The sequence below is a fragment of the Oncorhynchus mykiss genome, chromosome 21 (assembly GCF_057628025.1).
Source record: "Oncorhynchus mykiss isolate SJ-2025 chromosome 21, ASM5762802v1, whole genome shotgun sequence".
NCBI lineage: Eukaryota > Metazoa > Chordata > Actinopteri > Salmoniformes > Salmonidae > Oncorhynchus > Oncorhynchus mykiss.
In genome coordinates, this window is record NC_143042.1 from 31,845,513 (window position 1) to 31,917,601 (window position 72,089).

The window sequence follows — 72,089 nt, forward strand, 5'->3', positions numbered from 1 at the left end:
ACTTCACAGCTAATATTGTAAAATACCCTGAACCACTTTCTCATCTGCAGTTCAAACTAAAATTCTAACCCAAAACTATAACTCCGTTATAATTAATTTACCTTATAACTAGTAACCCAAATGACCACAAATTCATTATACAAATGGCTCTCCCCTGAGGCTGATCAGACCCCAAGAGATAGCCATGATAAGGTCAAAGGTCACACCACCCCTTTACATTCGTGTTCATCACCATATTAGACATATTAAAGAACCCTTTATCTTTAACCATTTTTATTCACTTGTCTAATTCAAACTCAGAAAATAAAACTCCTAATGTTCCATATGTGAGTGTTCCCCTTTAAGATATCTTATCTCTGGGAACAGGGAAATCCCCTTAACCCAAACGTTTACTACAACAACAAACCTAATAATTATGATAATGCCCTCAAACCATTCGTTTTAAATATCCTCGATGTTTCATGTAACTCATTCAGTCTATCTCCAAATTGTCGCCCCAAAATATTTTATACCCTGCCAAACACTCAAACAACTGTGATAAATGTGCACTGTCCCTTTAAGATAAGACATTCCTAGCCAGCCATACCCTATTGTAGACATTTCATTGTTCCCCGTAATGAAAACAGATAATGTTTAGAATACATTAACTTCTTGTTCAATTTCACTGGCGTTACCTAACCAAAAATCAATACTCGGGAAATAACCACAACTTTTTACGATTAAACTATTCTTACCTACCTATATTATAGGGGAGGCAGGGAAGCCTAGTGGTTAGAGCGTTGGACTAGTTGCAAGTTCAAATCCCCGAGCTGACAAGGTACAAGTCTGTCGTTCTGCACCTGAACAGGCAGTTAAACCCACTGTTACTAGGCCATAATTGAAAATAAGAATTTGTTCTTAACTGACTTGCCTAGTTAAATAAAGTAAAGTCAAATAAATAAAAAAAAGTAGAAAAATAGCCAAATATAGCTCAATGGAAGGCCTAGCAATTCTGTTGCTAGCTGTAGCATCTTTTCAGACGATATTCAGCTCCTTTAAAATAAAAACAATTGGAACTTTTAGCCACTTTTGAAAAGTAACTCAAAGCTATAATGCATGCATTTTCCCTCTAAATCCCACAACCCATTTTCTCTGTCATTATTTGAGGAACGTTGTTGTGTAGTCAACGTAAAATGACGCAGTTTTACCTTCAAGTCAGCCTGCCTCTGTAAAATATATATTCCCTATTCAGATTGAGTTCTGCTTTAAATTCTATCGACAAAGTTAAACCAACCAAACTTCTCAACTTTCTATACCCTAACATTTAAACGTACCATGTTCTGTGCTAAATGTATCGTATGTCAGTCGATTCACAAAAACATATATCATCCTGGTGGCACAAAACTGTATCGTATCTCTTCGTTATTCCCTAAAATTAATCAGGTTTAGGTGACTTTCTCTTCTATGATACATTTATTTAAATATGACTCTCAATACATTATTCTAGCAGATCATTTTGGGCAAAATAGCGTATAACATCAAAATTGTCTCGCCATTATTTTGAATGAATTCTTCTTTCAATTCAACCTAAACAACATATTAAACGTTCAGTTCATATCTTATACAAACACTGGCGACGGTATTTTTTCAGGCAAAACATACAAATAGATGAATTACAATCTAAAATCAATTTTAGTCTGTCGGTTTCAAAGCTGAGATAAGAACCTTAGTGTCCTGCTATTTAAATGATTGAGTTTCCCCCCCAATAATTATATTATTATTATTGTCTGTAGTCGCAAACTCCGGCACCGAGAATTCCCAGGAAATAGTCCTAATTTAAACCCTTCCTGACTATTTTAGTAGTATCAGCTTCTATTCAGGGTCTTTGTCTGGGTCAGATTTTGGACGCCTCCCTTCCTTTTCCTTTGTTCTCAGCTCCCTTCCTCGCCTCGGCTAACCATATCCTAGCTGTATTTAGCCCATCTGCCCGTTGTTTATCTGTCTTTTCTCCACTAACCCTATTTATTTGTTTAATCATTGATTAATAACCCCTCTGGCTTCAAAACCCCGTAGGAATAGCAAAGCTCCCATTATTGATGAATTCAAAAAAAATTAGAACATCAATCAAAGAACTCAAAACCCCCCAGAATCGAGAATAAAGGCTACTGACCTTGCCGCCGACTGGGAAAAGCATTGTCGTTGGATCTAGTCACCGTCCCTGTCGGTCTGGGGTGTACACCGGCCTGGTCTTTTCACCCTCAATTCAGAGGCCAGGTCTTAAATAACGGGACCCGGCCCGCTCGTGCACAATGTTTTGGCGTACGACCTTCAGATGGCAGAGACGGGTATTTTAGATCAAGCTCGAAGGACCAATTGTTGCAGGAATTAAATTCCTCTGTTTTAATACCCAATTAAAATTAAACACTCTGTCAATTCATAAGAATTTGTATGACTCCTATTTGTATAAAATGAACAGAGCCCAGTCTAAAAGTCAATCAGCAGTGTTTATTCACGAGAGTACTGTCCATTATACATTTTACCACAGGTTATAAACTGAAAATGACGTCATTAGTTTTAGCCCGTGTCATCTCCGCTCCAGTACAATGGCTGTATGGTTCTCACATCGTCTCCCCCTATTAAGATACTATATGTCCGAGCCAAGGCCAGCTTGTGTAGATAAGCCTTCTAGCCAGTCTGGCTATAAGTTCATTCATTTCTACCATGGTACAGACAGTCATTGTTCTAATTCTTGATTATATTTACACACATTATATTCAGTACTAGGATTAATAAGAATATTCATACATATACAGTAACATAATAGTATTCTGATTAGCACATATACAGTAACATAATAGTATTCTGATAAGGCAGTCCTGATTGAAATGTATACATATTTAGTCATTATTGATAACAAAATCCTTTATTCAACCCGCCATCTACCCACCTGGGGACTGAGGGTTATGAGAGAACCCCCACATCACTAGCTTCTCTTTATTAAACCTGCCATCTACCCACCTGGGGACTGAGGGTTATGAGAGAACCCCCACATCAGTAGCTTCTCTTTATTCAACCTGCCATCTACCCACCTGGGGACTGAGGGTTATGAGAGAACCCCCACCTCACTAGCTTGCATGTTCTGCAGCCTTGTAAAGATAAGGAGGGGATGACTGGGAGGCAGGTTGGCATTTATTGTCATGAATCTTGCCCTGGAGGCAGGTTGGCATTTATTGTCATGAATCTTGCCCTGGAGGCAGGTTGGCATTTATTGTCATGAATCTTGCCCTGGAGGCAGTTCAGCAAAGTGGTCACTAGCTGGCACAGGCACAAATAAATACAATCTGATTTTAATCGTAACCTTAACCTTCATTTAAGATAATACTGACTTGTCTAGTTAAATTACATTTACATTTTTGTTTTTGAAATTAAGACCATGAAACAAAATAATTTTCCACAGCCAATTTTGACTTTGTAGCTGGCATATTTAGAGGAAATCACACAGTTCTGCCTCCAGGTAAAGATTCATGACAAACATCAACCTGCGACTGGGAGAGGCAATGTGAAATCAATAACGGAATTGTTTTCACAATTAATTTTAGTATAGTTTATTATGAAAAGTAGTACAAAAGTACAATATATCCTGTATACTTGTACAGCTATGGAGAGTATGTCCATATATAATTGTACAGTTCAATATAAAAGACATACAACAAATGATCACATTGGTATTTTTGTAAGAGGTCTTGGGTCACAATTATAGGAAGAGGTGTGTGTGTGTGTGTGTGTATGAGAGTGTGTCCAGTGTGTCCTGTGTGTGTGTGTGTGTGTCCTGTGTGAGAATGTGTGAGTTCAGTGTGTGTATGTGTGTGTCCAGTGTGTGTATGTGTGTGTCCAGTGTGTGTGTGTGTGTCCAGTGTGTGTCTGTGTCCAGTGTGTGTGTGTGTGTGTCCAGTGTGTGTCTGTGTCCAGTGTGTGTGTGTGTGTGTGTCCAGCGTGTGTGTGTGTGTGTAGCGTGTGTGTGTGTGTGTCCAGCGTGTGTGTGTCCAGTGTGTGTGTGAGTCCAGTGTATGTGTGTGTGTGTGTGTGTGTGTGAGTCCAGTGTGTGTGTGTGAGTCCAGTGGGTGTGTATCACTGACACAGAGACACTGAGGCACCATCACCCCAAAGCCTTAACCCTGGATAGAGGGGCTCAGTGAATGTGGGGGTGAATGTGATCAGGTGGGTCAGTGTGTCAGAGGAGGCTCTATAGAAGGACAGAGTGCCGGCTGGCCAGTCCAGATACACTCCTACTCTGTGGGAGCTGGAGGGGGGGACGTCTATGGTAGTGGGATTATTATTGTGACAGGCATAGTAACGGTTGTCAGTGCAGACCAGACTCCAGGACTTGTCATTGTATCCAAGACAACAGTCATCACCCTCTCCTCTCCTGCTGATTCCTTTATATGTCACTCCTATATCAGCCCCCCCCTCCCACTCCACTCTACCTCCCAGTAACAGCGCCCAGTCAGACCCTCTCTACACAGCACCTGTCTACAGTCCTTAAATCTCTCTGGGTGATCAGGATATGGCTGCTCCTCTGTCCTACATGTCACCTTTCTGTTCTCCTCAGACAGAGAGAGGTGACTGTCTACTGTGTTTGGGTCCACTGTGAGATCACAGACATCTGATGGATGAAACCAGACACAATATTAGAAATCATCATCATTCACATTAGAATGTTAACTCACTTTTCACTAATTAATTTAATGTAGATGTTTCTAGGTATCAAAAGGAGAAGTTAAGGTAACTTGAGACTTGTTGACTTGTTGAATTATCATATGTTATACTGTATGGTAATATAAAACACACTTATTTACATTATTAAACACACACACACATTGTCAAAGCAAATTCTTCACAGCAGTCAACACTCACATTTTCTAAGCCCAGGTTTCATTGTGTTCTCTCCACCATGTTCCACACTGTAGCGGTAAGCAGAAGAACAGACAGTCATTGAGGGATACACCTGAACTCACACACACACGCACACACACACAGAACACACACACTGGACACATGCACGCACAAATTGGACACTAACACACACACACACACACACACACACACTCACACACACACACAACACACACACACTGGACACACGCGGATATACAGCATATAACTTCAAGCAAATGTTTGTCTGTGTGTGTGTGTGTGTGTGTGTGTGTGTGTGTGTGTGTGTGTGTGTGTGTGTGTGTGTGTGCGTGCGTGTGTGTGTGTGTGTGTGTGTGTGTGTGTGTGTGTGTGTGTGTGTGTGTGTGTGTGTGTGTGTTAGTGTCCAATTTGTGCGTGCATGTGTCCAGTGTGTGTGTTCTGTGTGTGTGTGTGTGTTCCTGTCACTGGACCCACACACACACTGGACACACACACACTCAGCATCTAACTTTGTCCAAGTGTTGGTAAGAATGTTTGTCTTAAGTAGCCTTATAAGTCAAACATGTCTGATATGAACATTGACATAAACCCTCTACATACTTGAGTTTCTCCAATCTGCAGTGTGGATCCTCCAGTCCAGCAGAGAGCAGTCTGACTCCTGAGTCTCCTGGGTGATTGTAGCTCAGGTCCAGCTCTCTCAGGTGTGAGGTGTTTGACCTGAGAGCTGAGACCAGAGAAGCACAGCCTTCCTCTGTGACTAGACAGCCTGACAGCCTGCAAAGAGTCAAATCATATTAAAATCACACTGATATTCTTTGGTGGTGAAAATAGTGGCAGTATATTCTTCTCCATATTCATGTCAAACCCTGATATGTTTCTTGTCTTGTGATTGTCTCCACCCCTCCAGGTGTCACTTATTTCCCTGGTGTATATATCCCTGGTGTATATATCTCTGTGTTTCCCTGGTGTATATATCTCTGTGTTTCCCTGGTGTATATATCCCTGTGTCTCCCTGGTGTATATATCCCTGTGTCTCCCTGGTGTATATATCCCTGTGTTTCCCTGGTGTATTTATCCCTGTGTTTCCCTGGTGTATATATCCCTGGTGTATATATCCCTGTGTTTCCCTGGTGTACATATCCCTGGTGTATATATTCCTGGTGTATATATCCCTGTGTTTCCCTGGTGTATATATCCCTGTGTTTCCCTGGTGTATATATCCCTGGTGTATATATCCCTGGTGTATATATCCCTGGTGTATATATCCCTGGTGTGTATATCCCTGGTGTATGTTTCCCTGGTGAATTTATCCCTGTGTTTCCCTGGTGTATATATTCCTGTGTTTCCCTGGTGTATACGTCCCTGTGTTTTCCTGGTGTATATGTCCCTGTGTTTCCCTGGTGTATATGTCCCTGTGTTTCCCTGGTGTATATATCCCTGTGTTTCCCTGGTGAATATAACCCTGTGTTCCCCTGGTGTATATATCCCTGATGTATTTATCCCTGTGTTTCCCTGGTGTATATATCCCTGTGTTCCCCTGGTGTATATATCCCTGATGTATTTATCCCTGTGTTTCCCTGGTGTATGTTTCCCTGGTGTATATATCCCTGTGTTTCCCTGGTGTATATATCCCTGTGTTTCCCTGGTATATATATATATATCCCTGTGTTTCCCTGGTGTACATATCCCTGGTGTATATATCACTGGTGTATATATCCCTGTGTTTCCCTGGTGTATATATCCCTGGTGTATATATCTCTGTGTTTCCCTGGTGTATATATCCCTGTGTCTCCCTGGTGTATATATCCCTGTGTTTCCCTGGTGTATATATCCCTGTGTTTCCCTGGTGTATATATCCCTGTGTTTACCTGGTGTATATGTCCCTGTGTTTCCCTGGTTTATATGTCCCTGTGTTTCCCTGGTGTATATGTCCCTGTGTTTCCCTGGTGTATTTATCCCTGTGTTCCCCTGGTGTATATATCCCTGGTGTATTTATCCCTGTGTTTCCCTGGTGTATGTTTCCCTGGTGTATATATCCCTGTGTTTCCCTGGTGTATATATCCCTGTGTCTCCCTGGTGTATATATCCCTGTGTTTCCCTGGTGTATATATCCCTGTGTTTCCCTGGTGTATATATCCCTGTGTTTCTCTGGTGTATATGTCCCTGTGTTTCCCTGGTGTATATGTCCCTGTATTTCCCTGGTGTATATGTCCCTGTGTTTCTCTGGTGTATTTATCCCTGTGTTTCCCTGTTGTATATATCCCTGGTGTATATATCCCTGTGTTTCCCTGGTGTATTAATCCCTGTGTTTCCCTGGTGTATATGTCCCTGTGTTTCCCTGGTGTATATATCCCTGTTTTTCCCTGGTGTATATATCCCTGTGTTCCCCTGGTGTATATATCCCTGGTGTATTTATCCCTGTGTTTCCCTGGTGTATGTTTCCCTGGTGTATATATCCCTGTGTTTCCCTGGTGTATATATCCCTGTGTTTCCCTGATATATATATATATCCCTGTGTTTCCCTGGTGTACATATCCCTGGTGTATATATCCCTGGTGTATATATCCCTGTGTTTCCCTGGTGTATATGTCCCTGTGTTTCCCTGGTTTATATGTCCCTGTGTTTCCCTGGTGTATATGTCCCTGTGTTTCCCTGGTGTATTTATCCCTGTGTTCCCCTGGTGTATTTATCCCTGTGTTTCCCTGGTGTATATATCCCTGTGTTTCCCTGGTGTATATATCCCTGTGTTTCTCTGGTGTATATGTCCCTGTGTTTCCCTGGTGTATATGTCCCTGTGTTTCCCTGGTGTATATGTCCCTGTGTTTCTCTGGTGTATTTATCCCTGTGTTTCCCTGGTGTATATATCCCTGTGTTTCCCTGGTATATATATTTATATATCCCTGTGTTTCCCTGGTGTATATATCACTGGTGTATATATCCCTGTGTTTCCCTGGTGTATATATCCCTGGTGTATATATCTCTGTGTTTCCCTGGTGTATATATCCCTGTGTCTCCCTGGTGTATATATCCCTGTGTTTCCCTGGTGTATATATCCCTGTGTTTCCCTGGTATATATATATATATATCCCTGTGTTTCCCTGGTGTACATATCCCTGGTGTATATATCCCTGGTGTATATATCCCTGTGTTTCCCTGGTGTATTTATCCCTGTGTTTCCCTGGTATATATATATATATATCCCTGTGTTTCCCTGGTGTATATATCCCTGGTGTATATATCCCTGGTGTATTTATCCCTGTGTTTCCCTGGTGTATATATCCCTGTGTTTCCCTGGTATATACATATATATATCCCTGTGTTTCCCTGGTGTATATATCCCTGTGTTTCCCTGGTATATATATATATCCCTGTGTTTCCCTGGTGTACATATCCCTGGTGTATATATCCCTGGTGTATATATCCCTGGTGTATATATCCCTGGTGTATATATCCCTGGTGTATGTTTCCCTGGTGTATTTATCCCTGTGTTTCCCTGGTGTATATATCCCTGTGTTTCCCCGGTGTATATATCCCTGTGTTTTCCCGGTGTATATATCCCTGTGTTTCCCTGGTGTATTTATCCCTGGTGTATATATCCCTGTGTTTCCCTTGTGTATTTATCCCTGTGTATCCCTGGTGTATTTATCCCTGTGTTTCCCTGGTGTATATATCCCTGTGTTTCCCTGGTGTATATATCCCTGGTGTATTTATTCCTGTGTTTCCCTGGTGTATATATCCCTGGTGTATTTATCTCTGTGTTTCCCTGGTGTATATATCCCTGGTGTATATATCCCTGGTGGATTTATCCCTGTGTTTCCCTGGTGAATTTATCCCTGTGTTCCCTGTTTCTCTGTACCAGTTTGTCTTGTATGTTTATAAAGTCAACCAGCGTTTTTCTATACTCCTGCTTCTTTTCGTTCCTCACGGTTTTTGTCCCTTGCCTGTTTTCTGGACTCTGTACCCGCCTGTCTGACCAGTCTGCCTGTCCTGACCTCTAGTCTGCCTGACCAGTCTGCCTGTCCTGACCTCTAGTCTGCCTCACCAGTCTGCCTGTCCTGACCTCTAGCCTGCCTGACCAGTCTGCCTGTCCTGTCCAGTCTGTCTGTCCTGACCTCTAGTCTGCCTGTCCTGACCTCCTGACCTCTAGCCTGCCTGACCAGTCTGCCTGTCCTGACCTCTAGTCTGCCTGACCAGTCTGCCTGTCCTGTCCAGTCTGTCTGTCCTGACCTCCTGACCTCTAGCCTGCCTGACCAGTCTGCCTGTCCTGACCTCTAGTCTGCCTGACCAGTCTGCCTGTCCTGTCCAGTCTGTCTGTCCTGACCTCTAGCCTGCCTGTCCTGACCTCTAACCTGCCTGTCCTGACTTCTAGCCTCCCTGACCAGTCTGCCTGTCCTGTCCAGTCTGTCTGTCCTGACCTCTAGCCTGCCTAACCAGTCTGCCTGTCCTGACCTCTAGTCTGCCTGACCAGTCTGCCTGTCCTGTCCAGTCTGTCTGTCCTGACCTCTAGTCTGCCTGTCTTGACCTCTAGCCTGCCTGACCAGTCTGCCTGTCCTGTCCAGTCTGTCTGTTCTGACCTCTAGTCTGTCTGCCACTCTGTGCCTCCTGGACTCTGATCTGGTTATGACCTTTGGCCTGTCCGCGACCATTCTCGTGCCTCTCCCTTTTAGCATATTAATTAACATCAAAGACTAACCATCTGCCTCCCGTGCCATCTGGGTCTCACCTTGTGCCTTAAACCACACTGCTATTCTTTGAGGGTATCACCTTTTATTTGAGGGTAGTTTAATACATTTCCAACATTTTAGATTTGAGATCAAATGTTTCAAATGAGGTGACAATATATAATGTCACCTTTTATTTGAGGGTATTTTAATACATATCTGTTTCACCATTTAGAAAAATAAAAGCACTTTATGTATCTAGTCCCCCTATTTGAAGAAGTCATAAGTATTCTGACCAATTAACTCATAGTTTATTAAAATAGTCATAAGTTTAGTATTTGGTCCCATATTCTTTGAACACAATGACTACATCAAGCCTGTGACTGCCATGATTGAGAAAGATCATGAATGAATCATGAATAATAATGAGTGAGGGAGTTAGAGGCTACAACAAAACATCCTAACCTCTCACCTTTAACCTCAAATAAAAGGTGACATTCTGTACTGTCTCCTAATATGAAACATTCTATCTCAAATCCAAAATGCTGGAGCAGAGCACCACATTTAAAACTGTAAGCTTCACTGTCCAAACACATATGGTGTTTACTATATGTGCCTGGTAAACACATGTGGATCTGGTGAACAGTTATCACTTGTTGACCAACTACAGGAATACTGACCTCAGAGTCTCCAGTTTACAGTGGGGATTCCCCAGTCCAGCAGAGAGCAGCTTCACTCCTGAATCCTTCAGGTCATTGTTACTCAGATCCAGCTCTCTCAGGTGTGAGGGGTTTGACTCCAGAGCTGAGACCAGAGAAGCACAGCCTTCCTCTGTGACTAGACAGCCTGACAGCCTGCAAAGAGTCAAATCATATTAAAATCACACTGCTATTCTTTGGTGGTGAAAATAGTGGGAGTATATTATTTCAACATATTCAGATATATCAGTGTCCTGAAACCTTCCATATCTATTCGTAAAATAGTGTATCATCATAAAAAATGACAAATGATCAAAGTATTGTCTGCAGATAGAAACATGTATAGTACAAATATTATAGTAGACTGACCAGACCAGTTTAAAAAGCAGTATCAGTCAGAAGACAGACAGTGAGGAATCAGATTTAGATTGTATTGAGTATACAGTCCACACCATATCTATTTAGACAGTGAGGTATCAGATTTAGATTGTATTGAGTATACAGTCCACACCATATCTATTTTGACAGTGAGGTATCAGATTTAGATTGTATTGAGTATACAGTCCACACCATATCTATTTAGACAGTGAGGTATCAGATTTAGATTGTATTGAGTATACAGTCCACACCATATCTATTTAGACAGTGAGGAATCAGATTTAGATTGTATTGAGTATACAGTCCACACCATATATATTTTGACAGTGAGGTATCAGATTTAGATTGTATTGAGTATACAGTCCACACCATATATATTTAGACAGTGAGGTATCAGATTTAGATTGTATTGAGTATACAGTCCACACCATATCTATTTTGACAGTGAAGCTAATATTTTAAATGTGTCTCTATTCTCCAACATTTTGGATTTGAGGTCAAATGTTTCATATGAGGTGACAGTTTATAATGTCACCTTTAATTTGAGGGTATTTTAAGACATATGTGTTTCACTATTAAAAATGAAAACAATTTATGTTTCCAGTCTCCCCATTTGAAGAAGTCTTAAGTTTTATGAACAATTCACTCATAGTGTATTAAAATAGTCAAAAAATTAGTTTTTTGTCATAAACTCGTTGGTTGCATTTGCAGTTTGTTTTGGTTGTGTTTTTGGTTGTTTTGCCCAATAATAAAATGGTGGATGATGAGTGGATTACTTTTCTGTCTAAGAGAGTAGATAACATGTTTCTAAACAATAATAAATTAATCCTGATGATGCAATGATTAAGAAAAATCATGAAAGAATCATGAATAATAATGAGTGAGAAAGTTACAGAGGCTACAATAAAGCATGCTAACCTCTCACCATTACCAATAACAGAGACAACAACAAAACATGCTAACCTCTCACCATTACCAATAAAAGAGGCTACAACAAAACATGCTAACCTCTCACCATTACCAACAACAGAGGCTACAACAAAACATGCTAACCTCTCCACCATTACCAATAACAGAGGATACAACAAAACATACTAACCTCTCACCATTACCAACAACAGAGGCTACAACAAAACATGCTAACCTCTCACCATTACCAATAACAGAGGCTACAACAAAACATGCTAACCTCTCACCATTACCAATAACAGAGGGGGTCTGATCTTTGTGCCTCTGCAACTTTCTCATTCATCATTATCATCGATTCATTCCTGATTATTCATCATCATAGTAGCATCCACATGAATGTAGAAGTGTTCAGAAACATCTTCTATTCTTACTGACAATACAAGTGAAGTGACTCCAAAATGACAGGACATTATTCACCATTCACTTTCTATTAGGAAAAACATCTAAAACACAACCAAGACAAACTGCAAATTAATTCAACAAGTTAGTAAAATCACAAGCTTGATGTAATCACTGCAGGCATGGAACATGGGACCAAATACTAAACTTATGACTACTTTAATACACTATAAGTGAATATAACCGAATAATTACGACTTTTCAAATGGGAGAACTACATACATAAAGTGCTTTCATATCTGATAATACTGACCTCAGAGTCTCCAGTTTACAGTGGGGATTCCCCAGTCCAGCAGAGAGCAGCTTCACTCCTGAATCCTTCAGGTCATTGTTACTCAGATCCAGCTCTCTCAGGTGTGATGGGTTTGACCTCAGAGCTGAGACCAGAGAAACACAGCCTTCCTCTGTGACTCCACAGCCTGACAGCCTGACAAAGAGATCATCATGACTTCACAAACACCAGTTTAACACCAGTAGTATAGAAGGACAATGGCAGATGCATTTGGTTTATTCTCTCAAACAACATATAGATTCATCTTCCGTCTCCCAGAATTGTATGGTCATATTTTTATACTAATGTGAAAATCAATGAATTTATTCAATATGTTTTTCAAAATAATATATTATACATATTATAATACATATTTTTCTCTAAACTGAATATTTCTTCCTGATGATTAGTTCTTACATGTCATTTTATTTACTCACAGAACAGCTCTGGAGGCTTTGACCACTGGCAGCAGCCTCAGAAGACCTTCCTCTGATCTGGAATATTTCTTCAGGTCAAACACATCCAGCTCCTTTTCTGAAGTCAGCAACACAAAGACCAGAGCTGACCACTGTGCAGGTGACAGGTTGGGTTTTGAGAGACTTCCTGAGGTCGGTATCTTTGGATCTCCTCCACTAGAGAATGGTCATTCAGTTCATTCAGACAGTGGAACAGATTGATGCTCCTCTCTGGAGAGAGATCCTCCCCGATCTTCTCCTTGACATACTTGACTGTTTCTTCATGGCTCTGTGAGCTGCTTCTTGTCTTTGTCAGTAGACCTCGTAAGTGTTTCTGATTGGACTCCAGTGAGAGGCCCAGAAGGAAGCGGAGGAAAAGGTCCAGGTTTCCCGTCTCACTTTGTAAGGCTTTATCCACAGCACTCTTGTAGACAATACCTTCAGGCTTGTCGTTTGTTTGCAGTTCATCCATTAGATTCTCATTGTTGTTGATGAATGAGAGGAACACATATACAGCAGCCAGAAACTCCTGAATGCTCAGATGTACGAAGCAGTACACCTTGACCTGGAACAGAACACATTCCTCTTTAAAGATCTGTGTGCACAATCCTGAGTACACTGAGGCTTCATTAACATCAATGCCAGACTCTTTCAGGTCTTCTTCATAGAAAATCAGATTACCCTTCACAAGCTGTTGAAAAGCCAGTTTTCCCAGTGACAGAATGCTCTCTTTATTCCAGTGTGGACCTGTCTCTTCTTTCCCAAGATACTTTTCGTTCTTCTGTTTAGTATGAAACACCACAAGGTGTGTGTACATCTCAGTCAGAGTCTTGGGCATCTCTTCTCTCTTATGTTCCAGCATGTGTTCAAGAACTGTTGCAGAAATCCAACAGAAGACTGGAATGTGGCACATGATGTGGAGGCTCCTTGATGTCTTTATGTGTGAGATGATTCTGCTGGCCAGGTCCTCATCACTGAATCTCTTCCTGAAGTACTCCTCCTTCTGTGGGTCATTGAACCCTCGTACCTCTGTCACCTGGTCAACACACCATGAAGGGATCTTATTGGCTGCTGCAGGTCGGGTAGTTATCCAGAGGAGAGCAGAGGGAAGCAGATTTCCCTTGATGAGATTTGTCAGCAGAACATCCACTGAGGTTGACTCTGTGACGTCACAACAGATCTTGTTCTTCTGGAAGTCTAGGGGCAGTCGGCACTCATCCAGACCATCAAAGATGAACAGAACTTTGTACTTGTTGTAGATGGAGATTCCTGATTGTTTGGTTTCCATTGAGAAGTGATTGAGAAGTTCAATGAAAGTGTTTTCCCCTTTCATCAAATTCAGCTCCCGGAAAGGGAATGAAAATACAAATTGGACATCCTGATTTGCTTTTCCTTCAGCCCAGTCCAGAATGAACTTCTGCACAGAGACTGTTTTTCCAATGCCAGCGACTCCCTTTGTCAGCACAGTTCTGATAGGTTTGTCTTGTCCAGTTAAGGGTTTGAAGATGTCGTTACATTTGATTGCAGTCTCTGGTCTTGCTTGTTTCCTGGTTGTTGTCTCAATCTGTCTCAGCTCATGTTCATTATTGACCTCTCCTGTTCCACCCTCTGTGATGTAGAGCTCTGTGTAGATCTTATTGAGAAGTGTTGGGTTTCCTTGTTTAGCGATCCCCTCAAATACACATTGAAACTTCTTCTTCAGATTAGATTTGAGTTCACAAATCACAGCAGGATCATCTGAATCTAGAAATAACACAGAGGATATTAATATTATGTCTGTTTTAATGCCTACAGTATTGTAGGACTGTTATAAAGTTTTACATTATAATAATTTATTCTCTTAACTGACTGTATAAATGTGTAAATGTTTTCATAATGCATTACAGACTGGTGTGACTGATTATATTATTATTGGTATTATTGATGGTATTATTAATGTAGTCTCTTTCTCTAAATGAATCAGTACAACACATCCCTGCTGCTACTTGATGAGGTCACTTGTGTTAAGGTGTTGTGTTAAGGCTGCTACAATATCATTGAGTTACACAGCTACTTTCGCTGTACTTTAGCTACAGCTTTTAAATGTTATTAAACAGCATTCAACATGAGGCAGACAGATATTACATTTCTCCAGTGTGTCAGCAAGCTCCTTCTGGTTCATTTTCCTCAGGATGTGCAGTGTGATCTTCAGAGCCCCCTCTCTGGCACTGCTCTCCTGCTTCTCATCTTCAGCATCCACCACTTCCTTATCCTGCTTCTGACTCTCAAAGCCTTCTGGGAGTTCTGGACTAAGAATTCTCTTGAACGTCTTCAGCTCGTTCTTCACAAATGTCATAATTTTCTCTTCGAGCAACTGAAATAAAACAAGTAAATAAGTTAAGAAAGAGACAAAATGCTTTCTCATTAACACATTAATGAATGATTGACAGATCAACGTTACTAGAGTTAAACAAAAACAAATGTACATAACAGGACCACATACACTGAATATGGAGGCCAGGTCCGTTTGATGACTCTGGGAAGACTGACCACTGAGAATCTCTGACTCTGATCTCTCCTGTTGGTTTCTGTGGAAAAAACATGAGATTACATCTCCTCATCCAGGGAGTACACACACACACACACACACACACACACACACACACACACACACACACACACACACACACACACACACACACACACGGAGGGAATGTTGTGTTTGTTTAATATTGTTTTAGGACTTTGAAAATGGACAAAAGGATGAGCCTATGGATTATGGAAACAATCAAAATAAATGTGAAAATGGGAGAGGAGAAATGACTAGAGACAGTGTTGTTAAACTCACTGACCCATGACCCATGAGTTCTTCTTACCTTTGTTCAGTAGAAAAGTCTCCCTTTCTAAACTCTATAGGTAGATTCATAGACTTGTCACTCTTCATGGACACACAGCTGGGAACAGGGGAGGCTGGTCTCTCCTGCTTGATTGGACTTCAACACAACAGAGACAAACATTACATCTCTCATCTACTCTGAGCTCAGATGGGGAAACATAAGAAGAGTTTCATTCCATAACGCTATATATCACTTTTCAGAAATGTTCATAAATTAGCTTTTATTTTTTAAAGAAGTTATGTTTATGTTAAGTTGTGTTTTTTTTGCTACATGAGGAGATGGCACGTGGGTACCTGCTTCTATAAACCAATGAGGAGATGACACCTGGGTACCTGCTTCTATAAACCAATGAGGAGATGCAGCGCGAACTGCGTCACAAAAAGAACTGACTTCCAGACGATCGTTGGCGCGCGAGAGCAGTGTGTCATTTTTAATAACGAAATTCAATTTAGAGACGCGAGCGTTGTAGTCAGTCTGTCAGCCCCGCTAAAAGGCTGGTGTCGTTACTCTGCCTTCTCCGGGGGCATGTTGAGGTAAATGTACTAACCGGGAGGGTTGAATGATGTAATTTATTGGAGGGCTGGAAGACGCACTCTCGAGGTTGTTTACTCACAATATCAGATATTAAGATGATTTTTATAATGAATGTATATTGAGGTTGAGGTTCTGACTAGTGATTATTTACCCGGGGTTCAATACCTGCTATTGAGGCGCCCTGAAAATAATATTCAAAAGTTTGGTCCTTTTAGAGGCAGGGTCCCCCTCCTCTCTCTCCCCAGAGAGACTCATTTTAGAGCACTGACCCCTAAACAGAGATCCAGCATGTTGGTTGTGTTTAACACAGTGACAACTAAACAGAGATCCAACATGTTGGTTGTTGTTAACACAGTGACAACTAAACAGAGATCCAACATGTTGGTTGTGGTTAACACAGTGACAACTAAACAGAGATCCAACATGTTGGTTGTGGTTAACACAGTGACAACTAAACAGAGATCCAACATGTTGGTTGTGGTTAACACAGTGACAACTAAACAGAGATCCAACATGTTGGTTGTGGTTAACACAGTGACAACTAAACAGAGATCCAACATGTTGGTTGTGGTTAACACAGTGACAACTAAACAGAGATCCAACATGTTGGTTGTGGTTAACACAGTGACAACTTATTATTGATTGTCAATTGTTCTCATTTATTCATTATCTCTTTGAGAAATGAAACATTTACTAACAGACATAGACACAGTTAGGTGATTTAATGCATCACATGAACATGTAGTTGTGACATTTCATCTCCATGGTAACTGTCAACAATAATAATAAGTATTATAATAATAAGTATTATTAATGTAGTCTCTTTCTCTAAATGAATCAGTACAACACATCCCTGCTGCTACTTGATGAGGTCACTTGTGTTAAGGTGTTGTGTTAAGGCTGCTACAATATCATTGAGTTACACAGCTACTTTCGCTGTACTTTAGCTACAGCTTTTAAATGTTATTAAACAGCATTCAACATGAGGCAGACAGATATTACATTTCTCCAGTGTGTCAGCAAGCTCCTTCTGGTTCATTTTCCTCAGGATGTGCAGTGTGATCTTCAGAGCCCCCTCTCTGGCACTGCTCTCCTGCTTCTCATCTTCAGCATCCACCACTTCCTTATCCTGCTTCTGACTCTCAAAGCCTTCTGGGAGTTCTGGACTAAGAATTCTCTTGAACGTCTTCAGCTCGTTCTTCACAAATGTCATAATTTTCTCTTCGAGCAACTGAAATAAAACAAGTAAATAAGTTAAGAAAGAGACAAAATGCTTTCTCATTAACACATTAATGAATGATTGACAGATCAACGTTACTAGAGTTAAACAAAAACAAATGTACATAACAGGACCACATACACTGAATATGGAGGCCAGGTCCGTTTGATGACTCTGGGAAGACTGACCACTGAGAATCTCTGACTCTGATCTCTCCTGTTGGTTTCTGTGGAAAAAACATGAGATTACATCTCCTCATCCAGGGAGTACACACACACACACACACACACACACACACACACACACACACACACACACACACACACACACACACACACACACACACACACACACGGAGGGAATGTTGTGTTTGTTTAATATTGTTTTAGGACTTTGAAAATGGACAAAAGGATGAGCCTATGGATTATGGAAACAATCAAAATAAATGTGAAAATGGGAGAGGAGAAATGACTAGAGACAGTGTTGTTAAACTCACTGACCCATGACCCATGAGTTCTTCTTACCTTTGTTCAGTAGAAAAGTCTCCCTTTCTAAACTCTATAGGTAGATTCATAGACTTGTCACTCTTCATGGACACACAGCTGGGAACAGGGGAGGCTGGTCTCTCCTGCTTGATTGGACTTCAACACAACAGAGACAAACATTACATCTCTCATCTACTCTGAGCTCAGATGGGGAAACATAAGAAGAGTTTCATTCCATAACGCTATATATCACTTTTCAGAAATGTTCATAAATTAGCTTTTATTTTTTAAAGAAGTTATGTTTATGTTAAGTTGTGTTTTTTTTGCTACATGAGGAGATGGCACGTGGGTACCTGCTTCTATAAACCAATGAGGAGATGACACCTGGGTACCTGCTTCTATAAACCAATGAGGAGATGCAGCGCGAACTGCGTCACAAAAAGAACTGACTTCCAGACGATCGTTGGCGCGCGAGAGCAGTGTGTCATTTTTAATAACGAAATTCAATTTAGAGACGCGAGCGTTGTAGTCAGTCTGTCAGCCCCGCTAAAAGGCTGGTGTCGTTACTCTGCCTTCTCCGGGGGCATGTTGAGGTAAATGTACTAACCGGGAGGGTTGAATGATGTAATTTATTGGAGGGCTGGAAGACGCACTCTCGAGGTTGTTTACTCACAATATCAGATATTAAGATGATTTTTATAATGAATGTATATTGAGGTTGAGGTTCTGACTAGTGATTATTTACCCGGGGTTCAATACCTGCTATTGAGGCGCCCTGAAAATAATATTCAAAAGTTTGGTCCTTGGACAGAGAGGTTTAAGTTACCGTCCATCTAGTGAAGAGAGGAGAACCGGACAGAGGTAGCCAGCATCCGTCAACGAGAGAGGGAGAACCAGGTGATGATGTAGTGGTAGCTATGGTAACTAGGATGCTGCTGGTAGAGTAGCTAGCTAGCTTACCGAGCTGTACCGACTAGCTAGCAGGTCCTTTCTGTCCCTCGTCTCGATGATGACGACGAATCCGGTGAACCACAAAATGAAACAAGGATAGAGAGTGAAAAGGATCTGGCTACACTCACACTGTCCCTGACCGTAAAGAAAAAAGCAAATTGAACAATAAACTTCGGTGTCTCAACACTGTAACAAACTCCGTCGTTATTCCCCAAGTTCACCTCAGTCCACTCTGCGCGTAACCGGACAATATCCTTGGTGCCACACCGAACGGGGACGTGGACAGTTCTGTACGTGGACACGGACAGTTCTGTACGGGGACGAGGACAGTTCTGTACGGGGACGCGGGCAGTTCTGTACGGGGACGCGGGCAGTTCTGTACGGGGACGTGGACAGTTCTGTACGGGGACGAGGACAGTTCTGTACGGGGACGCGGACAGTTCTGTACGTGGATGAGGATAGTTCTGTACGGGGACGTGGACAGTTCTGTACGGGGATGAGGACAGTTCTGTACGGGGGACGAGGACAGTTCTGTACGGGGACGCGGGCAGTTCTGTACGGGGACGCGGACAGTTCTGTACGGGGACGTGGACAGTTCTGTACGGGGACGAGGACAGTTCTGTACGGGGACGCGGACAGTTCTGTACGTGGATGAGGATAGTTCTGTACGGGGACGTGGACAGTTCTGTACGGGGATGAGGACAGTTCTGTACGGGGGACGAGGACAGTTCTGTACGGGGACGCGGACAGTTCTGTACGGGGATGAGGACAGTTCTGTACGTGGACGAGGACAGTTCTGTACGTGGACGAGGACAGTTCTGTACGAAGACGCGGACAGTTCTGTACGAAGACGCGGACAGTTCTGTACGGGGACGCGGACAGTTCTGTACGGGGACGCGGACAGTTCCAGAACGCGGACATGAGCAGTGCAACACAATCAACTGAACAGTGAGTTACATTAGTAATTTTCATTTTTTATTATTATGTTAAACAAATATTCTATGTTTTTTTTATAACAATATGTTGAGTTCTGGGTCCATATCGCCAAAGTGTCTCAGAGTAGAAAATTGGTCATTTAAGTGCTGAGAATAAAGACATTTGACACTTATGGGTATAAATTAAAGCTATGCATGAAGTCTCTCGTCCCACCTAGTCGGCAGATATTTAGGACACCTCATGAGCTGTCCTAAGTAGTTAAGAGTTAACAGCAGCTGTCCTAAGTAGTTAAGAGTTAACAGCAGCTGTCCTAAGTAGTTAAGAGTTAACAACAGGTGTCCTAAGTAGTTAAGAGTTAACAGCAGCTGTCCTAAGTAGTTAAGAGTTAACAGAAGGTGTCTTGATAATACTATAGAATAATGCAGTCAGTGGTTCCTGAGCCACATGTAATTGCTTTGTAGTTAAATTAATGTTTTATATTTCTATATGATAAATCCATTAATAATATAGACATATATGCAATAGTATGTATTGTGCTTTTGGCAATGATTTATGTATAATTATCAATTATGTATAACAAGTGATACCATGTATGTCTGCAAAGCATTTTGTCTTCATTTTAGCAGATTAATTCATGCTTATTTCTGAAGATTAACTCAGGTTTTCACCCAGCGTCTAAGGAGTTGGAGCTGTGGAGGGAGTATGACCTATGGCTGAAAGGTGGCTGGTTCTAATCCCGGGCCGAGTGCTGGAATAAATGGGTGGATTTGTTCTGACCACTGGAGGGCTGCTGGGTTCCCATCCTCAAAACATGAACCTTTTGGTTATCAGAACTCTACAGGTTCAATGAACCCAAAAATATATAGAACTTTTAGTGATTCTATATTTTAATAAACACGTTTATCTTTTGATGATTTAATTATCTACATCATGTTATTTCAAGTTCTCCCTTTGGAGCACAACATCATGTTGTTAAATAATAATCCTAAATTGGACATGGATATAAATGGGGCATTTGAAGGCATGTAGTGTGTAAAATGTGTTCAATGAAAATTAACATTGTGTGCAACGTTGTAGGCAACATTATTGGCAAGGAACTTGATGCCTACAATGCCAAAGCTATTTAGAGTTGTTAAACGGGTGTGAAGAGTGTGTTGATATAACGGGAATATTGTCAATATTCTGATGGTAACAACCATCACAATTGGTTAAAAAAATATGCATTCCATTATATTAGTCAATAATTAAGAGTAGGCAAAGTGGTTGTGTCATGTGGAAATTCTATCAAATGTCTAACATGGCAACGAGTACAGTCACCCCTGCAGTACCTCCCCAGACCCCGGATTGAGAACCCCTGCAGTACCTCCCCAGACCCCGGATTGAGAACCCCTGCAGTACCTCCACAGACCCCGGATTGAGAACCCCTGCAGAACCTCCACAGACCCCGGATTGAGAACCCTGCAGTACCTCCGCAGACCTGGGATTGAGAACCCTGCAGTACCTCCACAAACCCCGGATTGAGAACCCCTGCAGGACCTCCACAGACCCAGGATTGAAAACCCCTGCAGTACCTCCACAGACCCCGGATTGAGAACCCCTGCAGTACCTCCGCAGACCCCGGATTGAGAACCCTGCAGTACCTCCACAGACCCCGGATTGAGAACCCCTGCAGGACCTCCACAGACCCCGGATTGAGAACCCCTGCAGTACCTCCACAGACCCCGGATTGAGAACCCCTGCAGGACCTCCACAGACCCCGGATTGAGAACCCTGCAGTACCTCCACAGACCCCTGATTGAGAACGACTGCAGTATCTCCACAGACCCCGGATTGAGAACCCCTGATTTAGCAGATGCTCTTATCCAGAGTGATTTACAGTAAGTGCATTCATCTTAAAGATAGCTATTTATTTTGGAAATAAACTTAATAAATTAATAAATAAATATCATCTTACCTCTTAGCTTTGGTGTCATGTCCCCCAGAGAGATGCATTTTAGAGGCAGGGTCCCCCTCCTCTCTCTCCCCAGAGAGACTCATTTTAGAGCACTGACCCCTAAACAGAGATCCAGCATGTTGGTTGTGTTTAACACAGTGACAACTAAACAGAGATCCAACATGTTGGTTGTTGTTAACACAGTGACAACTAAACAGAGATCCAACATGTTGGTTGTGGTTAACACAGTGACAACTAAACAGAGATCCAACATGTTGGTTGTGGTTAACACAGTGACAACTAAACAGAGATCCAACATGTTGGTTGTGGTTAACACAGTGACAACTAAACAGAGATCCAACATGTTGGTTGTGGTTAACACAGTGACAACTAAACAGAGATCCAACATGTTGGTTGTGGTTAACACAGTGACAACTAAACAGAGATCCAACATGTTGGTTGTGGTTAACACAGTGACAACTAAACAGAGATCCAACATGTTGGTTGTGGTTAACACAGTGACAACTTATTATTGATTGTCAATTGTTCTCATTTATTCATTATCTCTTTGAGAAATGAAACATTTACTAACAGACATAGACACAGTTAGGTGATTTAATGCATCACATGAACATGTAGTTGTGACATTTCATCTCCATGGTAACTGTCAACAATGATAATAAGTCACTGTTTGTTAAGGTAGTTATAGACAGTACAACAACAATAATAATAATAATAATAATAATAATAAGTCACTGTTTGTTAAGGTAGTTCTAGACAGTACAGCAACACAAGGCCATGTCTCACACTTGTTTTTATTCACCAAAAGTGGCTATTTATTGTCTTTCAATCTGTAATTTTCTAAATGTATCTGAGAATGTAGACAGAAGGGCTAAAACAGACATGATTGATCTGAGGGGGAAATCATTGATGCATTCCGAAAGGTTTTTCGCATTAAGTGATATGTAGATGTTGTATTTTGTAAAGTAGGCTAGGTTATAATGTATAATACTGTTTTTTTTGTGATATGCAGATCAAGGTCTTTACCTCAGCTATAGCCTACATATCATAGATGACCAGTCTAAACCTGTTCAGATCAGTTCACATAATGTTATAGTCCTACCAGTAGCAGGACAGAGAATGTACGGTATATAACCTACATATCATAGATGACCAGTCTAAACCTGTTCAGGTCAGGTCACATAATGTTATAGTCCTACCAGCAGCAGGACAGATATTCTACACTATATATACAAACATATGTGGACACCACCTTCAAATTAGTGGATTCGGCTTTCAGCCACACCTGTTGCTGACAGGTGTATACAACTGAGCACACCGCCATGCAATCTCCACAGCCAAACATTGGCAGTAGAATGACCTAACTGAAGATCTCAGTGACTTTCAACGTGGCACCGTCATAGGATGCCACCTTTCCAACATGTCAGTTCGTCAATTTCCTGCCCTGCTAGAGCTGCCCCTGTCAACTGTAAGTGCTGTTATTGTGAAGTGGAAACATCTTGGAGCAACAACGGCTCAACAGTGAAGTGGTAGGCCACTCAAGCTCAGAGAACTGGCTCGCCGAGTGCGGAAGCGCATAAAAATGGTCTGTCCTCGGTTGCAACACCCAATACCGAGTTCCAAACTGCAATGTCAGCAAAATAACTGTTAGTCGGGAGCTTCATGAAAAGGGTTTCTATGGCCAAGCAGCCGCACACAAGATCACCTTGCGCAATGCCAAGCATCAGCTTGAGTGGTGTAAAGCTCGCTGCCATTTGACTCTGGAGCAGTGGGTTTCTGCCAGTTTCTGTAAAATATATCACTAGCCACTTTAAACATTGCTACCTAATATAATGTTTACATACCCTACATTATTCATCTCATATGTATACGTATATACTGTACTCTATATCATCTACTGCATCCTTATGTAATACATGTATCACTAGCCACTTTAACTATGCCACTTTGTTTACATACTCATCTCATATGTACAGTGCCTTGCGAAAGTATTCGGCCCCCTTGAACTTTGCGACCTTTTGCCACATTTCAGGCTTCAAACATAAAGATATAAAAGTGTATTTTTTTGTGAAGAATCAACAACAAGTGGGACACAATCATGAAGTGGAACGACATTTATTGGATATTTCAAACTTTTTTAACAAATCAAAAACTGAAAAATTGGGCGTGCAAAATTATTCAGCCCCCTTAAGTTAATACTTTGTAGCGCCACCTTTTGCTGCGATTACAGCTGTAAGTCGCTTGGGGTATGTCTCTATCAGTTTTGCACATTGAGAGACTGACATTTTTTCCCATTCCTTCTTGCAAAACAGCTCGAGCTCAGTGAGGTTGGATGGAGAGCATTTGTGAACAGCAGTTTTCAGTTCTTTCCACAGATTCTCGATTGGATTCAGGTCTGGACTTTGACTTGGCCATTCTAACACCTGGATATGTTTATTTTTGAACCATTCCATTGTAGATTTTGCTTTATGTTTTGGATCATTGTCTTGTTGGAAGACAAATCTCCGTCCCAGGCTCAGGTCTTTTGCAGACTCCATCAGGTTTTCTTCCAGAATGGTCCTGTATTTGGTTCCATCCATCTTCCCATCAATTTTAACCATCTTCCCTGTCCCTGCTGAAGAAAAGCAGTCCCAAACCATGATGCTGCCACCACCATGTTTGACAGTGGGGATGGTGTGTTCAGGGTGTTGCTTTCACGCCAAACATAACATTTTGCATTGTTGCCAAAAAGTTCAATTTTGGTTTCATCTGACCAGAGCACCTTCTTCCACATGTTTGGTGTGTCTCCCAGGTGGCTTGTGGCAAACTTTAAACAACACTTTTTATGGATATCTTTAAGAAATGGCTTTCTTCTTGCCACTCTTCCATAAAGGCCAGATTTGTGCAATATACGACTGATTGTTGTCCTATGGACAGAGTCTCCCACCTCAGCTGTAGATCTCTGCAGTTCATCCAGAGTGATCATGGGCCTCTTGGCTGCATCTCTGATCAGTCTTCTCCTTGTATGAGCTGAAAGTTTAGAGGGACGGCCAGGTCTTGGTAGATTTGCAGTGGTCTGATACTCCTTCCATTTCAATATTATCGCTTGCACAGTGCTCCTTGGGATGTTTAAAGCTTGGGAAATATTTTTGTATCCAAATCCGGCTTTAAACTTCTTCACAACAGCATCTCGGACCTGCCTGGTGTGTTCCTTGTTCTTCATGATGCTCTCTGAGCTTTTAACGGACCTCTGAGACTATCACAGTGCAGGTGCATTTATACGGAGACTTGATTACACACAGGTGGATTGTATTTATCATCATTAGTCATTTAGGTCAACATTGGATCATTCAGAGATCCACACTGAACTTCTGGAGAGAGTTTGCTGCACTGAAAGTAAAGGGGCTGAATAATTTTGCACGCCCAATTTTTCAGTTTTTGATTTGTTAAAAAAGTTTGAAATATCCAATAAATGTCGTTCCACTTCATGATTGTGTCCCACTTGTTGATTCTTCACAAAAAAATACAGTTTTATATCTTTATATCTTTTATGTTTATGAAGCCTGAAATGTGGCAAAAGGTCGCAAAGTTCAAGGGGGGCGAATACTTTCGCAAGGCACTGTATATACTGCACTCAATACCATCTACTGTATCTTGCCTATGCCGCTCTGTACCATCACTCATTCATATATCTTTATGTACATATTCTTTATCCCCTTACACTTGTGTCTATAAGGTAGTAGTTTTGGAATTGTTAGCTAGATTACTTGTTGGTTAATACTGCATTGTCGGAACTAGAAGCACAAGCATTTCGCTACACTCGCACTAACATCTGCTAACCATGTGTATGTGACAAATAAAATTTGATTTGATTTGAAGTGATTGTGTCTCAGAGACGTGGGTGGTTCCCTGCAGCTGACCAATAGGAAGTGGTTGTGTCTCAGAATCTTACTGTGTTGCTGAATATATTGACTTTTATATCAACCCTCTATCCCAGAAACACCCAGCTATGTTCAGGATACTGATGAATGAAGGGTTCATTACTATTGTAGTACTGACTTTTATATCAACCCTCTATCCCAGAAACACCCAGCTATGTTCAGGATACTGATGAATGGAGGGTTTATTACTATTGTAGTACTGACTTTTATATCAACCCTCTATCCCAGAAACACTCAGCTATGTTCAGGATACTGATGAATGAAGGGTTTATTACTATTGTAGTACTCTTCCTATTAACTTAACTACTGACTCGTTCTATAGTTGTTGCATGGTCATTATACCTGTACTGTACTGGATATTATTAGTTATTATACCTGTACTGTACTGGATATTATTAGTTATTATACCTGTACTGTACTGTACTGGATATTATTAGTTATTAAACCTGTACTGTACTGTACTGGATATTATTAGTTATTATATCCGTACTGTACTGTACTGGATATTATTAGTTATTATACCTGTACTGTACTGAATATTATTAGTTATTATACCTGTACTGTACTGGATATTATTAGTTATTATACCTGTACTGTACTGTACTGGATATTATTAGTTATTATACCTGTACTGTACTGGATATTATTAGTTATTATACCTGTACTGTACTGGATATTATTAGTTATTATACCTGTACTGTACTGGATATTATTAGTTATTATACCTGTACTGTACTGGATATTATTAGTTATTATACCTGTACTGTACTGGATATTATTAGTTATTATACCTGTACTGTACTGGATATTATTAGTCATTATACCTGTACTGTACTGGATATTATTAGTTATTATACCTGTAATGTACTGGATATTATTAGTTATTATACCTGTACTGTACTGGATATTATTAGTTATTATACCTGTACTGTACTGGATATTATTAGTTATTATACCTGTACTGTACTGGATATTATTAGTTATTATACCTGTACTGTACTGGATATTATTAGTTATTATACCTGTACTGTACTGTACTGGATATTAGTAGTTAGTATACCTGTACTGTACTGTACTGGATATTATTAGTCATTATACCTGTACTGTACTGGATATTATTAGTCATTATACCTGTACTGTACTGGATATTATTACTTATTATACCTGTACTGTACTGTACTGGATATTATTCTGGATATTATTAGTTATTATACCTGTACTGTACTGGATATTATTAGTTATTATACCTGTACTGTACTGTACTGGATATTATTAGTTATTATACCTGTACTGTACTGTACTGGATATTATTAGTTATTATACCTGTACTGTACTGTACTGGATATTATTAGTTATTATACCTGTACTGTACTGGATATTATTAGTTATTATACCTGTACTGTACTGTACTGGATATTATTAGTTATTATACCTGTACTGTACTGGATATTATTAGTTATTATACCTGTACTGTACTGGATATTATTAGTTATTATACCTGTACTGTACTGTACTGGATATTATTAGTTATTATACCTGTACTGTACTGGATATTATTAGTTATTATACCTGTACTGTACTGTACTGGATATTATTAGTTATTATACCTGTACTGTACTGTACTGGATATTATTAGTTATTATACCTGTACTGTACTGTACTGGATATTATTAGTTATTATACCTGTACTGTACTGGATATTATTAGTTATTATACCTGTACTGTACTGTACTGGATATTATTCGTTATTATACCTGTACTGTACTGGATATTATTAGTTATTATACCTGTACTGTACTGGATATTATTAGTCATTATACCTGTACTGTACTGGATATTAGTAGTTATTATACCTGTACTGTACTGTACTGGATATTATTAGTTATTATACCTGTACTGTACTGGATATTATTAGTCATTATACCTGTACTGTACTGGATATTATTAGTTATTATACCTGTACTGTACTGGATATTATTAGTTATTATACTTGTACTGTACTGGATATTATTAGTTATTATACCTGTACTGTACTGGATATTATTAGTTATTATACCTGTACTGTACTGGCTATTATTAGTTATTATACCTGTACTGTACTGTACTGGATATTATTAGTTATTATACCTGTACTGTACTGGATATTATTAGTTATTATACCTGTACTGTAGAATATATTATTAGTTATTATACCTGTACTGTACTGGATATTATTAGTTATTATACCTGTACTGTACTGGATATTATTCGTTATTATACCTATACTGTACTGGATATTATTAGTTATTATACCTGTACTGTACTGGATATTATTAGTTATTATACCTGTACTGTACTGGATATTATTAGTTATTATACCTGTACTGTACTGGATATTATTAGTTATTATACCTGTACTGTACTGGATATTATTAGTTATTATACCTGTACTGTACTGGATATTATTAGTTATTATACCTGTACTGTACAGGATATTATTAGTCATTATACCTGTACTGTACTGGATATTAATAGTTATTATACCTGTAATGTACTGGATATTATTAGTTATTATACCTGTACTGTACTGGATATTATTAGTTATTATACCTGTACTGTACTGGATATTATTAGTTATTATACCTGTACTGTACTGGATATTATTAGTTATTATACCTGTACTGTACTGGATATTATTAGTTATTATACCTGTACTGTACTGTACTGGATATTAGTAGTTATTATACCTGTACTGTACTGTACTGGATATTATTAGTCATTATACCTGTACTGTACTGGATATTATTAGTCATTATACCTGTACTGTACTGGATATTATTAGTTATTATACCTGTACTGTACTGTACTGGATATTATTCTGGATATTATTAGTTATTATACCTGTACTGTACTGGATATTATTAGTTATTATACCTGTACTGTACTGTACTGGATATTATTAGTTATTATACCTGTACTGTACTGTACTGGATATTATTAGTTATTATACCTGTACTGTACTGTACTGGATATTATTAGTTATTATACCTGTACTGTACTGGATATTATTAGTTATTATACCTGTACTGTACTGTACTGGATATTATTAGTTATTATACCTGTACTGTACTGGATATTATTAGTTATTATACCTGTACTGTACTGGATGTTATTAGTTATTATACCTGTACTGTACTGTACTGGATATTATTAGTTATTATACCTGTACTGTACTGGATATTATTAGTTATTATACCTGTACTGTACTGTACTGGATATTATTAGTTATTATACCTGTACTGTACTGTACTGGATATTATTAGTTATTATACCTGTACTGTACTGTACTGGATATTATTAGTTATTATACCTGTACTGTACTGGCTATTATTAGTTATTATACCTGTACTGTAATGGATATTATTAGTTATTATACCTGTACTGTACTGGATATTATTAGTTATTATACCTGTACTGTACTGTACTGGATATTAGTAGTTATTATACCTGTACTGTACTGTACTGGATATTATTAGTCATTATACCTGTACTGTACTGGATATTATTAGTCATTATACCTGTACTGTACTGGATATTATTAGTTATTATACCTGTAATGTACTGTACTGGATATTATTCTGGATATTATTAGTTATTATACCTGTACTGTACTGGACATTATTAGTTATTATACCTGTACTGTACTGTACTGGATATTATTAGTTATTATACCTGTACTGTACTGTACTGGATATTATTAGTTATTATACCTGTACTGTACTGTACTGGATATTATTAGTTATTATACCTGTACTGTACTGGATATTATTAGTTATTATACCTGTACTGTACTGTACTGGATATTATTAGTTATTATACCTGTACTGTACTGGATATTATTAGTTATTATACCTGTACTGTACTGGATATTATTAGTTATTATACCTGTACTGTACTGTACTGGATATTATTAGTTATTATACCTGTACTGTACTGGATATTATTAGTTATTATACCTGTACTGTACTGTACTGGATATTATTAGTTATTATACCTGTACTGTACTGTACTGGATATTATTAGTTATTATACCTGTACTGTACTGTACTGGATATTATTAGTTATTATACCTGTACTGTACTGGATATTATTAGTTATTATACCTGTACTGTACTGTACTGGATATTATTAGTTATTATACCTGTACTGTACTGGATATTATTAGTTATTATACCTGTACTGTACTGGATATTATTAGTCATTATACCTGTACTGTACTGGATATTAGTAGTTATTATACCTGTACTGTACTGTACTGGATATTATTAGTTATTATACCTGTACTGTACTGGATATTATTAGTTATTATACCTGTACTGTACTGGATATTATTAGTTATTATACCTGTACTGTACTGGATATTATTAGTTATTATACCTGTACTCTACTGGATATTATTAGTTATTATACCTGTACTGTACTGGATATTATTAGTTATTATACCTGTACTGTACTGGATATGATTAGTTATTATACCTGTACTGTACTGGATATTATTAGTTATTATACCTGTACTGTACTGTACTGGATATTATTAGTTATTATACCTGTACTGTACTGGATATTATTAGTTATTATACCTGTACTGTAGAATATATTATTAGTTATTATACCTGTACTGTACTGGATATTATTAGTTATTATACCTGTACTGTACTGGATATTATTAGTTATTATACCTATACTGTACTGGATATTATTAGTTATTATACCTGTACTGTACTGGATATTATTAGTTATTATACCTGTACTGTACTGGATATTATTAGTTATTATACCTGTACTGTACTGGATATTATTAGTTATTATACCTGTAATGTAGAAGATATTATTTGTTATTATACCTGTACTGTACTGGATATTATTAGTTATTATACCTGTACTGTACTGGATATTATTAGTTATTATACCTGTACTGTACTGGATATTATTAGTTATTATACCTGTACTGTACTAGATATTATTAGTTATTATACCTGTACTGTACTGGATATTATTAGTTATTATACCTGTACTGTACTGGATATTATTAGTTATTATACCTGTACTGTACTGTACTGGATATTATTAGTAATTATACCTGTACTGTACTGTACTGGATATTATTAGTTATTATATCCGTACTGTACTGTACTGGATATTATTAGTTATTATACCTGTACTGTACTGAATATTATTAGTTAATATACCTGTACTGTACTGTACTGTATATTATTAGTTATTATACCTGTACTGTACTGTACTGGATATTATTAGTTATTATACCTGTACTGTACTGGATATTATTAGTTATTATACCTGTACTGTACAGGATATTATTAGTCATTATACCTGTACTGTACTGGATATTATTAGTTATTATACCTGTAATGTACTGGATATTATTAGTTATTATACCTGTACTGTACTGGATATTATTAGTTATTATACCTGTACTGTACTGGATATTATTAGTTATTATACCTGTACTGTACTGGATATTATTAGTTATTATACCTGTACTGTACTGGATATTATTAGTTATTATACCTGTACTGTACTGTACTGGATATTAGTAGTTATTATACCTGTACTGTACTGTACTGGATATTATTAGTCATTATACCTGTACTGTACTGGATATTATTAGTCATTATACCTGTACTGTACTGGATATTATTAGTTATTATACCTGTACTGTACTGTACTGGATATTATTCTGGATATTATTAGTTATTATACCTGTACTGTACTGGATATTATTAGTTATTATACCTGTACTGTACTGTACTGGATATTATTAGTTATTATACCTGTACTGTACTGTACTGGATATTATTAGTTATTATACCTGTACTGTACTGTACTGGATATTATTAGTTATTATACCTGTACTGTACTGGATATTATTAGTTATTATACCTGTACTGTACTGTACTGGATATTATTAGTTATTATACCTGTACTGTACTGGATATTATTAGTTATTATACCTGTACTGTACTGGATGTTATTAGTTATTATACCTGTACTGTACTGTACTGGATATTATTAGTTATTATACCTGTACTGTACTGGATATTATTAGTTATTATACCTGTACTGTACTGTACTGGATATTATTAGTTATTATACCTGTACTGTACTGTACTGGATATTATTAGTTATTATACCTGTACTGTACTGTACTGGATATTATTAGTTATTATACCTGTACTGTACTGGCTATTATTAGTTATTATACCTGTACTGTAATGGATATTATTAGTTATTATACCTGTACTGTACTGGATATTATTAGTTATTATACCTGTACTGTACTGTACTGGATATTAGTAGTTATTATACCTGTACTGTACTGTACTGGATATTATTAGTCATTATACCTGTACTGTACTGGATATTATTAGTCATTATACCTGTACTGTACTGGATATTATTAGTTATTATACCTGTAATGTACTGTACTGGATATTATTCTGGATATTATTAGTTATTATACCTGTACTGTACTGGATATTATTAGTTATTATACCTGTACTGTACTGTACTGGATATTATTAGTTATTATACCTGTACTGTACTGTACTGGATATTATTAGTTATTATACCTGTACTGTACTGTACTGGATATTATTAGTTATTATACCTGTACTGTACTGGATATTATTAGTTATTATACCTGTACTGTACTGTACTGGATATTATTAGTTATTATACCTGTACTGTACTGGATATTATTAGTTATTATACCTGTACTGTACTGGATATTATTAGTTATTATACCTGTACTGTACTGTACTGGATATTATTAGTTATTATACCTGTACTGTACTGGATATTATTAGTTATTATACCTGTACTGTACTGTACTGGATATTATTAGTTATTATACCTGTACTGTACTGTACTGGATATTATTAGTTATTATACCTGTACTGTACTGTACTGGATATTATTAGTTATTATACCTGTACTGTACTGGATATTATTAGTTATTATACCTGTACTGTACTGTACTGGATATTATTAGTTATTATACCTGTACTGTACTGGATATTATTAGTTATTATACCTGTACTGTACTGGATATTATTAGTCATTATACCTGTACTGTACTGGATATTAGTAGTTATTATACCTGTACTGTACTGTACTGGATATTATTAGTTATTATACCTGTACTGTACTGGATATTATTAGTTATTATACCTGTACTGTACTGGATATTATTAGTTATTATACCTGTACTGTACTGGATATTATTAGTTATTATACCTGTACTCTACTGGATATTATTAGTTATTATACCTGTACTGTACTGGATATTATTAGTTATTATACCTGTACTGTACTGGATATTATTAGTTATTATACCTGTACTGTACTGGATATTATTAGTTATTATACCTGTACTGTACTGTACTGGATATTATTAGTTATTATACCTGTACTGTACTGGATATTATTAGTTATTATACCTGTACTATAGAATATATTATTAGTTATTATACCTGTACTGTACTGGATATTATTAGTTATTATACCTGTACTGTACTGGATATTATTAGTTATTATACCTATACTGTACTGGATATTATTAGTTATTATACCTGTACTGTACTGGATATTATTAGTTATTATACCTGTACTGTACTGGATATTATTAGTTATTATACCTGTACTGTACTGGATATTATTAGTTATTATACCTGTAATGTAGAAGATATTATTTGTTATTATACCTGTACTGTACTGGATATTATTAGTTATTATACCTGTACTGTACTGGATATTATTAGTTATTATACCTGTACTGTACTGGATATTATTAGTTATTATACCTGTACTGTACTAGATATTATTAGTTATTATACCTGTACTGTACTGGATATTATTAGTTATTATACCTGTACTGTACTGGATATTATTAGTTATTATACCTGTACTGTACTGTACTGGATATTATTAGTTATTATACCTGTACTGTACTGTACTGGATATTATTAGTTATTATATCCGTACTGTACTGTACTGGATATTATTAGTTATTATACCTGTACTGTACTGAATATTATTAGTTAATATACCTGTACTGTACTGTACTGTATATTATTAGTTATTATACCTGTACTGTACTGTACTGGATATTATTAGTTATTATACCTGTACTGTACTGGATATTATTAGTTATTATACCTGTACTGTACTGGATATTATTAGTTATTATACCTGTACTGTACTGGATATTATTAGTTATTATACCTGTACTGTAGTGTACTGGATATTATTAGTTATTATACCTGTACTGTACTGTACTGGATATTATTAGTTATTGTACCTGTACTGTACTGTACTGGATATTATTAGTTATTATACCTGTACTGTACTGGATATTATTAGTTATTATACCTGTACTGTACTGGATATTATTAGTCATTATACCTGTACTGTACTGGATATTATTAGTTATTATACCTGTAATGTACTGGATAATATTAGTTATTATACCTGTACTGTACTGGATATTATTAGTTATTATACCTGTACTGTACTGTACTGGATATTATTGGTTATTATACCTGTACTGTACTGTACTGGATATTATTAGTTATTATACCTGTACTGTACTGTACTGGATATTATTAGTTATTATACCTGTACTGTACTGGATATTATTAGTTATTATACCTGTACTGTACTGTACTGGATATTATTCGTTATTATACCTGTACTGTACTGGATATTATTAGTTATTATACCTGTACTGTACTGGATATTATTAGTCATTATACCTGTACTGTACAGGATATTAGTAGTTATTATACCTGTACTGTACTGTACTGGATATTATTAGTTATTATACCTGTACTGTACTGGATATTATTAGTTATTATACCTGTACTGTACTGGATATTATTAGTTATTATACCTGTACTGTACTGGATATTATTAGTTATTATACCTGTACTGTACTGGATATTATTAGTTATTATACCTGTACTGTACTGTACTGGATATTATTAGTTATTATACCTGTACTGTACTGGATATTATTAGTTATTATACCTGTACTGTAGAATATATTATTAGTTATTATACCTGTACTGTACTGGATATTATTAGTTATTATACCTGTACTGTACTGGATATTATTAGTTATTATACCTGTAATGTAGAAGATATTATTTGTTATTATACCTGTACTGTACTGGATATTATTAGTTATTATACCTGTACTGTACTGGATATTATTAGTTATTATACCTGTACTGTACTGGATATTATTAGTTATTATACCTGTACTGTACTAGATATTATTAGTTATTATACCTGTACTGTACTGGATATTATTAGTTATTATACCTGTACTGTACTGGATATTATTGGTTATTATACCTGTACTGTACTGTACTGGATATTATTAGTTATTATACCTGTACTGTACTGTACTGGATATTATTAGTTATTATATCCGTACTGTACTGTACTGGATATTATTAGTTATTATACCTGTACTGTACTGAATATTATTAGTTATTATACCTGTACTGTACTGGATATTATTAGTTATTATACCTGTACTGTACTGTACTGGATATTATTAGTTATTATACCTGTACTGTACTGGATATTATTAGTTATTATACCTGTACTGTACTGGATATTATTAGTTATTATACCTGTACTGTACTGGATATTATTAGTTATTATACCTGTACTGTACTGGATATTATTAGTTATTATACCTGTACTGTACTGGATATTATTAGTTATTATACCTGTACTGTACTGGATATTATTAGTTATTATACCTGTACTGTACTGGATATTATTAGTCATTATACCTGTACTGTACTGGATATTATTAGTTATTATACCTGTACTGTACTGGATATTATTAGTTATTATACCTGTACTGTACTGGATATTATTAGTTATTATACCTGTAATGTAGAAGATATTATTTGTTATTATACCTGTACTGTACTGGATATTATTAGTTATTATACCTGTACTGTACTGGATATTATTAGTTATTATACCTGTACTGTACTGTATATTATTAGTTATTATACCTGTACTGTACTGTACTGGATATTATTAGTTATTATATCCGTACTGTACTGTACTGGATATTATTAGTTATTATACCTGTACTGTACTGGATATTATGAGTTATTATACCTGTACTGTACTGGATATTATTAGTTATTATACCTGTACTGTACTGGATATTATTAGTTATTATACCTGTACTGTACTGGATATTATTAGTTATTATACCTGTACTGTACTGGATATTATTAGTCATTATACCTGTACTGTACTGGATATTATTAGTTATTATACCTGTAATGTACTGGATATTATTAGTTATTATACCTGTACTGTACTGGATATTATTAGTTATTATACCTGTACTGTACTGGATATTATTAGTTATTATACCTGTACTGTACTGGATATTATTAGTTATTATACCTGTAATGTACTGGATAATATTAGTTATTATACCTGTACTGTACTGGATATTATTAGTTATTATACCTGTACTGTACTGGATATTATTAGTTATTATACCTATACTGTACTGGATATTATTAGTTATTATACCTGTACTGTACTGGATATTATTAGTTATTATACCTGTACTGTACTGGATATTATTAGTTATTATACCTGTACTGTACTGGATATTATTAGTTATTATACCTGTACTGTACTGGATATTATTAGTTATTATACCTGTAATGTAGAAGATATTATTTGTTATTATACCTGTACTGTACTGGATATTATTAGTTATTATACCTGTACTGTACTGGATATTATTAGTTATTATACCTGTACTGTACTGTATATTATTAGTTATTATACCTGTACTGTACTGTACTGGATATTATTAGTTATTATATCCGTACTGTACTGTACTGGATATTATTAGTTATTATACCTGTACTGTACTGGATATTATGAGTTATTATACCTGTACTGTACTGGATATTATTAGTTATTATACCTGTACTGTACTGGATATTATTAGTTATTATACCTGTACTGTACTGGATATTATTAGTTATTATACCTGTACTGTACTGGATATTATTAGTCATTATACCTGTACTGTACTGGATATTATTAGTTATTATACCTGTAATGTACTGGATATTATTAGTTATTATACCTGTACTGTACTGGATATTATTAGTTATTATACCTGTACTGTACTGGATATTATTAGTTATTATACCTGTACTGTACTGGATATTATTAGTTATTATACCTGTAATGTACTGGATAATATTAGTTATTATACCTGTACTGTACTGGATATTATTAGTTATTATACCTGTACTGTACTGGATATTATTAGTTATTATACCTGTACTGTACTGTACTGGATATTATTAGTTATTATACCTGTACTGTACTGTACTGGATATTATTAGTTATTATACCTGTACTGTACTGGATATTATTAGTTATTATACCTGTACTGTACTGTACTGGATATTATTCGTTATTATACCTGTACTGTACTGGATATTATTAGTTATTATACCTGTACTGTACTGGATATTATTAGTCATTATACCTGTACTGCACAGGATATTAGTAGTTATTATACCTGTACTGTACTGGATATTATTAGTTATTATACCTGTACTGTACTGGATATTATTAGTTATTATACCTGTACTGTACTGGATATTATTAGTTATTATACCTGTACTGTACTGGATATTATTAGTTATTATACCTGTACTGTACTGGATATTATTAGTTATTATACCTGTACTGTACTGTACTGGATATGATTAGTTATTATACCTGTACTGTACTGTACTGGATATTATTAGTTATTATACCTGTACTGTACTGGATAATATTAGTTATTATACCTGTACTGTACTGGATATTATTAGTTATTATACCTGTACTGTACTGGATATTATTAGTTATTATACCTATACTGTACTGGATATTATTAGTTATTATACCTGTACTGTACTGGATATTATTAGTTATTATACCTGTACTGTACTGGATATTATTAGTTATTATAGCTGTACTGTACTAGATATTATTAGTTATTATACCTGTACTGTACTGGATATTATTAGTTATTATACCTGTACTGTACTGGATATTATTAGTTATTATACCTGTACTGTACTGTACTGGATATTATTAGTTATTATACCTGTACTGTACTGTACTGGATATTATTAGTTATTATATCCGTACTGTACTGTACTGGATATTATTAGTTATTATACCTGTACTGTACTGAATATTATTAGTTATTATACCTGTACTGTACTGGATATTATTAGTTATTATACCTGTACTGTACTGTACTGGATATTATTAGTTATTATACCTGTACTGTACTGGATATTATGAGTTATTATACCTGTACTGTACTGGATATTATTAGTTATTATACCTGTACTGTACTGGATATTATTAGTTATTATACCTGTACTGTACTGGATATTATTAGTTATTATACCTGTACTGTACTGGATATTATTAGTTATTATACCTGTACTGTACTGGATATTATTAGTTATTATACCTGTACTGTACTGGATATTATTAGTCATTATACCTGTACTGTACTGGATATTATTAGTTATTATACCTGTAATGTACTGGATATTATTAGTTATTATACCTGTACTGTACTGTACTGGATATTATTAGTTATTATACCTGTACTGTACTGTACTGGATATTATTAGTTATTATACCTGTACTGTACTGGATATTATTAGTTATTATACCTGTACTGTACTGGATATTATTAGTTATTATACCTGTACTGTACTGGATATTATTTGTTATTATACCTGTACTGTACTGTACTGGATATTAGTAGTTATTATACCTGTACTGTACTGTACTGTATATTATTAGTCATTATACCTGTACTGTACTGGATATTATTAGTCATTATACCTTTACTGTACTGGATATTATTAGTTATTATACCTGTACTGTACTGTACTGGATATTATTCTGGATATTATTAGTTATTATACCTGTACTGTACTGGATATTATTAGTTATTATACCTGTACTGTACTGTACTGGATATTATTAGTTATTATACCTGTACTGTACTGTACTGGATATTATTAGTTATTATACCTGTACTGTACTGTACTGGATATTATTAGTTATTATACCTGTACTGTACTGGATATTATTAGTTATTATACCTGTACTGTACTGTACTGGATATTATTAGTTATTATACCTGTACTGTACTGGATATTATTAGTTATTATACCTGTACTGTACTGGATATTATTAGTTATTATACCTGTACTGTACTGTACTGGATATTATTAGTTATTATACCTGTACTGTACTGGATATTATTAGTTATTATACCTGTACTGTAGTGTACTGGATATTATTAGTTATTATACCTGTACTGTACTGGATATTATTAGTTATTATACCTGTACTGTACTGTACTGGATATTATTAGTTATTATACCTGTACTGTACTGGATATTATTAGTTATTATACCTGTACTGTACTGTACTGGATATTATTCGTTATTATACCTGTACTGTACTGGATATTATTAGTTATTATACCTGTACTGTACTGGATATTATTAGTCATTATACCTGTACTGTACTGGATATTAGTAGTTATTATACCTGTACTGTACTGTACTGGATATTATTAGTTATTATACCTGTACTGTACTGGATATTATTAGTTATTATACCTGTACTGTACTGGATATTATTAGTTATTATACCTGTACTGTACTGGATATTATTAGTTATTATACCTGTACTGTACTGGATATTATTAGTTATTATACCTGTACTGTACTGGATATTATTAGTTATTATACCTGTACTGTACTGGATATTATTAGTTATTATACCTGTACTGTACTGTACTGGATATTATTAGTTATTATACCTGTACTGTACTGGATATTATTAGTTATTATACCTGTACTGTAGAATATATTATTAGTTATTATACCTGTACTGTACTGGATATTATTAGTTATTATACCTGTACTGTACTGGATATTATTAGTTATTATACCTGTACTGTACTGGATATTATTAGTTATTATACCTGTACTGTACTGGCTATTATTAGTTATTATACCTGTACTGTACTGTACTGGATATTAGTAGTTATTATACCTGTACTGTACTGTACTGGATATTATTAGTCATTATACCTGTACTGTACTGGATATTATTAGTCATTATACCTGTACTGTACTGGATATTATTAGTTATTATACCTGTACTGTACTGTACTGGATATTATTCTGGATATTATTAGTTATTATACCTGTACTGTACTGGATATTATTAGTTATTATACCTGTACTGTACTGTACTGGATATTATTAGTTATTATACCTGTACTGTACTGTACTGGATATTATTAGTTATTATACCTGTACTGTACTGTACTGGATATTATTAGTTATTATACCTGTACTGTACTGGATATTATTAGTTATTATACCTGTACTGTACTGTACTGGATATTATTAGTTATTATACCTGTACTGTACTGGATATTATTAGTTATTATACCTGTACTGTACTGGATGTTATTAGTTATTATACCTGTACTGTACTGTACTGGATATTATTAGTTATTATACCTGTACTGTACTGGATATTATTAGTTATTATACCTGTACTGTACTGTACTGGATATTATTAGTTATTATACCTGTACTGTACTGTACTGGATATTATTAGTTATTATACCTGTACTGTACTGTACTGGATATTATTAGTTATTATACCTGTACTGTACTGGCTATTATTAGTTATTATACCTGTACTGTAATGGATATTATTAGTTATTATACCTGTACTGTACTGGATATTATTAGTTATTATACCTGTACTGTACTGTACTGGATATTAGTAGTTATTATACCTGTACTGTACTGTACTGGATATTATTAGTCATTATACCTGTACTGTACTGGATATTATTAGTCATTATACCTGTACTGTACTGGATATTATTAGTTATTATACCTGTAATGTACTGTACTGGATATTATTCTGGATATTATTAGTTATTATACCTGTACTGTACTGGATATTGTTAGTTATTATACCTGTACTGTACTGTACTGGATATTATTAGTTATTATACCTGTACTGTACTGTACTGGATATTATTAGTTATTATACCTGTACTGTACTGTACTGGATATTATTAGTTATTATACCTGTACTGTACTGGATATTATTAGTTATTATACCTGTACTGTACTGTACTGGATATTATTAGTTATTATACCTGTACTGTACTGGATATTATTAGTTATTATACCTGTACTGTACTGTACTGGATATTATTAGTTATTATACCTGTACTGTACTGGATATTATTAGTTATTATACCTGTACTGTACTGGATGTTATTAGTTATTATACCTGTACTGTACTGTACTGGATATTATTAGTTATTATACCTGTACTGTACTGGATATTATTAGTTATTATACCTGTACTGTACTGTACTGGATATTATTAGTTATTATACCTGTACTGTACTGTACTGGATATTATTAGTTATTATACCTGTACTGTACTGTACTGGATATTATTAGTTATTATACCTGTACTGTACTGGCTATTATTAGTTATTATACCTGTACTGTAATGGATATTATTAGTTATTATACCTGTACTGTACTGGATATTATTAGTTATTATACCTGTACTGTACTGTACTGGATATTAGTAGTTATTATACCTGTACTGTACTGTACTGGATATTATTAGTCATTATACCTGTACTGTACTGGATATTATTAGTCATTATACCTGTACTGTACTGGATATTATTAGTTATTATACCTGTAATGTACTGTACTGGATATTATTCTGGATATTATTAGTTATTATACCTGTACTGTACTGGATATTGTTAGTTATTATACCTGTACTGTACTGTACTGGATATTATTAGTTATTATACCTGTACTGTACTGTACTGGATATTATTAGTTATTATACCTGTACTGTACTGTACTGGATATTATTAGTTATTATACCTGTACTGTACTGGATATTATTAGTTATTATACCTGTACTGTACTGTACTGGATATTATTAGTTATTATACCTGTACTGTACTGGATATTATTAGTTATTATACCTGTACTGTACTGGATATTATTAGTTATTATACCTGTACTGTACTGTACTGGATATTATTAGTTATTATACCTGTACTGTACTGGATATTATTAGTTATTATACCTGTACTGTACTGTACTGGATATTATTAGTTATTATACCTGTACTGTACTGTACTGGATATTATTAGTTATTATACCTGTACTGTACTGTACTGGATATTATTAGTTATTATACCTGTACTGTACTGGATATTATTAGTTATTATACCTGTACTGTACTGGATATTATTTGTCATTATACCTGTACTGTACTGGATATTAGTAGTTATTATACCTGTACTGTACTGTACTGGATATTATTAGTTATTATACCTGTACTGTACTGGATATTATTAGTTATTATACCTGTACTGTACTGGATATTATTAGTTATTATACCTGTACTGTACTGGATATTATTAGTTATTATACCTGTACTCTACTGGATATTATTAGTTATTATACCTGTACTGTACTGGATATTATTAGTTATTATACCTGTACTGTACTGGATATTATTAGTTATTATACCTGTACTGTACTGGATATTATTAGTTATTATACCTGTACTGTACTGTACTGGATATTATTAGTTATTATACCTGTACTGTACTGGATATTATTAGTTATTATACCTGTACTGTAGAATATATTATTAGTTATTATACCTGTACTGTACTGGATATTATTAGTTATTATACCTGTACTGTACTGGATATTATTAGTTATTATACCTATACTGTACTGGATATTATTAGTTATTATACCTGTACTGTACTGGATATTATTAGTTATTATACCTGTACTGTACTGGATATTATTAGTTATTATACCTGTACTGTACTGGATATTATTAGTTATTATACCTGTAATGTAGAAGATATTATTTGTTATTATACCTGTACTGTACTGGATATTATTAGTTATTATACCTGTACTGTACTGGATATTATTAGTTATTATACCTGTACTGTACTGGATATTATTAGTTATTATACCTGTACTGTACTAGATATTATTAGTTATTATACCTGTACTGTACTGGATATTATTAGTTATTATACCTGTACTGTACTGGATATTATTAGTTATTATACCTGTACTGTACTGTACTGGATATTATTAGTTATTATACCTGTACTGTACTGTACTGGATATTATTAGTTATTATATCCGTACTGTACTGTACTGGATATTATTAGTTATTATACCTGTACTGTACTGAATATTATTAGTTAATATACCTGTACTGTACTGTACTGTATATTATTAGTTATTATACCTGTACTGTACTGTACTGGATATTATTAGTTATTATACCTGTACTGTACTGGATATTATTAGTTATTATACCTGTACTGTACTGGATATTATTAGTTATTATACCTGTACTGTACTGGATATTATTAGTTATTATACCTGTACTGTACTGTACTGGATATTAGTAGTTATTATACCTGTACTGTACTGTACTGGATATTATTAGTCATTATACCTGTACTGTACTGGATATTATTAGTCATTATACCTGTACTGTACTGGATATTATTAGTTATTATACCTGTACTGTACTGTACTGGATATTATTCTGGATATTATTAGTTATTATACCTGTACTGTACTGGATATTATTAGTTATTATACCTGTACTGTACTGTACTGGATATTATTAGTTATTATACCTGTACTGTACTGTACTGGATATTATTAGTTATTATACCTGTACTGTACTGGATATTATTAGTTATTATACCTGTACTGTACTGTACTGGATATTATTAGTTATTATACCTGTACTGTACTGGATATTATTAGTTATTATACCTGTACTGTACTGGATATTATTAGTTATTATACCTGTACTGTACTGTACTGGATATTATTAGTTATTATACCTGTACTGTACTGGATATTATTAGTTATTATACCTGTACTGTACTGTACTGGATATTATTAGTTATTATACCTGTACTGTACTGTACTGGATATTATTAGTTATTATACCTGTACTGTACTGTACTGGATATTATTAGTTATTATACCTGTACTCTACTGGATATTATTAGTTATTATACCTGTACTGTACTGTACTGGATATTATTAGTTATTATACCTGTACTGTACTGGATATTATTAGTTATTATACCTGTACTGTACTGGATATTATTAGTCATTATACCTGTACTGTACTGGATATTAGTAGTTATTATACCTGTACTGTACTGTACTGGATATTATTAGTTATTATACCTGTACTGTACTGGATATTATTAGTTATTATACCTGTACTGTACTGGATATTATTAGTTATTATACCTGTACTGTACTGGATATTATTAGTTATTATACCTGTACTCTACTGGATATTATTAGTTATTATACCTGTACTGTACTGGATATTATTAGTTATTATACCTGTACTGTACTGGATATTATTAGTTATTATACCTGTACTGTACTGGATATTATTAGTTATTATACCTGTACTGTACTGTACTGGATATTATTAGTTATTATACCTGTACTGTACTGGATATTATTAGTTATTATACCTGTACTATAGAATATATTATTAGTTATTATACCTGTACTGTACTGGATATTATTAGTTATTATACCTTTACTGTGCTGGATATTATTAGTTATTATACCTATACTGTACTGGATATTATTAGTTATTATACCTGTACTGTACTGGATATTATTAGTTATTATACCTGTACTGTACTGGATATTATTAGTTATTATACCTGTACTGTACTGGATATTATTAGTTATTATACCTGTAATGTAGAAGATATTATTTGTTATTATACCTGTACTGTACTGGATATTATTAGTTATTATACCTGTACTGTACTGGATATTATTAGTTATTATACCTGTACTGTACTGGATATTATTAGTTATTATACCTGTACTGTACTAGATATTATTAGTTATTATACCTGTACTGTACTGGATATTATTAGTTATTATACCTGTACTGTACTGGATATTATTAGTTATTATACCTGTACTGTACTGTACTGGATATTATTAGTTATTATACCTGTACTGTACTGTACTGGATATTATTAGTTATTATACCTGTACTGTACTGGATATTATTAGTTATTATACCTGTACTGTACTGGATATTATTAGTTATTATACCTGTACTGTACTGTACTGGATATTATTAGTTATTATACCTGTACTGTACTGGATATTATTAGTTATTATACCTGTACTGTACTGTACTGGATATTATTAGTTATTATACCTGTACTGTACTGTACTGGATATTATTAGTTATTATACCTGTACTGTACTGTACTGGATATTATTAGTTATTATACCTGTACTGTACTGGATATTATTAGTTATTATACCTGTACTGTACTGGATATTATTAGTCATTATACCTGTACTGTACTGGATATTAGTAGTTATTATACCTGTACTGTACTGTATTGGATATTATTAGTTATTATACCTGTACTGTACTGGATATTATTAGTTATTATACCTGTACTGTACTGGATATTATTAGTTATTATACCTGTACTGTACTGGATATTATTAGTTATTATACCTGTACTCTACTGGATATTATTAGTTATTATACCTGTACTGTACTGGATATTATTAGTTATTATACCTGTACTGTACTGGATATTATTAGTTATTATACCTGTACTGTACTGGATATTATTAGTTATTATACCTGTACTGTACTGTACTGGATATTATTAGTTATTATACCTGTACTGTACTGGATATTATTAGTTATTATACCTGTACTGTAGAATATATTATTAGTTATTATACCTGTACTGTACTGGATATTATTAGTTATTATACCTGTACTGTACTGGATATTATTAGTTATTATACCTATACTGTACTGGATATTATTAGTTATTATACCTGTACTGTACTGGATATTATTAGTTATTATACCTGTACTGTACTGGATATTATTAGTTATTATACCTGTACTGTACTGGATATTATTAGTTATTATACCTGTAATGTAGAAGATATTATTTGTTATTATACCTGTACTGTACTGGATATTATTAGTTATTATACCTGTACTGTACTGGATATTATTAGTTATTATACCTGTACTGTACTGGATATTATTAGTTATTATACCTGTACTGTACTAGATATTATTAGTTATTATACCTGTACTGTACTGGATATTATTAGTTATTATACCTGTACTGTACTGGATATTATTAGTTATTATACCTGTACTGTACTGTACTGGATATTATTAGTTATTATACCTGTACTGTACTGTACTGGATATTATTAGTTATTATATCCGTACTGTACTGTACTGGATATTATTAGTTATTATACCTGTACTGTACTGAATATTATTAGTTAATATACCTGTACTGTACTGTACTGTATATTATTAGTTATTATACCTGTACTGTACTGTACTGGATATTATTAGTTATTATACCTGTACTGTACTGGATATTATTAGTTATTATACCTGTACTGTACTGGATATTATTAGTTATTATACCTGTACTGTACTGGATATTATTAGTTATTATACCTGTACTGTACTGTACTGGATATTAGTAGTTATTATACCTGTACTGTACTGTACTGGATATTATTAGTCATTATACCTGTACTGTACTGGATATTATTAGTCATTATACCTGTACTGTACTGGATATTATTAGTTATTATACCTGTACTGTACTGTACTGGATATTATTCTGGATATTATTAGTTATTATACCTGTACTGTACTGGATATTATTAGTTATTATACCTGTACTGTACTGTACTGGATATTATTAGTTATTATACCTGTACTGTACTGTACTGGATATTATTAGTTATTATACCTGTACTGTACTGGATATTATTAGTTATTATACCTGTACTGTACTGTACTGGATATTATTAGTTATTATACCTGTACTGTACTGGATATTATTAGTTATTATACCTGTACTGTACTGGATATTATTAGTTATTATACCTGTACTGTACTGTACTGGATATTATTAGTTATTATACCTGTACTGTACTGGATATTATTAGTTATTATACCTGTACTGTACTGTACTGGATATTATTAGTTATTATACCTGTACTGTACTGTACTGGATATTATTAGTTATTATACCTGTACTGTACTGTACTGGATATTATTAGTTATTATACCTGTACTGTACTGGATATTATTAGTTATTATACCTGTACTGTACTGTACTGGATATTATTAGTTATTATACCTGTACTGTACTGGATATTATTAGTTATTATACCTGTACTGTACTGGATATTATTAGTCATTATACCTGTACTGTACTGGATATTAGTAGTTATTATACCTGTACTGTACTGTACTGGATATTATTAGTTATTATACCTGTACTGTACTGGATATTATTAGTTATTATACCTGTACTGTACTGGATATTATTAGTTATTATACCTGTACTGTACTGGATATTATTAGTTATTATACCTGTACTCTACTGGATATTATTAGTTATTATACCTGTACTGTACTGGATATTATTAGTTATTATACCTGTACTGTACTGGATATTATTAGTTATTATACCTGTACTGTACTGGATATTATTAGTTATTATACCTGTACTGTACTGTACTGGATATTATTAGTTATTATACCTGTACTGTACTGGATATTATTAGTTATTATACCTGTACTATAGAATATATTATTAGTTATTATACCTGTACTGTACTGGATATTATTAGTTATTATACCTTTACTGTGCTGGATATTATTAGTTATTATACCTATACTGTACTGGATACTATTAGTTATTATACCTGTACTGTACTGGATATTATTAGTTATTATACCTGTACTGTACTGGATATTATTAGTTATTATACCTGTACTGTACTGGATATTATTAGTTATTATACCTGTAATGTAGAAGATATTATTTGTTATTATACCTGTACTGTACTGGATATTATTAGTTATTATACCTGTACTGTACTGGATATTATTAGTTATTATACCTGTACTGTACTGGATATTATTAGTTATTATACCTGTACTGTACTAGATATTATTAGTTATTATACCTGTACTGTACTGGATATTATTAGTTATTATACCTGTACTGTACTGGATATTATTAGTTATTATACCTGTACTGTACTGTACTGGATATTATTAGTTATTATACCTGTACTGTACTGTACTGTACTGGATATTATTAGTTATTATATCCGTACTGTACTGTACTGGATATTATTAGTTATTATACCTGTACTGTACTGAATATTATTAGTTAATATACCTGTACTGTACTGTACTGTATATTATTAGTTATTATACCTGTACTGTACTGTACTGGATATTATTAGTTATTATACCTGTACTGTACTGGATATTATTAGTTATTATACCTGTACTGTACTGGATATTATTAGTTATTATACCTGTACTGTACTGGATATTATTAGTTATTATACCTGTACTGTAGTGTACTGGATATTATTAGTTATTATACCTGTACTGTACTGTACTGGATATTATTAGTTATTGTACCTGTACTGTACTGTACTGGATATTATTAGTTATTATACCTGTACTGTACTGGATATTATTAGTTATTATACCTGTACTGTACTGGATATTATTAGTCATTATACCTGTACTGTACTGGATATTATTAGTTATTATACCTGTAATGTACTGGATAATATTAGTTATTATACCTGTACTGTACTGGATATTATTAGTTATTATACCTGTACTGTACTGTACTGGATATTATTAGTTATTATACCTGTACTGTACTGTACTGGATATTATTAGTTATTATACCTGTACTGTACTGTACTGGATATTATTAGTTATTATACCTGTACTGTACTGGATATTATTAGTTATTATACCTGTACTGTACTGTACTGGATATTATTCGTTATTATACCTGTACTGTACTGGATATTATTAGTTATTATACCTGTACTGTACTGGATATTATTAGTCATTATACCTGTACTGTACAGGATATTAGTAGTTATTATACCTGTACTGTACTGTACTGGATATTATTAGTTATTATACCTGTACTGTACTGGATATTATTAGTTATTATACCTGTACTGTACTGGATATTATTAGTTATTATACCTGTACTGTACTGGATATTATTAGTTATTATACCTGTACTGTACTGGATATTATTAGTTATTATACCTGTACTGTACTGTACTGGATATTATTAGTTATTATACCTGTACTGTACTGGATATTATTAGTTATTATACCTGTACTGTAGAATATATTATTAGTTATTATACCTGTACTGTACTGGATATTATTAGTTATTATACCTGTACTGTACTGGATATTATTAGTTATTATACCTGTAATGTAGAAGATATTATTTGTTATTATACCTGTACTGTACTGGATATTATTAGTTATTATACCTGTACTGTACTGGATATTATTAGTTATTATACCTGTACTGTACTGGATATTATTAGTTATTATACCTGTACTGTACTAGATATTATTAGTTATTATACCTGTACTGTACTGGATATTATTAGTTATTATACCTGTACTGTACTGGATATTATTAGTTATTATACCTGTACTGTACTGTACTGGATATTATTAGTTATTATACCTGTACTGTACTGTACTGGATATTATTAGTTATTATATCCGTACTGTACTGTACTGGATATTATTAGTTATTATATCCGTACTGTACTGTACTGGATATTATTAGTTATTATACCTGTACTGTACTGAATATTATTTGTTATTATACCTGTACTGTACTGGATATTATTAGTTATTATACCTGTACTGTACTGTACTGGATATTATTAGTTATTATACCTGTACTGTACTGGATATTATTAGTTATTATACCTGTACTGTACTGGATATTATTAGTTATTATACCTGTACTGTACTGGATATTATTAGTTATTATACCTGTACTGTACTGGATATTATTAGTTATTATACCTGTACTGTACTGGATATTATTAGTTATTATACCTGTACTGTACTGGATATTGTTAGTTATTATACCTGTACTGTACTGGATATTATTAGTCATTATACCTGTACTGTACTGGATATTATTAGTTATTATACCTGTAATGTACTGGATATTATTAGTTATTATACCTGTACTGTACTGTACTGGATATTATTAGTTATTATACCTGTACTGTACTGTACTGGATATTATTAGTTATTATACCTGTACTGTACTGGATATTATTAGTTATTATACCTGTACTGTACTGGATATTATTAGTTATTATACCTGTACTGTACTGGATATTATTTGTTATTATACCTGTACTGTACTGTACTGGATATTAGTAGTTATTATACCTGTACTGTACTGTACTGGATATTATTAGTCATTATACCTGTACTGTACTGGATATTATTAGTCATTATACCTGTACTGTACTGGATATTATTAGTTATTATACCTGTACTGTACTGTACTGGATATTATTCTGGATATTATTAGTTATTATACCTGTACTGTACTGGATATTATTAGTTATTATACCTGTACTGTACTGTACTGGATATTATTAGTTATTATACCTGTACTGTACTGTACTGGATATTATTAGTTATTATACCTGTACTGTACTGTACTGGATATTATTAGTTATTATACCTGTACTGTACTGGATATTATTAGTTATTATACCTGTACTGTACTGTACTGGATATTATTAGTTATTATACCTGTACTGTACTGGATATTATTAGTTATTATACCTGTACTGTAGTGTACTGGATATTATTAGTTATTATACCTGTACTGTACTGTACTGGATATTATTAGTTATTGTACCTGTACTGTACTGTACTGGATATTATTAGTTATTATACCTGTACTGTACTGGATATTATTAGTTATTATACCTGTACTGTACTGTACTGGATATTATTCGTTATTATACCTGTACTGTACTGGATATTATTAGTTATTATACCTGTACTGTACTGGATATTATTAGTCATTATACCTGTACTGTACTGGATATTAGTAGTTATTATACCTGTACTGTACTGTACTGGATATTATTAGTTATTATACCTGTACTGTACTGGATATTATTAGTTATTATACCTGTACTGTACTGGATATTATTAGTTATTATACCTGTACTGTACTGGATATTATTAGTTATTATACCTGTACTGTACTGGATATTATTAGTTATTATACCTGTACTGTACTGTACTGGATATTATTAGTTATTATACCTGTACTGTACTGGATATTATTAGTTATTATACCTGTACTGTAGAATATATTATTAGTTATTATACCTGTACTGTACTGGATATTATTAGTTATTATACCTGTACTGTACTGGATATTATTAGTTATTATACCTGTACTGTACTGGATATTATTAGTTATTATACCTGTACTGTACTGTACTGGATATTATTAGTTATTATACCTGTACTGTACTGGATGTTATTAGTTATTATACCTGTACTGTAGAATATATTATTAGTTATTATACCTGTACTGTACTGGATATTATTAGTTATTATACCTGTACTGTACTGGATATTATTAGTTATTATACCTATACTGTACTGGATATTATTAGTTATTATACCTGTACTGTACTGGATATTATTAGTTATTATACCTGTACTGTACTGGATATTATTAGTTATTATACCTGTACTGTACTGGATATTATTAGTTATTATACCTGTACTGTACTGGATATTATTAGTTATTATACCTGTAATGTAGAAGATATTATTTGTTATTATACCTGTACTGTACTGGATATTATTAGTTATTATACCTGTACTGTACTGGATATTATTAGTTATTATACCTGTACTGTACTGTATATTATTAGTTATTATACCTGTACTGTACTGTACTGGATATTATTAGTTATTATATCCGTACTGTACTGTACTGGATATTATTAGTTATTATACCTGTACTGTACTGGATATTATGAGTTATTATACCTGTACTGTACTGGATATTATTAGTTATTATACCTGTACTGTACTGGATATTATTAGTTATTATACCTGTACTGTACTGGATATTATTAGTTATTATACCTGTACTGTACTGGATATTATTAGTCATTATACCTGTACTGTACTGGATATTATTAGTTATTATACCTGTAATGTACTGGATATTATTAGTTATTATACCTGTACTGTACTGGATATTATTAGTTATTATACCTGTACTGTACTGGATATTATTAGTTATTATACCTGTACTGTACTGGATATTATTAGTTATTATACCTGTAATGTACTGGATAATATTAGTTATTATACCTGTACTGTACTGGATATTATTAGTTATTATACCTGTACTGTACTGGATATTATTAGTTATTATACCTATACTGTACTGGATATTATTAGTTATTATACCTGTACTGTACTGGATATTATTAGTTATTATACCTGTACTGTACTGGATATTATTAGTTATTATACCTGTACTGTACTGGATATTATTAGTTATTATACCTGTACTGTACTGGATATTATTAGTTATTATACCTGTAATGTAGAAGATATTGTTTGTTATTATACCTGTACTGTACTGGATATTATTAGTTATTATACCTGTACTGTACTGGATATTATTAGTTATTATACCTGTACTGTACTGTATATTATTAGTTATTATACCTGTACTGTACTGTACTGGATATTATTAGTTATTATATCCGTACTGTACTGTACTGGATATTATTAGTTATTATACCTGTACTGTACTGGATATTATTAGTTATTATACCTGTACTGTACTGGATATTATTAGTTATTATACCTGTACTGTACTGGATATTATTAGTTATTATACCTGTAATGTACTGGATAATATTAGTTATTATACCTGTACTGTACTGGATATTATTAGTTATTATACCTGTACTGTACTGGATATTATTAGTTATTATACCTGTACTGTACTGTACTGGATATTATTAGTTATTATACCTGTACTGTACTGGATATTATTAGTTATTATACCTGTACTGTACTGTACTGGATATTATTAGTTATTATACCTGTACTGTACTGGATATTATTAGTTATTATACCTGTACTGTACTGTACTGGATATTATTAGTTATTATACCTGTACTGTACTGTACTGGATATTATTAGTTATTATACCTGTACTGTACTGTACTGGATATTATTAGTTATTATACCTGTACTGTACTGGATATTATTAGTTATTATACCTGTACTGTACTGGATATTATTAGTCATTATACCTGTACTGTACTGGATATTAGTAGTTATTATACCTGTACTGTACTGTACTGGATATTATTAGTTATTATACCTGTACTGTACTGGATATTATTAGTTATTATACCTGTACTGTACTGGATATTATTAGTTATTATACCTGTACTGTACTGGATATTATTAGTTATTATACCTGTACTCTACTGGATATTATTAGTTATTATACCTGTACTGTACTGGATATTATTAGTTATTATACCTGTACTGTACTGGATATTATTAGTTATTATACCTGTACTGTACTGGATATTATTAGTTATTATACCTGTACTGTACTGTACTGGATATTATTAGTTATTATACCTGTACTGTACTGGATATTATTAGTTATTATACCTGTACTGTAGAATATATTATTAGTTATTATACCTGTACTGTACTGGATATTATTAGTTATTATACCTGTACTGTACTGGATATTATTAGTTATTATACCTATACTGTACTGGATATTATTAGTTATTATACCTGTACTGTACTGGATATTATTAGTTATTATACCTGTACTGTACTGGATATTATTAGTTATTATACCTGTACTGTACTGGATATTATTAGTTATTATACCTGTAATGTAGAAGATATTATTTGTTATTATACCTGTACTGTACTGGATATTATTAGTTATTATACCTGTACTGTACTGGATATTATTAGTTATTATACCTGTACTGTACTGGATATTATTAGTTATTATACCTGTACTGTACTAGATATTATTAGTTATTATACCTGTACTGTACTGGATATTATTAGTTATTATACCTGTACTGTACTGGATATTATTAGTTATTATACCTGTACTGTACTGTACTGGATATTATTAGTTATTATACCTGTACTGTACTGTACTGGATATTATTAGTTATTATATCCGTACTGTACTGTACTGGATATTATTAGTTATTATACCTGTACTGTACTGAATATTATTAGTTAATATACCTGTACTGTACTGTACTGTATATTATTAGTTATTATACCTGTACTGTACTGTACTGGATATTATTAGTTATTATACCTGTACTGTACTGGATATTATTAGTTATTATACCTGTACTGTACTGGATATTATTAGTTATTATACCTGTACTGTACTGGATATTATTAGTTATTATACCTGTACTGTACTGTACTGGATATTAGTAGTTATTATACCTGTACTGTACTGTACTGGATATTATTAGTCATTATACCTGTACTGTACTGGATATTATTAGTCATTATACCTGTACTGTACTGGATATTATTAGTTATTATACCTGTACTGTACTGTACTGGATATTATTCTGGATATTATTAGTTATTATACCTGTACTGTACTGGATATTATTAGTTATTATACCTGTACTGTACTGTACTGGATATTATTAGTTATTATACCTGTACTGTACTGTACTGGATATTATTAGTTATTATACCTGTACTGTACTGGATATTATTAGTTATTATACCTGTACTGTACTGTACTGGATATTATTAGTTATTATACCTGTACTGTACTGGATATTATTAGTTATTATACCTGTACTGTACTGGATATTATTAGTTATTATACCTGTACTGTACTGTACTGGATATTATTAGTTATTATACCTGTGCTGTACTGGATATTATTAGTTATTATACCTGTACTGTACTGTACTGGATATTATTAGTTATTATACCTGTACTGTACTGTACTGGATATTATTAGTTATTATACCTGTACTGTACTGTACTGGATATTATTAGTTATTATACCTGTACTGTACTGGATATTATTAGTTATTATACCTGTACTGTACTGTACTGGATATTATTAGTTATTATACCTGTACTGTACTGGATATTATTAGTTATTATACCTGTACTGTACTGGATATTATTAGTCATTATACCTGTACTGTACTGGATATTAGTAGTTATTATACCTGTACTGTACTGTACTGGATATTATTAGTTATTATACCTGTACTGTACTGGATATTATTAGTTATTATACCTGTACTGTACTGGATATTATTAGTTATTATACCTGTACTGTACTGGATATTATTAGTTATTATACCTGTACTCTACTGGATATTATTAGTTATTATACCTGTACTGTACTGGATATTATTAGTTATTATACCTGTACTGTACTGGATATTATTAGTTATTATACCTGTACTGTACTGGATATTATTAGTTATTATACCTGTACTGTACTGTACTGGATATTATTAGTTATTATACCTGTACTGTACTGGATATTATTAGTTATTATACCTGTACTATAGAATATATTATTAGTTATTATACCTGTACTGTACTGGATATTATTAGTTATTATACCTTTACTGTGCTGGATATTATTAGTTATTATACCTATACTGTACTGGATATTATTAGTTATTATACCTGTACTGTACTGGATATTATTAGTTATTATACCTGTACTGTACTGGATATTATTAGTTATTATACCTGTACTGTACTGGATATTATTAGTTATTATACCTGTAATGTAGAAGATATTATTTGTTATTATACCTGTACTGTACTGGATATTATTAGTTATTATACCTGTACTGTACTGGATATTATTAGTTATTATACCTGTACTGTACTGGATATTATTAGTTATTATACCTGTACTGTACTAGATATTATTAGTTATTATACCTGTACTGTACTGGATATTATTAGTTATTATACCTGTACTGTACTGGATATTATTAGTTATTATACCTGTACTGTACTGTACTGGATATTATTAGTTATTATACCTGTACTGTACTGTACTGGATATTATTAGTTATTATACCTGTACTGTACTGGATATTATTAGTTATTATACCTGTACTGTACTGGATATTATTAGTTATTATACCTGTACTGTACTGTACTGGATATTATTAGTTATTATACCTGTACTGTACTGGATATTATTAGTTATTATACCTGTACTGTACTGTACTGGATATTATTAGTTATTATACCTGTACTGTACTGTACTGGATATTATTAGTTATTATACCTGTACTGTACTGTACTGGATATTATTAGTTATTATACCTGTACTGTACTGGATATTATTAGTTATTATACCTGTACTGTACTGGATATTATTAGTCATTATACCTGTACTGTACTGGATATTAGTAGTTATTATACCTGTACTGTACTGTATTGGATATTATTAGTTATTATACCTGTACTGTACTGGATATTATTAGTTATTATACCTGTACTGTACTGGATATTATTAGTTATTATACCTGTACTGTACTGGATATTATTAGTTATTATACCTGTACTCTACTGGATATTATTAGTTATTATACCTGTACTGTACTGGATATTATTAGTTATTATACCTGTACTGTACTGGATATTATTAGTTATTATACCTGTACTGTACTGGATATTATTAGTTATTATACCTGTACTGTACTGTACTGGATATTATTAGTTATTATACCTGTACTGTACTGGATATTATTAGTTATTATACCTGTACTGTAGAATATATTATTAGTTATTATACCTGTACTGTACTGGATATTATTAGTTATTATACCTGTACTGTACTGGATATTATTAGTTATTATACCTATACTGTACTGGATATTATTAGTTATTATACCTGTACTGTACTGGATATTATTAGTTATTATACCTGTACTGTACTGGATATTATTAGTTATTATACCTGTACTGTACTGGATATTATTAGTTATTATACCTGTAATGTAGAAGATATTATTTGTTATTATACCTGTACTGTACTGGATATTATTAGTTATTATACCTGTACTGTACTGGATATTATTAGTTATTATACCTGTACTGTACTGGATATTATTAGTTATTATACCTGTACTGTACTAGATATTATTAGTTATTATACCTGTACTGTACTGGATATTATTAGTTATTATTCCTGTACTGTACTGGATATTATTAGTTATTATACCTGTACTGTACTGTACTGGATATTATTAGTTATTATACCTGTACTGTACTGTACTGGATATTATTAGTTATTATATCCGTACTGTACTGTACTGGATATTATTAGTTATTATACCTGTACTGTACTGAATATTATTAGTTAATATACCTGTACTGTACTGTACTGTATATTATTAGTTATTATACCTGTACTGTACTGTACTGGATATTATTAGTTATTATACCTGTACTGTACTGGATATTATTAGTTATTATACCTGTACTGTACTGGATATTATTAGTTATTATACCTGTACTGTACTGGATATTATTAGTTATTATACCTGTACTGTACTGTACTGGATATTAGTAGTTATTATACCTGTACTGTACTGTACTGGATATTATTAGTCATTATACCTGTACTGTACTGGATATTATTAGTCATTATACCTGTACTGTACTGGATATTATTAGTTATTATACCTGTACTGTACTGTACTGGATATTATTCTGGATATTATTAGTTATTATACCTGTACTGTACTGGATATTATTAGTTATTATACCTGTACTGTACTGTACTGGATATTATTAGTTATTATACCTGTACTGTACTGTACTGGATATTATTAGTTATTATACCTGTACTGTACTGGATATTATTAGTTATTATACCTGTACTGTACTGTACTGGATATTATTAGTTATTATACCTGTACTGTACTGGATATTATTAGTTATTATACCTGTACTGTACTGGATATTATTAGTTATTATACCTGTACTGTACTGTACTGGATATTATTAGTTATTATACCTGTACTGTACTGGATATTATTAGTTATTATACCTGTACTGTACTGTACTGGATATTATTAGTTATTATACCTGTACTGTACTGTACTGGATATTATTAGTTATTATACCTGTACTGTACTGTACTGGATATTATTAGTTATTATACCTGTACTGTACTGGATATTATTAGTTATTATACCTGTACTGTACTGTACTGGATATTATTAGTTATTATACCTGTACTGTACTGGATATTATTAGTTATTATACCTGTACTGTACTGGATATTATTAGTCATTATACCTGTACTGTACTGGATATTAGTAGTTATTATACCTGTACTGTACTGTACTGGATATTATTAGTTATTATACCTGTACTGTACTGGATATTATTAGTTATTATACCTGTACTGTACTGGATATTATTAGTTATTATACCTGTACTGTACTGGATATTATTAGTTATTATACCTGTACTCTACTGGATATTATTAGTTATTATACCTGTACTGTACTGGATATTATTAGTTATTATACCTGTACTGTACTGGATATTATTAGTTATTATACCTGTACTGTACTGGATATTATTAGTTATTATACCTGTACTGTACTGTACTGGATATTATTAGTTATTATACCTGTACTGTACTGGATATTATTAGTTATTATACCTGTACTATAGAATATATTATTAGTTATTATACCTGTACTGTACTGGATATTATTAGTTATTATACCTTTACTGTGCTGGATATTATTAGTTATTATACCTATACTGTACTGGATACTATTAGTTATTATACCTGTACTGTACTGGATATTATTAGTTATTATACCTGTACTGTACTGGATATTATTAGTTATTATACCTGTACTGTACTGGATATTATTAGTTATTATACCTGTAATGTAGAAGATATTATTTGTTATTATACCTGTACTGTACTGGATATTATTAGTTATTATACCTGTACTGTACTGGATATTATTAGTTATTATACCTGTACTGTACTGGATATTATTAGTTATTATACCTGTACTGTACTAGATATTATTAGTTATTATACCTGTACTGTACTGGATATTATTAGTTATTATACCTGTACTGTACTGGATATTATTAGTTATTATACCTGTACTGTACTGTACTGGATATTATTAGTTATTATACCTGTACTGTACTGTACTGGATATTATTAGTTATTATATCCGTACTGTACTGTACTGGATATTATTAGTTATTATACCTGTACTGTACTGAATATTATTAGTTAATATACCTGTACTGTACTGTACTGTATATTATTAGTTATTATACCTGTACTGTACTGTACTGGATATTATTAGTTATTATACCTGTACTGTACTGGATATTATTAGTTATTATACCTGTACTGTACTGGATATTATTAGTTATTATACCTGTACTGTACTGGATATTATTAGTTATTATACCTGTACTGTAGTGTACTGGATATTATTAGTTATTATACCTGTACTGTACTGTACTGGATATTATTAGTTATTGTACCTGTACTGTACTGTACTGGATATTATTAGTTATTATACCTGTACTGTACTGGATATTATTAGTTATTATACCTGTACTGTACTGGATATTATTAGTCATTATACCTGTACTGTACTGGATATTATTAGTTATTATACCTGTAATGTACTGGATAATATTAGTTATTATACCTGTACTGTACTGGATATTATTAGTTATTATACCTGTACTGTACTGTACTGGATATTATTAGTTATTATACCTGTACTGTACTGTACTGGATATTATTAGTTATTATACCTGTACTGTACTGTACTGGATATTATTAGTTATTATACCTGTACTGTACTGGATATTATTAGTTATTATACCTGTACTGTACTGTACTGGATATTATTCGTTATTATACCTGTACTGTACTGGATATTATTAGTTATTATACCTGTACTGTACTGGATATTATTAGTCATTATACCTGTACTGTACAGGATATTAGTAGTTATTATACCTGTACTGTACTGTACTGGATATTATTAGTTATTATACCTGTACTGTACTGGATATTATTAGTTATTATACCTGTACTGTACTGGATATTATTAGTTATTATACCTGTACTGTACTGGATATTATTAGTTATTATACCTGTACTGTACTGGATATTATTAGTTATTATACCTGTACTGTACTGTACTGGATATTATTAGTTATTATACCTGTACTGTACTGGATATTATTAGTTATTATACCTGTACTGTAGAATATATTATTAGTTATTATACCTGTACTGTACTGGATATTATTAGTTATTATACCTGTACTGTACTGGATATTATTAGTTATTATACCTGTAATGTAGAAGATATTATTTGTTATTATACCTGTACTGTACTGGATATTATTAGTTATTATACCTGTACTGTACTGGATATTATTAGTTATTATACCTGTACTGTACTGGATATTATTAGTTATTATACCTGTACTGTACTAGATATTATTAGTTATTATACCTGTACTGTACTGGATATTATTAGTTATTATACCTGTACTGTACTGGATATTATTAGTTATTATACCTGTACTGTACTGTACTGGATATTATTAGTTATTATACCTGTACTGTACTGTACTGGATATTATTAGTTATTATATCCGTACTGTACTGTACTGGATATTATTAGTTATTATATCCGTACTGTACTGTACTGGATATTATTAGTTATTATACCTGTACTGTACTGAATATTATTAGTTATTATACCTGTACTGTACTGGATATTATTAGTTATTATACCTGTACTGTACTGTACTGGATATTATTAGTTATTATACCTGTACTGTACTGGATATTATTAGTTATTATACCTGTACTGTACTGGATATTATTAGTTATTATACCTGTACTGTACTGGATATTATTAGTTATTATACCTGTACTGTACTGGATATTATTAGTTATTATACCTGTACTGTACTGGATATTATTAGTTATTATACCTGTACTGTACTGGATATTGTTAGTTATTATACCTGTACTGTACTGGATATTATTAGTCATTATACCTGTACTGTACTGGATATTATTAGTTATTATACCTGTAATGTACTGGATATTATTAGTTATTATACCTGTACTGTACTGTACTGGATATTATTAGTTATTATACCTGTACTGTACTGTACTGGATATTATTAGTTATTATACCTGTACTGTACTGGATATTATTAGTTATTATACCTGTACTGTACTGGATATTATTAGTTATTATACCTGTACTGTACTGGATATTATTTGTTATTATACCTGTACTGTACTGTACTGGATATTAGTAGTTATTATACCTGTACTGTACTGTACTGGATATTATTAGTCATTATACCTGTACTGTACTGGATATTATTAGTCATTATACCTGTACTGTACTGGATATTATTAGTTATTATACCTGTACTGTACTGTACTGGATATTATTCTGGATATTATTAGTTATTATACCTGTACTGTACTGGATATTATTAGTTATTATACCTGTACTGTACTGTACTGGATATTATTAGTTATTATACCTGTACTGTACTGTACTGGATATTATTAGTTATTATACCTGTACTGTACTGTACTGGATATTATTAGTTATTATACCTGTACTGTACTGGATATTATTAGTTATTATACCTGTACTGTACTGTACTGGATATTATTAGTTATTATACCTGTACTGTACTGGATATTATTAGTTATTATACCTGTACTGTAGTGTACTGGATATTATTAGTTATTATACCTGTACTGTACTGTACTGGATATTATTAGTTATTGTACCTGTACTGTACTGTACTGGATATTATTAGTTATTATACCTGTACTGTACTGGATATTATTAGTTATTATACCTGTACTGTACTGTACTGGATATTATTCGTTATTATACCTGTACTGTACTGGATATTATTAGTTATTATACCTGTACTGTACTGGATATTATTAGTCATTATACCTGTACTGTACTGGATATTAGTAGTTATTATACCTGTACTGTACTGTACTGGATATTATTAGTTATTATACCTGTACTGTACTGGATATTATTAGTTATTATACCTGTACTGTACTGGATATTATTAGTTATTATACCTGTACTGTACTGGATATTATTAGTTATTATACCTGTACTGTACTGGATATTATTAGTTATTATACCTGTACTGTACTGTACTGGATATTATTAGTTATTATACCTGTACTGTACTGGATATTATTAGTTATTATACCTGTACTGTAGAATATATTATTAGTTATTATACCTGTACTGTACTGGATATTATTAGTTATTATACCTGTACTGTACTGGATATTATTAGTTATTATACCTGTACTGTACTGGATATTATTAGTTATTATACCTGTACTGTACTGTACTGGATATTATTAGTTATTATACCTGTACTGTACTGGATGTTATTAGTTATTATACCTGTACTGTAGAATATATTATTAGTTATTATACCTGTACTGTACTGGATATTATTAGTTATTATACCTGTACTGTACTGGATATTATTAGTTATTATACCTATACTGTACTGGATATTATTAGTTATTATACCTGTACTGTACTGGATATTATTAGTTATTATACCTGTACTGTACTGGATATTATTAGTTATTATACCTGTACTGTACTGGATATTATTAGTTATTATACCTGTACTGTACTGGATATTATTAGTTATTATACCTGTAATGTAGAAGATATTATTTGTTATTATACCTGTACTGTACTGGATATTATTAGTTATTATACCTGTACTGTACTGGATATTATTAGTTATTATACCTGTACTGTACTGTATATTATTAGTTATTATACCTGTACTGTACTGTACTGGATATTATTAGTTATTATATCCGTACTGTACTGTACTGGATATTATTAGTTATTATACCTGTACTGTACTGGATATTATGAGTTATTATACCTGTACTGTACTGGATATTATTAGTTATTATACCTGTACTGTACTGGATATTATTAGTTATTATACCTGTACTGTACTGGATATTATTAGTTATTATACCTGTACTGTACTGGATATTATTAGTCATTATACCTGTACTGTACTGGATATTATTAGTTATTATACCTGTAATGTACTGGATATTATTAGTTATTATACCTGTACTGTACTGGATATTATTAGTTATTATACCTGTACTGTACTGGATATTATTAGTTATTATACCTGTACTGTACTGGATATTATTAGTTATTATACCTGTAATGTACTGGATAATATTAGTTATTATACCTGTACTGTACTGGATATTATTAGTTATTATACCTGTACTGTACTGGATATTATTAGTTATTATACCTATACTGTACTGGATATTATTAGTTATTATACCTGTACTGTACTGGATATTATTAGTTATTATACCTGTACTGTACTGGATATTATTAGTTATTATACCTGTACTGTACTGGATATTATTAGTTATTATACCTGTACTGTACTGGATATTATTAGTTATTATACCTGTAATGTAGAAGATATTGTTTGTTATTATACCTGTACTGTACTGGATATTATTAGTTATTATACCTGTACTGTACTGGATATTATTAGTTATTATACCTGTACTGTACTGTATATTATTAGTTATTATACCTGTACTGTACTGTACTGGATATTATTAGTTATTATATCCGTACTGTACTGTACTGGATATTATTAGTTATTATACCTGTACTGTACTGGATATTATTAGTTATTATACCTGTACTGTACTGGATATTATTAGTTATTATACCTGTACTGTACTGGATATTATTAGTTATTATACCTGTAATGTACTGGATAATATTAGTTATTATACCTGTACTGTACTGGATATTATTAGTTATTATACCTGTACTGTACTGGATATTATTAGTTATTATACCTGTACTGTACTGTACTGGATATTATTAGTTATTATACCTGTACTGTACTGTACTGGATATTATTAGTTATTATACCTGTACTGTACTGGATATTATTAGTTATTATACCTGTACTGTACTGTACTGGATATTATTCGTTATTATACCTGTACTGTACTGGATATTATTAGTTATTATACCTGTACTGTACTGGATATTATTAATCATTATACCTGTACTGCACAGGATATTAGTAGTTATTATACCTGTACTGTACTGTACTGGATATTATTAGTTATTATACCTGTACTGTACTGGATATTATTAGTTATTATACCTGTACTGTACTGGATATTATTAGTTATTATACCTGTACTGTACTGGATATTATTAGTTATTATACCTGTACTGTACTGGATATTATTAGTTATTATACCTGTACTGTACTGGATATTATTAGTTATTATACCTGTACTGTACTGGATATTATTAGTTATTATACCTGTACTGTACTGTACTGGATATTATTAGTTATTATACCTGTACTGTACTGGATAGTATTAGTTATTATACCTGTACTGTAGAATATATTATTAGTTATTATACCTGTACTGTACTGGATATTATTAGTTATTATACCTGTACTGTACTGGATATTATTAGTTATTATACCTGTAATGTAGAAGATATTATTTCTTATTATACCTGTACTGTACTGGATATTATTAGTTATTATACCTGTACTGTACTGGATATTATTAGTTATTATACCTGTACTGTACTGGATATTATTAGTTATTATACCTGTACTGTACTAGATATTATTAGTTATTATACCTGTACTGTACTGGATATTATTAGTTATTATACCTGTACTGTACTGGATATTATTAGTTATTATACCTGTACTGTACTGTACTGGATATTATTAGTTATTATACCTGTACTGTACTGTACTGGATATTATTAGTTATTATATCCGTACTGTACTGTACTGGATATTATTAGTTATTATACCTGTACTGTACTGAATATTATTAGTTATTATACCTGTACTGTACTGGATATTATTAGTTATTATACCTGTACTGTACTGTACTGGATATTATTAGTTATTATACCTGTACTGTACTGGATATTATTAGTTATTATACCTGTACTGTACTGGATATTATTAGTTATTATACCTGTACTGTACTGGATATTATTAGTTATTATACCTGTACTGTACTGGATATTATTAGTTATTATACCTGTACTGTACTGGATATTATTAGTTATTATACCTGTACTGTACTGGATATTATTAGTTATTATACCTGTACTGTACTGGATATTATTAGTCATTATACCTGTACTGTACTGGATATTATTAGTTATTATACCTGTAATGTACTGGATATTATTAGTTATTATACCTGTACTGTACTGTACTGGATATTATTAGTTATTATACCTGTACTGTACTGTACTGGATATTATTAGTTATTATACCTGTACTGTACTGGATATTATTAGTCATTATACCTGTACTGTACTGGATATTATTAGTTATTATACCTGTACTGTACTGTACTGGATATTATTCTGGATATTATTAGTTATTATACCTGTACTGTACTGGATATTATTAGTTATTATACCTGTACTGTACTGTACTGGATATTATTAGTTATTATACCTGTACTGTACTGTACTGGATATTATTAGTTATTATACCTGTACTGTACTGTACTGGATATTATTAGTTATTATACCTGTACTGTACTGGATATTATTAGTTATTATACCTGTACTGTACTGTACTGGATATTATTAGTTATTATACCTGTACTGTACTGGATATTATTAGTTATTATACCTGTACTGTACTGGATATTATTAGTTATTATACCTGTACTGTACTGTACTGGATATTATTAGTTATTATACCTGTACTGTACTGGATATTATTAGTTATTATACCTGTACTGTAGTGAACTGGATATTATTAGTTATTATACCTGTACTGTACTGGATATTATTAGTTATTATACCTGTACTGTACTGTACTGGATATTATTAGTTATTATACCTGTACTGTACTGGATATTATTAGTTATTATACCTGTACTGTACTGTACTGGATATTATTCGTTATTATACCTGTACTGTACTGGATATTATTAGTTATTATACCTGTACTGTACTGGATATTATTAGTCATTATACCTGTACTGTACTGGATATTAGTAGTTATTATACCTGTACTGTACTGTACTGGATATTATTAGTTATTATACCTGTACTGTACTGGATATTATTAGTTATTATACCTGTACTGTACTGGATATTATTAGTTATTATACCTGTACTGTACTGGATATTATTAGTTATTATACCTGTACTGTACTGGATATTATTAGTTATTATACCTGTACTGTACTGGATATTATTAGTTATTATACCTGTACTGTACTGGATATTATTAGTTATTATACCTGTACTGTACTGTACTGGATATTATTAGTTATTATACCTGTACTGTACTGGATATTATTAGTTATTATACCTGTACTGTAGAATATATTATTAGTTATTATACCTGTACTGTACTGGATATTATTAGTTATTATACCTGTACTGTACTGGATATTATTAGTTATTATACCTGTACTGTACTGGATATTATTAGTTATTATACCTGTACTGTACTGGATATTATTAGTTATTATACCTGTACTGTACTGTACTGGATATTATTAGTTATTATACCTGTACTGTACTGGATATTATTAGTTATTATACCTGTACTGTAGAATATATTATTAGTTATTATACCTGTACTGTACTGGATATTATTAGTTATTATACCTGTACTGTACTGGATATTATTAGTTATTATACCTATACTGTACTGGATATTATTAGTTATTATACCTGTACTTTACTGGATATTATTAGTTATTATACCTGTACTGTACTGGATATTATTAGTTATTATACCTGTACTGTACTGGATATTATTAGTTATTATACCTGTACTGTACTGGATATTATTAGTTATTATACCTGTAATGTAAAAGATATTATTTGTTATTATACCTGTACTGTACTGGATATTATTAGTTATTATACCTGTACTGTACTGGATATTATTAGTTATTATACCTGTACTGTACTGGATATTATTAGTTATTATACCTGTACTGTACTGTATATTATTAGTTATTATACCTGTACTGTACTGTACTGGATATTATTAGTTATTATATCCGTACTGTACTGTACTGGATATTATTAGTTATTATACCTGTACTGTACTGAATATTATTAGTTATTATACCTGTACTGTACTGGATATTATTAGTTATTATACCTGTACTGTACTGTACTGGATATTATTAGTTATTATACCTGTACTGTACTGGATATTATTAGTTATTATACCTGTACTGTACTGGATATTATTAGTTATTATACCTGTACTGTACTGGATATTATTAGTTATTATACCTGTACTGTACTGGATATTATTAGTTATTATACCTGTACTGTACTGGATATTATTAGTCATTATACCTGTACTGTACTGGATATTATTAGTTATTATACCTGTAATGTACTGGATATTATTAGTTATTATACCTGTACTGTACTGGATATTATTAGTTATTATACCTGTACTGTACTGGATATTATTAGTTATTATACCTGTACTGTACTGGATATTATTAGTTATTATACATGTACTGTACTGGATATTATTAGTTATTATACCTGTACTGTACTGTACTGGATATTAGTAGTTATTATACCTGTACTGTACTGTACTGGATATTATTAGTCATTATACCTGTACTGTACTGGATATTATTAGTCATTATACCTGTACTGTACTGGATATTATTAGTTATTATACCTGTACTGTACTGTACTGGATATTATTCTGGATATTATTAGTTATTATACCTGTACTGTACTGGATATTATTAGTTATTATACCTGTACTGTACTGTACTGGATATTATTAGTTATTATACCTGTACTGTACTGTACTGGATATTATTAGTTATTATACCTGTACTGTACTGTACTGGATATTATTAGTTATTATACCTGTACTGTACTGGATATTATTAGTTATTATACCTGTACTGTACTGTACTGGATATTATTAGTTATTATACCTGTACTGTACTGGATATTATTAGTTATTATACCTGTACTGTACTGGATATTATTAGTTATTATACCTGTACTGTACTGGATATTATTAGTTATTATACCTGTACTGTACTGGATATTATTAGTTATTATACCTGTAATGTACTGGATATTATTAGTTATTATACCTGTACTGTACTGGATATTATTAGTTATTATACCTGTACTGTACTGGATATTATTAGTTATTATACCTGTACTGTACTGGATATTATTAGTTATTATACCTGTACTGTACTGGATATTATTAGTTATTATACCTGTACTGTACTGGATATTATTAGTTATTATACCTGTACTGTACTGGATATTATTAGTTATTATACCTGTACTGTACTGGATATTATTAGTCATTATACCTGTACTGTACTGGATATTATTAGTTATTATACCTGTAATGTACTGGATATTATTAGTTATTATACCTGTACTGTACTGGATATTATTAGTTATTATACCTGTACTGTACGGGATATTATTAGTTATTATACCTGTACTGTACTGGATATTATTAGTTATTATACCTGTACTGTACTGTACTGGATATTAGTAGTTATTATACCTGTACTGTACTGTACTGGATATTATTTGTTATTATACCTGTACTGTACTGTACTGGATATTATTAGTTATTATACCTGTACTGTACATTATTAGTTATTATACCTGTACTGTACTGTACTGGATATGATTAGTTATTATACCTGTACTGTACTGGATATTATTAGTTATTATACCTGTACTGTACTGGATATTATTAGTTATTATACCTGTACTGCACTGTACTGGATATTATTAGTTATTATACCTGTACTGTACTGGATATTATTAGTTATTATACCTGTACTGTACTGGATATTATTAGTTATTATACCTGTACTGTACTGTACTGGATATTATTAGTTATTATACCTGTACTGTACTGTACTGGATATTATTAGTTATTATACCTGTACTGTACTGGATATTATTAGTTATTATACATGTACTGTACTGGATATTATTAGTTATTATACCTGTACTGTACTGGATATTATTAGTTATTACACCTGTAGTGTACTGTACTGGATATTAGTAGTTATTATACCTGTACTGTACTGTACTGGATATTATTAGTCATTATACCTGTACTGTACTGGATATTATTAGTCATTACACCTGTACTGTACTGGATATTATTAGTTATTATACCTGTACTGTACTGTACTGGATATTATTCTGGATATTATTAGTTATTATACCTGTACTGTACTGGATATTATTAGTTATTATACCTGTACTGTACTGTACTGGATATTATTAGTTATTATACCTGTACTGTACTGTACTGGATATTATTAGTTATTATACCTGTACTGTACTGTACTGGATATTATTAGTTATTATACCTGTACTGTACTGGATATTATTAGTTATTATACCTGTACTGTACTGTACTGGATATTATTAGTTATTATACCTGTACTGTACTGGATATTATTAGTTATTATACCTGTACTGCACTGTACTGGATATTATTAGTTATTATACCTGTACTGTACTGGATATTATTAGTTATTATACCTGTACTGTACTGGATATTATTAGTTATTATACCTGTACTGTACTGTACTGGATATTATTAGTTATTATACCTGTACTGTACTGTACTGTACTGGATATTATTAGTTATTATACCTGTACTGTACTGTACTGGATATTATTAGTTATTATACCTGTACTGTACTGGATATTATTAGTTATTATACCTGTACTGTACTGTACTGGATATTATTCGTTATTATACCTGTACTGTACAGGATATTATTAGTCATTATACCTGTACTGTACTGGATAGTATTAGTTATTATACCTGTACTGTACTGTACTGGATATTATTCTGGATATTATTAGTTATTATACCTGTACTGTACTGGATATTATTAGTTATTATACCTGTACTGTACTGTACTGGATATTATTAGTTATTATACCTGTACTGTACTGTACTGGATATTATTAGTTATTATACCTGTACTGTACTGTACTGGATATTATTAGTTATTATACCTGTACTGTACTGGATATTATTAGTTATTATACCTGTACTGTACTGTACTGGATATTATTAGTTATTATACCTGTACTGTACTGGATATTATTAGTTATTATACCTGTACTGTACTGGATATTATTAGTTATTATACCTGTACTGTACTGGATATTATTAGTTATTATACCTGTACTGTACTGGATATTATTAGTTATTATACCTGTACTGTACTGGATATTATTAGTTATTATACCTGTACTCTACTGGATATTATTAGTTATTATACCTGTACTGTACTGGATATTATTAGTTATTATACCTGTACTGTACTGGATATTATTAGTTATTATACCTGTACTGTACTGGATATTATTAGTCATTATACCTGTACTGTACTGGATATTATTAGTTATTATACCTGTAATGTACTGGATATTATTAGTTATTATACCTGTACTGTACTGGATATTATTAGTTATTATACCTGTACTGTACGGGATATTATTAGTTATTATACCTGTACTGTACTGGATATTATTAGTTATTATACCTGTACTGTACTGTACTGGATATTAGTAGTTATTATACCTGTACTGTACTGTACTGGATATTATTAGTCATTATACCTGTACTGTACTGGATATTATTAGTCATTATACCTGTACTGTACTGGATATTATTAGTTATTATACCTGTACTGTACTGTACTGGATATTATTCTGGATATTATTAGTTATTATACCTGTACTGTACTGGATATTATTAGTTATTATACCTGTACTGTACTGTACTGGATATTATTAGTTATTATACCTGTACTGTACTGTACTGGATATTATTAGTTATTATACCTGTACTGTACTGTACTGGATATTATTAGTTATTATACCTGTACTGTACATTATTAGTTATTATACCTGTACTGTACTGTACTGGATATTATTAGTTATTATACCTGTACTGTACTGGATATTATTAGTTATTATACCTGTACTGTACTGGATATTATTAGTTATTATACCTGTACTGCACTGTACTGGATATTATTAGTTATTATACCTGTACTGTACTGGATATTATTAGTTATTATACCTGTACTGTACTGGATATTATTAGTTATTATACCTGTACTGTACTGTACTGGATATTATTAGTTATTATACCTGTACTGTACTGTACTGGATATTATTAGTTATTATACCTGTACTGGATATTATTAGTTATTATACCTGTACTGTACTGGATATTATTAGTTATTATACCTGTACTGTACTGGATATTATTAGTTATTATACCTGTACTGTACTGTACTGGATATTAGTAGTTATTATACCTGTACTGTACTGTACTGGATATTATTAGTCATTATACCTGTACTGTACTGGATATTATTAGTCATTATACCTGTACTGTACTGGATATTATTAGTTATTATACCTGTACTGTACTGTACTGGATATTATTCTGGATATTATTAGTTATTATACCTGTACTGTACTGGATATTATTAGTTATTATACCTGTACTGTACTGTACTGGATATTATTAGTTATTATACCTGTACTGTACTGTACTGGATATTATTAGTTATTATACCTGTACTGTACTGTACTGGATATTATTAGTTATTATACCTGTACTGTACTGGATATTATTAGTTATTATACCTGTACTGTACTGTACTGGATATTATTAGTTATTATACCTGTACTGTACTGGATATTATTAGTTATTATACCTGTACTGCACTGTACTGGACATTATTAGTTATTATACCTGTACTGTACTGGATATTATTAGTTATTATACCTGTACTGTACTGGATATTATTAGTTATTATACCTGTACTGTACTGTACTGGATATTATTAGTTATTATACCTGTACTGTACTGTACTGTACTGGATATTATTAGTTATTATACCTGTACTGTACTGTACTGGATATTATTAGTTATTATACCTGTACTGTACTGGATATTATTAGTTATTATACCTGTACTGT

At 32.7% G+C, this 72,089-nt stretch overlaps 2 pseudogenes across 2 annotated transcripts; both read right to left on the bottom strand.

Annotated features, from left to right (window-relative positions):
* Positions 1 to 3,572: 3,572 nt before the first annotated feature.
* Positions 3,573 to 12,524, bottom strand: LOC149973059 (ribonuclease inhibitor-like; annotated as a pseudogene). Its single transcript, XR_016490083.1, has 6 exons — positions 12,520 to 12,524; positions 12,252 to 12,425; positions 10,235 to 10,408; positions 5,494 to 5,667; positions 4,894 to 4,940; positions 3,573 to 4,642 (listed from the first exon to the last, which is right to left on the bottom strand). The product of XR_016490083.1 is annotated as a ribonuclease inhibitor-like (transcript).
* A 55-nt stretch (positions 12,525 to 12,579) lies between these two features.
* LOC118938465 (NLR family CARD domain-containing protein 3-like) lies at positions 12,580 to 15,071 on the bottom strand (annotated as a pseudogene). Its single transcript, XR_016490271.1, has 2 exons — positions 14,849 to 15,071; positions 12,580 to 14,467 (listed from the first exon to the last, which is right to left on the bottom strand). The product of XR_016490271.1 is annotated as an NLR family CARD domain-containing protein 3-like (transcript).
* Between the last annotated feature and the right edge of the window lie 57,018 nt (positions 15,072 to 72,089).